The 72089-nt window shown below is 34.6% G+C and overlaps 6 protein-coding genes and 1 pseudogene across 7 annotated transcripts; 5 read left to right on the forward strand and 2 right to left on the reverse strand.

The window, feature by feature from the left end:
• Positions 1-6197: 6197 nt before the first annotated feature.
• On the forward strand, positions 6198-7268 carry LOC122282692 ((+)-cis,trans-nepetalactol synthase NEPS2-like). Its single transcript, XM_043094672.1, has one exon. The coding sequence runs from the start codon at positions 6211-6213 to the stop codon at positions 7048-7050; it is 840 nt and encodes a 279-aa protein (XP_042950606.1). The 5' UTR covers positions 6198-6210; the 3' UTR covers positions 7051-7268.
• A 4411-nt stretch (positions 7269-11679) lies between these two features.
• Positions 11680-12483, forward strand: LOC122282157 (annotated as a pseudogene).
• A 2812-nt stretch (positions 12484-15295) lies between these two features.
• LOC122280686 ((+)-cis,trans-nepetalactol synthase NEPS2-like) lies at positions 15296-16318 on the forward strand. Its single transcript, XM_043091668.1, has one exon. The coding sequence runs from the start codon at positions 15356-15358 to the stop codon at positions 16157-16159; it is 804 nt and encodes a 267-aa protein (XP_042947602.1). The 5' UTR covers positions 15296-15355; the 3' UTR covers positions 16160-16318.
• A 7222-nt stretch (positions 16319-23540) lies between these two features.
• Positions 23541-25046, forward strand: LOC122280687. The gene is made up of 2 exons (XM_043091669.1): positions 23541-23816; positions 24328-25046. Exons 1-2 carry the CDS (start codon positions 23613-23615, stop codon positions 24673-24675), a joined length of 552 nt encoding a protein of 183 aa, XP_042947603.1. The 5' UTR covers positions 23541-23612; the 3' UTR covers positions 24676-25046.
• Positions 25047-28536: 3490 nt separating this feature from the next.
• On the reverse strand, positions 28537-31826 carry LOC122280679 ((+)-cis,trans-nepetalactol synthase NEPS2-like). Of its 2 annotated transcripts, XM_043091659.1 has the most exons (4): positions 30897-31691; positions 30559-30651; positions 29929-30010; positions 28537-29462 (listed from the first exon to the last, which is right to left on the reverse strand). In XM_043091659.1, the coding sequence occupies exons 3-4, from the start codon at positions 29942-29944 to the stop codon at positions 28666-28668; spliced, it is 813 nt and encodes a 270-aa protein (XP_042947593.1). In that variant the 5' UTR covers positions 29945-30010; positions 30559-30651; positions 30897-31691; the 3' UTR covers positions 28537-28665. The 2 variants fall into 2 exon arrangements, 1 of the variants encoding a protein (XP_042947593.1); XR_006230001.1 differs by lacking the exon at positions 29929-30010 and having other exon boundaries at positions 29323-29462; positions 30559-31826.
• A 6842-nt stretch (positions 31827-38668) lies between these two features.
• LOC122280619 lies at positions 38669-42358 on the forward strand. The gene is made up of 5 exons (XM_043091590.1): positions 38669-39119; positions 39201-39334; positions 41112-41259; positions 41340-41446; positions 41831-42358. Exons 1-5 carry the CDS (start codon positions 38819-38821, stop codon positions 41870-41872), a joined length of 732 nt encoding a protein of 243 aa, XP_042947524.1. The 5' UTR covers positions 38669-38818; the 3' UTR covers positions 41873-42358.
• An 8069-nt stretch (positions 42359-50427) lies between these two features.
• LOC122281809 (homeobox-leucine zipper protein HAT5-like) lies at positions 50428-52684 on the reverse strand. The gene is made up of 3 exons (XM_043093611.1): positions 52064-52684; positions 51215-51609; positions 50428-51120 (listed from the first exon to the last, which is right to left on the reverse strand). Exons 1-3 carry the CDS (start codon positions 52206-52208, stop codon positions 50674-50676), a joined length of 987 nt encoding a protein of 328 aa, XP_042949545.1. The 5' UTR covers positions 52209-52684; the 3' UTR covers positions 50428-50673.
• Between the last annotated feature and the right edge of the window lie 19405 nt (positions 52685-72089).

Raw genomic sequence — 72089 nt, forward strand, 5'->3', positions numbered from 1 at the left:
AAATTCTCCCATATTCGGTTTTTTTAAAATTTGCGCGGGAATTGAGCTAGAAATCTAATAATTGGATATTGTGGCGCAAGAGATGATTCTGAAGTTTAGCGATTTTTCGATCTTGCGACATGTCTAAATTATTTTTTTTTTCTAACTTGAAAGGACGCGGCAGATTTCTAAGGTGTGTGAATAATATCCCGTCTTTGCGTATTGTAGTGAAATGACATCCAAGAGTATTGTTGCCGACTTAAACAAAGAGGAGAAATTAGATGGGGAAAACTATGACATATGGCATCACAAGATCCAGTATGTCTTAGATGAGCAAGAGGTCTTGGAGGCCTTATCTCACACTCTTACTAAGCCCAAGGAAGGGAACTCGGAACAACACAAGATAGATCAACAAGCCTATATCCAATGGGCTAAGAAAAATCGGTGCACGCGCATAATTATGTTAAGCAGCATGCACAATGATCTGATGTGTGAGTTCGAGGTCTATGACACTGTCCAAAGCATGTGGGATGCTTTGAAATTGAAGTTTGGTGGAACTTCAGTCACTAGGTTGCGTGGATTAACCATGAGGTTTGACTCCTATAAGATGCGCTCTGACCACATGATGAAGCAGCATCTTAGGGCTATGTCAACTATGATCCGCGAACTTAGGTCAGCAGGAAACAACCTGACAGATGAACAGCAAGTGCAGGCAGTGATAAGATCACTACCGAATTCTTGGGACAATATTAGTCAGAACTTGACGCATAACGAGAATATCAAAGACTTTGATGATGTCTCGCGTCACTTGGAATTGGAGGCTGAGCGCCTAGAGGCTGCTAAGCCCAATCATACGGCCTATGTGGCTAATGCTGGTTCGCGCAAGGCATCAAGGCCTAAGCGCAAGAAGTCCAAGAATGGAGTAGCTGCTGGACATATTAAAAAAAATGTCAGGAACTTCTCAGCGCACCAAGAGGGGCAAGCGCGGGAAAAACAAGTCAAAATTAGAGTGTTTCAACTGCGGAAAGATTGGCCACTTCGCTCGTGACTGCACTGAGCCGAAGAAGGTACACTCTGACTTTTCTCGCATTGTTTTTGTAACTAGCCATGTGATGGTTGCTGAATCCTATCCTTTGTGGACTGTTGATTCAGGAGCGACCGAGCACATAGCGCGAGATAGAGTCGGATTTGTGGAGTATCGCCGGATTCCAACTGGGAGCCGTGATATCAAGGTGGGGAATGGAGCTAGCGTGGAGGTACTGGGACTTGGTACCTACAAGCTGGACTTGCGGGGTGGCCGCACTCTTTTCCTTCACAATGTGCTATATGCTCCCGAGATCCGACGAAACTTACTTTTAGTTGTTACTCTATTGAAACTTAGTTTTCGAATTGTATTTGAAAACAATTATGTTTCCTTTCATTTGGGGCATGTGTTTTATGGAAAAGCTTTTCTTCGAGACGGTTTTATGATATTGGATTTGGTTTATTCTAATATAAATGAATCCATTGCTTTTCTTTCTTCATCAATTGATAATTTGGATTCATACACATGGCATGCTAGGCTTGGCCATATAGGGCAAGATAGAATGACTCGATTAGCTAGAGAAGGCCTGATAGGCAATCTCGCTAAGGTCATCTTGCCCACGTGTGAACATTGTCTAATGGGAAAAGCTAAGAGAAAACCATTTGGAAAAGCCACTAGGGCATCTTTTCCACTGCAATTAGTCCACTCAGACATCTGTGGTCCAATGAGTGTGAGGGCAAGACACAGAGGTGTCTACTTCATCACCTTTATAGATGATTTTTCACGTTACGGTCATGTCTACTTAATCTCCCATAAGTCTGAAGCATTGGAATGTTTTAGGCGATATCTAAGAATGGTCGAGAATCAGTTAGATAAGAGTTTAAAGACTCTAAGAACTGACCGAGGACGAGAATATCTCTCTGAGCAATTTAAAAGGCTCTGTGATGAAAAAGGAATCAAAAGACAGTTAACGATGCCAAGTACGCCACAGCAAAATGGCGTGGCGGAAAGGAGAAATCGAACACTGCTTGAGATGGTTAGGTCAATGATGGCGTAAGTAAACCTACCAATTTCTTTTTGGGGGGATGCACTTTTGACTGCTGCCTACATTCTTAACCGAGTGCCCTCCAAATCAGTAACTTCCACCCCATATGAACTATGGACCGGCGAGAAACCCAATTTGAGTAGCTTGCGGCCATGGGGTTCAACGGGTTTTGTTCATGATCTTTCTCATAAGTATGGGAAATTAGGCCCTAGAGGGAAGAAGTGTATCTTTATAAGGTACTCAGAACACTCTAAAGGGTATGTGTTAATATGTGAACAAACTGATGGAAGTGTAACTGAGATTGAATCACGAGATGTGAACTTCATTGAAAATGAATTTCCAAGTAGAGGTGAGTTTGATAGGAGTTTGGAACTTCATGAGATTGTGGAACAAGAGGAAAGTGCTCCAAGGAATTTAGTTGAGAATGAGGAAGAAATTCTTCGAGCTCCTACAAATGATAAAAGAAACTTAAATCCGAGTGGGAGCACACCGCTTGTCAATCAATCACAACAACCTCAGCCGCGTAGAAGCACACGTGAAAGTATTCCTCGTCGTCGTTTTGAGATTGAAGGGGAAGCTTTTATGGTAGCTCCGCATGATGATGATGAGCCTAGGACAATTCATGAGGCTCTCTCATCTTCTACTAAAGATGAGTGGATGAAAGCTTTTAATGATAAAATTGAGTCTATGAAGACAAACCAGGTCTGGGATCTGGTTGATCTACCGAGAGGGCGTAAGACTATTGGGAACAAATGGGTTCTAAAAGTCAAACGCAAGTCGGATGGATCAATAGATAAGTACAAAGCTCGCTTAGTGGCGAAAGGATATACCCAGCAAGAGGGTATAGACTATGAGGAAACTTTTTCACCAGTTGTGAGGTTTGCTTCAATTCGCCTGATTCTAGCTATAGTAGCAAACATGGATTTGGAACTCTACCAAATGGATGTTAAGACAGCATTTCTCAATGGAGAACTAGATGAGGAGATCTATATGGATCAACCAACGGGTTTTGTGGTCAAAGATCAAGAGCGCAAAGTGTGCAAGCTCAAACGATCTATATATGGCCTAAAACAATCATCTAGGCAATGGTACCTCAGATTCCATCGAGCCGTTCTTTCGAATGGGTTTACGATGATCACAGAGGACCATTGTGTCTATGTCAAAAGATCCAAGAAGAGTTTCATTATGTTGTCATTATATGTTGACGACATACTACTAGTTGGAAATGATAAAGGGTTGATAGTCGCCACAAAAGAGTGGTTATCCTTCAATTTTGAGATGAAGGATATGGGTAAAGTAGAATACATTCTGGGAGTTAAGATCTACAGAGATCGCTCAAAGAGACTTTTGTGTTTGTCCCAACAGACTTACATAAAGAAAGTCCTCGAGCGTTTCCTAATGAATGAATGTAAACCCATTGACACCCCTGTTGCAAAAAGCGAGAACTTATCTAAAGAGTTATGTCCTAAGACTCAAATAGAAAAGGAAAAGATGGCCCGTGTCCCTTATGGTAATGCTGTGGGTAGTCTGATGTATGCAATGATGTGTACTCGACCTGACATATGCTATGCAGTTGGCTTAGTAAGTAGATTCCAATCTAACCCCGGACTGGCTCACTGGAAAGCAGTCAAAAGGATTATGCGATATCTCAAGGGAACTGCAGATTATGTGCTGTGCTATCAAGGTTCAGATTTGCAGCTAAAAGGTTACAGCGATGCCGACTGAGGTAGTGACCTAGATGAGCGTAAATCAACCACTGGGTATGTCTTTCTGCTCAATAATGGCGCCATTACATGGAGCAGCAAGAAACAACCTTGTATAGCTTTATCCACTATGGGGGCAGAATACATAGCTTGTTCTGCAGCAGTTCGAGAAGCTGTTTGGTTACGAAGATTCCTCAAGCATTTAGACATTGGCACGGATTATTCAGATTCGGTGACAATATTCTGCGATAGCACGGCTGCTCTCGCATATGCTAAGGACTCTAAGTACCATGGAAGAACCAAACACATAGATATCAGATATCACTACATGAGAGACATGGTAGCGCAAAAGGAAGTGGTTCTGAAACATCTCTCTACGAGTCGCATGGTTGCTGATCCCTTAACGAAGCCTATAGCAAGAGATGTCTTTGAGGCTCATGTTAGGAATCTAGGACTGCGTAGATTGTAAAATGTTTTTTGTGTTTCAAATGACATTGAGATGTAACCTTTCCTTTGGGATATTAATACAATATGATTCAGTAAATTGTCTTTATCGTATTGTCTTCACACACAAGATATGTCAACAGGCTTAGATCGGCTCACTCACACGAGCGATCGCCTCTAGCGCTTAAGAAGCGAGTAGAGATGAGACATTGTGTTCTAAGATACTTGTCCAAATGGATAAGTTAGTTGACACAAAGATATGTCGTTTTAGTGGGAGCTAAAATAAGGTCCAATGAGTGGACTATGCATGGGTTACCCCACAACCTATATAGCCTGTGGTTAGCCAGATGTGAGATCCTCTTTGACGCCTTGGAGGCGGGCAAATGGAGGAACTCAGGTTAGACGCTTGAGAAGCGACTAGACTAAGATCTGTACGGTGTTGATATAGACATATGCTCTTTGAGAAAGAGAAATCCACCGTAACATGTGTTTCATACTACATGTGCTTATGCGACCAAATGAGTAAGTGAGTAAATGGTTTCCCTCTTTCTCACTGTGTGAGTCTCATTTTTCTGTGTCCTTTACTTTTGACTATGTCACAAGATGGAGGTTATGATGTCTGCTACTTTGGCATGTTGTCTAGGGCTATGATCAATACGGTCTAAAGAGGCATTGCTGGGAAAGCGGTTTGACCAAAGTTGAATGATATGAGTGCAAAGGGAAGATTCTTTGATATCGCATCTTCAATAGTGTTTGCTGATGTCAACTATGACGCTACATATTGGTAGCGACTAAGGTTGTGAACATATTGAAATGATTTAGAGATAGTCGAGCATTGTTCTGAGTTTTTCTAAAACTCAAGAGGGTTTCGAAAATGCTTGAACTGATGCAATCGAATGAGTCTAGGACATAACCAAACACTTTAGGGATGTTACTATGCTAGTCTTCTCTTGGAGAGATTTAGTGTATGTACTCCCACCTTTCTATAGATTTGCTTGGTGGTCGCACGGCCTATTTACTTGTATGAATAAGATTGAGAACATTAGAGAGATGCTGACCTGGGGTCATGCCCACTGTGTGCGAGTGAGAGATGTTAATGAATGGGGGCCGCCCACATGGGCAAACCCATCATCTCACTATTCTACCTAACACACTCCACTTAGTCCCCTATTCTACCTAACACAACCATATGTTACATGTTGTGTAGGGGGCTATAAATAGCTCCCCCCTCTTTGGTTCAAGAACACACAAGAGGCAAGAAGCAAGAAGAAAAACTCTCTCTCTCTTTTGTGCTCTCTTAAGTAGTATTTAGGCTGTAGATTGTTAAAGCGTTACTCTGGTTTTATACTACGTAGTACGCTTTACCACCAAGTGAAAACTCTTGTCAATCTGGAGAAATTTGTGGAGCAACTTTACAAGCTGGCCTTGAGGTACTTTCCGCTGTGCTTTCTAACAATATATATATAGAAGATTTGACCGGATTATTTATTTATTTTAATAGACACGATACAATCATTTTGATCACTAGATCAAGAATCGCAGCTGATCTGTGTTGGATTGATGATCAGGTCCATGAGATCGAAGAGATGGGAATAGTTTCTTGAGTTTGACAGGGAGGGAGACAAGGAATGGGATCCCGACCCAGCCTGAATAAATATGGACTTGACATTACTAGTACTGATAATGAGCGCTCATTATATACACCAGAAACATGAGTCGTCGTTTGTGGAGAGGAATAGGGGATCGAGTGATGAATAACCGGAGAAGTTAGGCATACCAAATACAGATGAAACAGTTTGCAGCAATTAATGGCACCTGATGTATTTTTCTCAGGTGTATTAGATGTACTAGTTCACATGATTTTCCAAAAGGTAAGGCGTTTGAAGTGAAAATTAATTAGAGGCAGTAGTACTATATTATAACGGTTGAACTTTCCACACGGGAGATGTGTATATATAGTGGTAGTACTCTTTTATGGAAATGGCCAAATTAAGTAGTTAATTGCAACCTGTTATATGAGCTCGATCAGCTTGATCAATTGTGTTGGTCCATCAATGGGTGAATTCCCAATGTGCAGGAAGAAACTGGAAGGCAAAGTGGCCGTAGTTACCGGTGGTGCAAGTGGCATTGGAGAGGTAACTGCAAGACTTTTTGCCAATAATGGTGCACGTATGGTGGTGATTGCTGACATCCAAGATGAACTAGGCCAAAAAATAGCCAAATCCATTGGCTTGAACACTGCTGCCTACATCCATTGCGATGTTAGCGATGAAGAGCAAGTGAAAGCTATGGTGGAATGGACGGTCCAAAACTACAAGCAGCTGGACATCATGTTCAGCAATGCTGGGGTTTACAGCAAGTCTAACCAGACAATTCTTGATCTTGATTTCCCAAGCTTTGAAAACCTGTTTGCAATCAACGTTCGTGGTATGGCTGCTTGTGTAAAGCATGCGGCGCGCGCAATGGTGGAAGGGCACGTCAGGGGAAGCATTGTGTGCACGGCGAGTGTGGCTGCTAGCTGTGGAGCGAAGAAGCACATTGATTATTTCATGTCAAAGCATGCAGTGCTGGGCCTGGTTCGATCGGCAAGCAAGCAGCTTGGGGTGCATGGCATCAGAGTGAACTGCGTGTCACCTTACGTGGTTGCTACGCCATTGACGTTGCAAGCACTTGGGATGGACGCCGAGCAAGCTGAGGAAGTGGAGAAGATTTATGAGCCCTACGTTGTCTTGAAAGGGGCTCTATTGAAAGCGAAACATGTTGCCGATGCAGTGCTGTTTCTTGCATCTGATGATTCCGAGTGTGTCACAGGACACAACCTTGTCGTTGATAGAGGCTACCTAGGCGCTACCTAAATAGTCAACTTCCAAAACAGTCCAAAAACAAAAAATGCTATAATAGAACTTGTCATGTGACCGAGATGTACTACGTACCTAACGTATAAATTAATAGAATAATGTAAAATGTGATAGGCATGTGTGATGATACCTGCATGCAGCGTGTACACACACACACATATATATATATATATATATGTATATGTATCTTAGCATGTTGAACCAATTAATATATATCGTCGTTCTGAAGGAACTAAATGTAGTGGCTATTGAAATTTGAATTATGGTGGGTTATATATATATATATATTATATGAAGAACTGAAAATATAGGTTGCTAATTAAGCGTACTACTACTGTTGAAGACAATACATGGGAACAGGGAATCAATTATCGAACACTAATCGATCCTTTGAAAGTATTTTCCCCGCCTGCTAACACATATATACATGCAAACATGCACATATTTTGCTGAAAATTATTAATGCCTAAAAATCGCACAACAGGCAAAAGGGATAAAAGAATCATTCCCAGTCTGTTATGACAATTCGACTATTGATCAATGTAGTGTAGAGCCCCAGGCAGTGGTACGGTGTGGCTGTATGATGTCCTTGTGTACATCCATGTTAGTGACCAGAAAATATATATAGAGATGGAGATGTACAAATTTACGTAGTTTAACATAATGTCTACATCCAAAGGATGTGGAGGAGGGGAGAACTACTATAATGTGATTGTTTTACAATCTCTCATGATCTCTCATCCTCCCTGTACAACAAGGATCATAGATCTATTTTTTAAAAGAGATCCTATCTTTGGTGCTCTAGTCGTGAGGTTAAAGGAGAAGTTTAAGGCTATAAGAGGACTGAACCAGACTAAATCGATAGTCTTATTGATCGGTCTCGAGGTGTAGTTTCTTTGGACTGGATTGGACCAAGATTGACCGTATGTATATATATTTATATATTTTCATGCATATAATATATTATTTTATATAGTAGTTGTATAAATTAATTATGCAATTTTCATCAAATGGATCAAAATTGACCATATATACAATGAAATTATTTAATATTCATTAACTATATATAAACTGTTAAAGAGATCACTTGATTTCATTAACCATACATATATAATGAAAAAATTGTTCATGCACCGAATTGGACCGATAGCTACTAGTATGACAAAAATGATGGATTGAAATTTTTGGGCTGTGACTCCCCTCATACCAAATCGGACCAGACCAATTATAGCCCTAGAGAAGTTGAACTTTGGAAGCCCCCTTGAAGTCATCTGGTTCATTTCTTTTATCCTTTGCCCTCCTTCGTTTATATCACATTACCTATCTTTTATGTCTCATCCCGTTTTTTCCTCCTGACACATTGACATCCTTTTACTTCTTTAGCCTTTTGTCCCATCTTTCCCTCTCTTTGTCTTTCCTCCAGATAAGGCTCCCCACCATGGGCTGGGCTTAGAAAGTCACTTTGGGTGTGATATTTTATCCTGTCTAGTTGACCGTGATTTTTAAGGGCAATTTACTTCAAAAAAAGGTATCGAGAATCTTTAAAGATAAAATATAAAACCAACACAGTTCGTTGAAATTGGTAGAGAAATAAATTCCGGGAGTGGGTCCTTGGTTACCCGTTTCACTTTCGTTAGATAATGAAGATTTCTGAGCGAGAGAGACAAGGCGGGAGATAGGCTCGATTGTGTTTGGTGTGAGCACAGAGCTTGTCTTGGCCAAATAAGCCAAATAAGCAGGTGGCTAGCTTGACTGCTATACAAGTGCAGAGCTCGTCTTTTATGTGCGTGAGAGAGGTCGGGTAGTTAAGTGACTTGCCAGGCCTATTTGCGTGCCTAGGAGGTCAGACGGTCCCTAACCATTCCCGCCATTCAATTCATTATGAAGGTGATAGTAAGTCGGGCAGTTGAAAGGCTGGACACTCGCTTTACCAAGAGGTAGGTCAGGGCTTCTCTTAAGACTCGACATCTCTTAAGACTCGACATGCCTGTTGACCCCAAACAAGAAGGCAAAGTGGTTGGCCGAGAAATTAGACCCGTGCTTCACTGTGAGGGAGGTCCAGCGGTCCCTGACATCTCCATCATGTTGATGCTCATGGGGAAGGTAAGTAGGTTTTTGAGTTCATTTGGTACGAATGTTTACATTTTGCTGTCAATGCTAGAGTTTGTTTATAGTAACCTGTGCTAGTTGGTCATGAAGCCTGTTGAACCCTTGGGTTTACCTTAGGCAATTGTCGAGTCCAATGACTCTTTCATGAAGGTGACCTACTGGTAGCATAAATGGCACGAGTGTAATCACTCGGCATTATTTGGTGGAGATATCGTGACTTGTCTTTTGTTTGGAATGAGGTGTGTAACCATGCTAAAATATACAGAGTCACTTAACATAAACAATTTAAACTTCAAATGTGAAGCGATCAAACCTAAGGAGTCAGAAGATAAGTAGTTGGGTAGCCAGGGGGCTGGACCCCCTTTTTGTCATTAGGGAGGTTAGGTAGTCTAAGGTTGGACCCGCGCTTTGTAGTGAGGGAGGTTAGGTAGTCTAATGTTGGACCCGTCTTTTCACTTTCCAAGGGAAGGTAAATAATTAGGGCAGCTAAGTGTTAGACCTGTGCTCCTCCGTGAGAGAGTTCAAGGAGCCTGGAGACTGAACTCGCCCCTTTGAGTCTCAGGAGGAGGTAAGATGTCGGGCAGCCAGGGGGCTAGACCCGCGCTTCACCGTCAAAGAGGTCGGGTAGCTTGAGGCTAGACACATCTGTTGAAACTCTCCATGGGAAGGTAAGATGTTGGACAGTAGGGCAGCTAGATTTGCGCTTCGCCATATTAAGGTTGGGTAGTTTGAGGCTGGACTCGCCTGTTGACTCTCCATGGAAAAGTAAATAGTTCAGGCAGCCAAGCGTTGGACCTGTGCTCTTCCGTGAGAGAGTCTCAAGGGGAAAGATGTTGGGCATCTTAGGGTTGGACCCACGCTTCAACATGAGAAAGGTTGGGTAGTTTGAGGCTAAACCAGCTTGTTGACTCTTCATGAGAAGTAATTTTGTTCAGCATTATTGAGGAAAATTTTTAAAAAGTTAAGAAGTCTAGGTAAGCGGAGTTCCTATACTAGATTTTGCATTAAAGGAAAATGAAACAGGGTTGATTTTAGAAAATATGCATGTTTATTTTTAAAAAAAACATGTGAAAACAGTTTCAGTTATTTGTTCGGCGTTAGTCATGAATTCTGATGAAAGAGAAAATATTTTTATTATGATTAGTATAGACATGAGCTTATTTTTAGCATTTTATTTTCTGAAATATGCAAAAAGAGCGAATATAAAATTTTGTACATGATTATATGAATATGCTCTAAATCTGTTTTGATTTTGAAGATGATATGATTTTATTTCCGCTTTGTTCAGTTATGGCCTTACTACGAGTGATAATAATGGCATATGGCCCAACCACGGGTCATAATAGTGGATATGGTTGAACCACTGGTTATAATAGTGAATATGATCCATCTACGGGTAATAATAGTGGAAACGGCCCAACCACGGGTTATAATAATGGATACGGTCTTGCCATATGTTATAGTAGTGGTCTTTGTTTGAGTGCACACTTTAGTGACAGAGTGATTTATGTTTTGCTTGGTTATCCACAAAACCTACCACAGGGGTTATACATGACCTCTGTTCTGATATGATGCTTTGATATGATGATAATGAATAATTAGATACGTTATGCCAAAGTACTTTTAAATATGATTATTTCTGAAACTTCACTCTGATTTTTGTTAACATGTTTTGCTTCAGCACTCTAAAAATGAAAAGGAAAATGTTCTATTTTGTGTTGTAAATTTTGTAAATGCTCATATTTACATACTAGTATATGTCCTCTACTTATTGAGTTGTTAATAACTCACCTCTTATCTCCATAATATTTTTTAGATGATTTTGGAATAGTTCAGCTAAGGATCATGATTATGGAGCATGTGTGAGATGATTATTTAAGTATAATGAATTACTCATAAAAGATTTATGAGAATTGACAGATTTTATTAAGAGAAATTGTAGTGTCACGATGATTTTATATTTTAGAGTTTATAAAGATTTTGATGAAATGTAAATTTTAAGCTATAGAAAGTAACTCTCTGACCCTGCAAGATTGGGGTGTTACATGTACTGCTGAAACTATGGAACAAATCAGGATTGAAGGAGATTATTATATATTTGTATGCTCTTTTTTAGATATTTTGAAGTAAAAGAGAAGTGCTACAGATATAAAAAGAATAAATAAAAGTAACCTCATAAATTAAGATGATTTTATATGATCCGTTCGATTTCTTTTACAATAAAAATAATTTTATAATATGATATACTACATCAATATATCAATTTATATTTATATAATTATTTTATAACTAAAGTATTTTTCGTAGCAAACATCTTAGACCATTCTCTTTGTTCTTATTTTTTAGGTGCCTTTTCGGTTTTATTTCTGTTTTCTTTTCTTTTTGTTTAAATGCAATTTCCACCTAATATACAAAACTACCTTTATAGATTGCCAACAAATGGTCATATTCTCGAACTCAATTAACAGTACTTGCCAAGTCATCAGCCTGCCCATTTGTTTTTGCATGTGATCAACAATGACAGACTCCACGGTGTGCAACCACAGACTAGAGAGGAAAGTTGCCATAATCACAGGCGGCGCAAGCGGCGTAGGCGAGGCCACTCCTTTTTTCCCAACATGGCACACGCATGGTGGTGATCTCCGATATCCAAGACCAACTGGGTCAACAGGTTACCTCATCTATTGGCATAGACAAGTGCAGCCACGTGCACTGTGATGTTTCCGACGAAGACCAGGTTAAAAAGACCGTGGAATCAACCGTCCAGAAATATGGGCGGCTCGACATCATGTTCAGCAACGCTGGAATTGTCAGTGCCTCTGAACAGACCGTCCTAGAGCTTGAGTTTTCACAGTTTGACCGGTTGTTTGCAATCAACGCCCGTGGCATGGCCCTGTGTATGACGAGTGAGGGGGAGTATCGTCTGCACAGTGCACGGGGAGCATAGCCCCTAGCCAGGGAAGGAAGTGGCGCACGGACTACGGCATGACCAAGCACGCGGTGCTGGGGCTGGTTCGATCAGCAAGCGTGCAGCTTGGGGTGCACGGGATTAGGGTGAACTTCGCGTCGCCGTACGTGGTTGCTACGCCAATGGTATTCAAAGCGCTTGGGATATCGAATGCCGGGAAAGAGGAGGAAGTGGAAAAGATTTTTGAGCCCTACGCTGTTCTAAATGGGGTATTGAAAGCGAAAAATATTGCCGACGCAGTGCTGTCTCTTGCATCTGATGATTCCGAGCGTGTCACCGGGCATAACCTAGTGGTTGACGGTGGCTACATACCTAGCTAAATAATCATTAACTCCTCATTAAAAAAACAAAAAAAAAAAAACACACAGGAGGAATAATCTAAGAAACATATTCCCATGCACTATATATAATATATAAAAAATTTGATGTGCATTCCACATTAGATGTATTATTTTATAATTATTTTGATCAATAATATTTGTAAAGTGTATAAAAAATACGTAAAAGTGAAATCTATTATGATTCATGTCATGTATAGGTCAATACATATAAGAGCTACATGAGTTTGATGATATAATTTTTCATGAGCATGATTGGAAAAATATAATACGCATGCAAGAGTAATTAATTAGTTGTTCACAAGGAGACTGCTAGAAAATCAGAAAACATGTTAACGATCGATCGAGGAGGTCAAAATACTGTTAATATTGTTTAATCTTCAGGAGAAGCTGAATCATATTTAGCTTCTACATGAGTACATACGCAAGTAGTTCTGAAGCCATTTCATTAATTAGAAGAAAATTATGACTAGCTAGAAGCCATAGTACGTAAAAGGCAATACATAACATAAAAAAAAAAAAAAAAAAGTAAAAGGCAATACATGAAAGCATTAAAGATTATTAATGTAACAGCCGAAGACATATCCCCTGATCAGAACCAAACGTGTTTCAATCAAAATTCATTTCTTTAGAGAACTTATTGAAGAGTGTGTTGCCGGGAACGGATCGACCCACTTGCGTGGAGCCCAGGACGTCAGAGCCCCTGATGAAGCTCATAAAAAACAAAAGCATTAAGAAGAAAAAAAAAAAAAAAAAAACCCCTACTTTATCTAGAAACTGTTGACAGCCCCGTTTTTGATGTTCAACACAGATGAAATCATCTTATTTATACCGTACATTAATTTTTTTTATCTAAATATATTATATTTTACCTTAAATTTTAAAAATATTTCCTTAAATAAATAATAATAAACAGTAAAATATAATATAAACAGTATATAAACAATATAATCTGACATAAACAATACTTAAATAGTGTATAAATAGTGGATGAACAGTAAACAATCCGGTCACCATTATTAAATAGTGGGACCACGCATTTTTCAAATTCTAAAAATTAAAAATTAAAAATTATCTCATCTCATCTCACTATCTAAACATACATTCTTTTTATAAACTATTTCATCTCATCTTAACTCAAAATTTTCATAATTATTCAAAATATATCATCTCATTTAATCTAAACTGTGTATCAAAATGGGGCCAGAGCACTAATATTGATTTCTCCATATGCATCTTTAAAATTATATCTTTTGAAGATTAATTTTATATATTAAGAAAAACTTTCACATTAAATTATGCATCTTTGAACTAAATAATAAAATATTATTATTTTTTATTTTTTCTTAAAATTATTATTTTTTATATATTTTACAATTAGCACTATGTGTTTAAAAATACCAATTTCATATATCTAAATATTACTAATTTTATATATCAAAATGATAAATTAATCAATAAATATTAATATGTATTAAAAAATATTTTTTTATTATTAACTTAATATAAATTATATATATATATATATCAAAATTATCTTAATATAAATTCTACAACGTTAATTTTAATGAGTAGAGAGAAAAAGATTAAAAATAATATTTGGAAGATGAAAAATGATTCTTTAAACGAGAATCATTATTTATAATTATAAATATGAATTTAAAGACATATTAGTTAATTTTAAAATAAAAATAAAAATAAAAATAAAAATAAATAAATCAATACTAATGATCTCGGTCGATTCTGTCCCCATAAGCGAACAAAATTTGACCACTCATCATAATTCATGGGAAGTCGACCAAGGCCGGCACCAGTGATCATAGCCACTCATGACGGCTGCCGACCTAATCTGACCACTCATCGTGGGTGGTCGACCAAGGCCACCTATAAATATAAAAGTAATTCTATATATAATTCTCAAATTGATAAGTATCTTTAAAAAAAAAAATAGATTTATTAATAAATATTAAATAATTTTATTATACATAAATTATTTATACTTATTTACAATTTAAATATTTAAAAAATAATTATTTAATTGCTATCACAAATGTATATATATATATATATTGGTACCATTCGGTTCCGACAGGACTGATCGCTTTTTCTAGTCCGGATGGAACTCCCTACACCCCTACATATATAGGTAGTGGGGCTCATACTACAGTTTTCTACTATTTTTTGGTGACTTTGCGTTTCACAATAGATGGGATATTTTTAGGTGACTTTGCGTTTCACCATATACATCACACGTTTTGGACGTTTTTATTTCTTTTTTACAAAAATATAATTCTACCAAACATACAAAAGAAAAGTACCTTTATAGATTGCCAACTAATGGTCATCTTCTCGAAACCACTATGACAATTTTCTGAGATATCCATTTTCCTTGAAATGCATAAATAAGATAAAGAAAATGATTATAGTTTGATCGATTGAATTTTTAATTTATTTTTTATTTTAAATTTTTATTTAATAATTAAAGAAGTGATTATTAATAAATTTGTATTTTTTATATTTTAAAAATATTGAAAAAAGTATATAAAAAAAAGTAATTGACGAAACGAAAAAAAATACATTTATAGTTGTTGGTCATTTTTCTCGTTTAAGGTGTCCTTTAGAATAGTGAGTTAAAATATTATATAAAAATTAAATAAAATATTTTAAAATATTATTATTTTAAAATTTAAAAAATTAAGTTATTTATTATATTTTATATAAAAATTTAAAAAAATTATAATAATAAAATGAAATAAAATCGTACGAAACAATTTCGGACAAGTTCGGGCCTAAATCTGTCAATCGCAGTAGCACGGTCCATAAGATAAGGCAATCACAGCGCTTACTAGTGCATGATCAGTCTGCCCATTTCTTTTTGTGGTCTACAATGACAGACTCCACAGTGGCCAACCACAGATCCCTAGAGGGCAAGGTAGCAATAATCACCGGCGGCGCAAGTGGCATAGGAGAGGCCACCGCACGCCTTTTCGCTCAACATGGCACAAGCATGGTGGTGATCGCCGATATCCAGGACCAACTGGGTAAACAGGTTGCCTCATCCATTGGCATAGACAAGTGCAGCTACGTGCACTGTGATGTTTCCGACGAAGACCAGGTCAAAAAGACCGTGGAATCGACCGTCGAGAAATATGGGCAGCTAGACATCATGTTCAGCAATGCTGGGATTCTAAGTTCCTCCGAACAAACCGTCCTTGAGCTCGACATTTCAAGATTCGACCGATTGTTTGCAGTCAACGTCCGTGGCATGGCGTTGTGTGTGAAGCACGCCGCGCGCGCGATGGTTGAAGGAGGCGTGAGGGGGAGTATCGTCTGCACGGGGAGCGTGGCGGCTAGCCACGGTTTGAAGTCTCGGACGGACTATTGCATGACAAAGCACGCGGTGCTGGGGATGGTTCGATCAGCGAGCCAGCAGCTAGGGGAGCACGGGATTAGGGTGAACAGCGTATCACCAAATGGGGTGGCGACGCCATTGACGTGCCGCGTGCGAGGGAAGAGCGCGGAAGAGCTTGAGAAGGTGTACGAGCCATTTGCGAGGTTGAAAGGGGTTTCGCTGAAAGTGGAACACGTAGCAGATGCTGTGCTGTTTCTTGCATGTAATAAATTTGTGAGTGGGCATGATCTTGTGGTGGACGGTGTTTATGTGCCTGGAAGTAGTAGTACTACTACTTAAAGAGTATATTGAGGAATGGCTGAATTAATTAGCAATAAATTGACTGGATCGATATCACTTAATTCCCTTCCGGCCGGCCAGCATTTTACAGTACTATGATCTTTCAATGTATTTTGGATCTCGATCGTATATATATATTGGATGATGATCAGTTTTTAAGTTTTAGATGCACATGATGAGTAGTTAAGTTTTATGATGGTCTTGATCCAGATGAGTTGAGGATGTAGAGAAATGATTTGTTAAAGTCTCCATAGACAAATTCCGCGTAAGTTCATTGTAAAAACGTGGATGACACTAAGAAAAAGTTTAAAAAAAAAAAAAAGAAACTTTTATTTGTTGAATACCTCTCACACTCACATTTTTATAAAAGACTTGATGGAACTTATCTATTTGAGTCATGTACTTAACATTACTCATATATAAAATTATCTAACTCGGAATAATAATTAAGAATTACACCCATCGTACCTTCACTAGAAGAAAATGGGTTTATCTCGGTGATTTTGAAACCATATTACTTATAAGAAAAAATATATTTATCCTATTTTTGAGAATGGTATGATCAAAATGTATACTTTTTAGTATCATACATCTTCAAAAGCTACTGCCATTACAAGAAAAATGGCCTTTTGTGACCAATTTATAGCGACGAAAAGACTATTAGCAACCAATTTTGGTTGTTAATAATCTTTTCGCCTCTATAAATTAGTCGTAAAAGGCCATTTTTCTTGTAGTGTGCAAATGAAATGCACAGCCATCACATGGTGAATTTGCCATGTGGATACACACTTTATTTAACCGTAAACTTTAAGATTAGCTTGTTGGAAGGGATGAAAATTAAGAAGAGAGAAAAGGTAAGATGGAACAAAGGAAAAAAAAAAAATGCAAAAATGGGAAATAAAATGAAAAGTATTGTATGTTGAGTTATCAAAGTCTCTTTTTCTTTTCTTTCTTTTTTTGAAGTTCTTAGATTCATTTATGATGAGATTTCGTAAAAATAAATTTATTATTGACTTGTCTTGATATCATATATTAAATTTATTTTAAAATAAAAAAAATTATAATATATCATATAATGTCAAACTACGTCAATTTATAAAAATTGAATATTTATCAAGCAGACACTTATAACTCAAAACTACCGACACTAGTTTCATTAAACATTAATGTGCACATCATTAACACTGGATGAATCCAATGAGATTGAGATTTGTCATTAATTATTAGAGGTAAATTATTGATAAATTTTTCTATGTTAGGTTTCAACTAATAATAGTGATTAATGCTTTATATAGAATGCTTGGTGTTTGGTTATAAGCAATTAATCATTACATAAGTCTTCAAAATGGGTAAACCAATTATAAATCTATTTATGACATATCTTGGCTAGTAATGGATACTATTGTGGAATTTGGATCCATAAAAACTGTATTATTCTGTTAAATAAATGAGACTAGACAATGTCGTTGATGTTGAAAATTATGAGTCACATCTAGATAGTAGCAATGAGAAACACTTGAGTTTTTTTTGTGTGTGTATACAAAGAGCCATTATTAAATCCAATGATTTGCTTTTGTATTAAAATCCCTGTAGATCATTTATGTATTCCCAAGAAAAAACTAGAGATAATTGTTGAAAATCTCAACTTGAACTGTTCTTGTTCAATGCTAGCTTCAATTCAGTGCGCCGCTAAGCTTGCAAGATATTGAAAATTTTCAGTCTTCACTTTTTTTGTTTGAACCTTTTATAAAGACATGAAGGTTCATTTTTTAAAGTGAAGATAAAAATAAATTTATCTGAAATCACTAAAGTAAAAATAAATTTATGGATAGATAATTAACCGCATATAAAGATAATAATGAGAGAGTAAAGATGCATGATAATTACATTATACTCATCAAGTGAAACGAATGTCATCTTCCATATCCATGAATTATATTGAGAAAGGGGCTGGGTCAGGGCAGAAGGGAGCCTAGCTACGTGGATGAGTATAATGTAATTATCATGCATCTTTACTTTCTCATTGTCATCTTTAATGGGGATTCGGGAGGTCCTCTCTCAAACCAACCATTAATTCATAATTTTACCCCACCCTTGTATTTTTGGTGAAAGGAACCTGTAAACTTAAGTTAGTGTTTACTGACATCATGATTTAGCATATTTTAATTGAATAATATATATTGGAAGTTAATTTTCTCCTTATTCATTATCTGCTAAGAACCCTTCGTGGCTGTGCATACAACCCGAGGCTTGGATTCCATAAAACAGGGTTGAATTAATTAAGACAGGGAAAAAAAAAATGTAAAAAGCACAAAACCTGGACCTCCATTGACCATTCCAGATCCTCCTTTGCTACACATTCACCCTGTTGCGCTTCTGGTTTGTCCAAAAATCACACAAGACGATAGAGAGATAATATTTAAATGGTTCGACAACTTGCCTACCTCTACTGAAGCGGAAACTCAATATTTTCAATATGTTTATACAAAATTACAAACACTCATAAACGACTCTATCTCTCGAAATTGCCCTTTGTTCTAGGTTGTTCCAGAACCTATATTTCACCCACAACCCTGCCTTGATCTCTTACCGCAGTGAGGATGATTTTTATTTTCAGCAAATGATCTCCTCTTATAGGAGAAGCCATGGGGGACAAAACGCCCACACTTCTTGACCAACAGGAAACTTTTAATCGGTGCAGCCATTTTGGTCAATATTTGCTGCCAGGGACTTTCGGTGGATGAGTGGGTGGCTGCAACTTCAAGTGACATTTCACACTTGGGGGATTTCCAACAATCACCCCCTCCACCCAAGTGTGTCATACTAGGATGCTACAAACGGTTGCATCCTTCAAATGATTGCATTCCCTCATTGGAATGCTTGTTAGCCATGAGAGATTTCTACTATCAAATGCATCTGCAAGTACGTCTTCAAATGGATGTCCAAATGCTTCTCCAAATGCATATTCAAATGCATCAGTATTGTCTATATCCATAGAACTTGTAAGGGATTTTCTTCAGAGGAGATTTACAAGTGATTTACTGCACAATCTCAACTCTCTAGGATTCTTCTTTCTCTTGAGTCCATGAGTTCGCACTCATGCACACCTTGAGCAAACTAAGTTTTGCTCGAGCCACAGTCGAGGGAACAATCTGCCTGGTGCTTTTACAACTTTCAAAACCAGGCTCCATAATCCTACAATCACACCAATCTCCAACTTGGAGACTGGTTCTCAACATGCTAGCTTCTATCTCCAACATGATTCCTTATCATCTTTACAATTTTACAGCTCATGTCTTCAAGTTAGAAGACTAATTAAAGTGATGCATAACTTTAGTTCATCACGTACAGTGCCCTTAATCAACACATCTATATAGGGCAACACATCTCCCACTACACTGGGAATCAATAGTCTCCCACAGACCTTGACACATATCAGAGAACCTATTGCTGAGGTCTCCATCTCTGACCCGGGCGACTAACTCCACATCCTACTGCTAACATATCCTATCTTCAGTCGATGTGCCCATCTTGTGTGCAGTCTCTGCTAACTTCGATTTGCATAATCTCCATTCTTGCAAGATTTTCTTCATACCGTAGTTCACTACCTTCATTCAGCAGGATATAGTTTAAGATAGTAACCACCATGGAGGTCTGATCGTCTTGGCAGTTATGTGATCATCAACTTTAGGTGTAGATATCCCTAGAACATCTGACATTTTGTTATCATCTCTCACACCTTTACTTCATATCGTGGTCTATGGAGATTTCTTCAAGTTTAGATGAGGAAAAGTAAAACTGAGTTCCTTTAACTTCCTCATCTAATTCACACGACCATTACCACGAGCCAAAACCAATAAATCATTCATGATCTTCCAGGCCTTTTTGAGAAAACACTATTGAATGACTGTTGTCTTCAAGCTGTCTTTAACAGCATTATGCACTGCAAGAAATGCAACGCCATGTATTTCTTCAATTACCATATTCACAGCATCATTCTCAGTTTTCTCCTGATTTTAGCAGTCTCTTGTGGCCTGTCTTGCCACAATTTCTAGCGAGTCATCTGTTGTCCAGATCTTGACTTGCCTCTGACCTTACTATCAACATTCAGGATCAATAACTCGAGATCTTGCCAGAATCTCTTCGGTGCATCTCTTCATCTAGGATAAGATATCTTACATTAAGAAACTTCAACTTTGTTTTCTTTACAGAATTACTCTTTTACCTTTTTTGAAGTTGAACTATTTCTTCATCTGCACTTTATTATTTGTAACTGACTTTTCAAAGAAAGTTACAATGAGATCAATTGCAGTTCTCCTCTTAATAACATTATGCTCCATGAGTTGTATGATTGCAAAAACCTGCTGATATAACAAGTTAATCAGCATCGTCTAATGATATGAAGTTTGCTCCTCAAATTTCACGATTCCAACTGGCTTAAATCAAGCCCAAACAAACTGAGTCCGACAACATTGGACTCCAACTGGCTGACATCAAGCCCAAAACCAATGATTCTAGCATGACTCCAACTGACTGAGATCAAGCCTAAAACAAATGAGTCTGTCACGACTCCAACTGGCTGCGATCAAGCCAAAAACAAATGAGTCTGTCATGACTCCAACTGGCAGATCAAGCCCAAAACAAATTAGTCAATCACAACTCTAACTGGCTGTGATCAAGCTCAAAACAAATGAGTCTGTCACGACTCCAGCTGGCTGAGATCAAGTCCAAAACAAATGAGTCCATCACGACTCCAACTGGCTGCAATGAAACCCACAACTGATCTAAAGTATGAATAGTCCAGATCATTAGTACCGATGGCGAATTTCAACATTCCCACCATATGAATGAGTCCATAATGATCCAAATAGTTTTATTTGATCATCATAATTGAACTCTAACTAGCGTAGATCAAGTTCAAAATGATCTGCAACTCTGAACGGTTCAGATCGAAGGTGCCGATGGCGAATCTCAACATTTCCACTGTACAGATTAGTCCGGAATGATCCAAATAGTTTGTCAACACTATTTGATCATTACAATTGAACTCTAACTGGCTTAGATCTAGCCCAAAATGATCTGCGACTCATGGATGGTTTAGATCGAATGTACCGATGGAGAATCTCAACATTTCCACCATACAGATGAGTCTAGAATGATCCAAATAGTTTGTTAGCACTATTTGATTATCACAATTGAACTCCAACTAGCGTAGATCTAACCTAAAATGATCTGTAACTCGTGGACGATTCAAATTGAATGTACTGATGGCGAATCTAAACATTCCCACCGTATGGATGAGTCTGAAATGATCCAAATAGTTTATCAGTACTATTTGATCATCGCAATTGAACTCCAACTAGTGTAAATCTAGCCCAAAATGATCTGCAACTATCGACGGTTTAGATCGACAATACCGATGGCGAATCTCAATATTCTCACTATACAGATGAGTCTAGAATGACCCAAATAGTTTGTCAGCACTATTTGATCATCGCAATTGAACTCCAACTGGCGTATCTAGCCCAAAATGATCTGCAACTATCAACGGTTCAGATCGAAAGTACCGATGGCGAATCTCAACATTCCAACTGTACGGATGAGTTTGGAATGATCCAAATAGTTGGTTAGCACTATTTGATCATCGCAATTGAACTCCAACTGGTGTAGATCTAGCCCAAAATGATCTGCAACTATCGACGGTTTAGATTGAAAGTACCGATGGTGAATCTCAACATTCCCACCATATGGATGAGTCTGAAATGATCCAAATAGTTGGTTAGCACTATTTGATCATCGCAATTAGACTCTAAATGGCATAGATCAAGCCCAAAATGATCTACAACTCATGAACAATTCAGATCTAAAGTATCGATGGTGAATCTCAATATTTTCACCATACGGATGATTCCGGAATGATCAAAATAGTTAGAAAGTACCATTTGATCGTTGAAATTGGATTCCAAATGACTTAGTTCTAACCCAAAATCGATCTATGACTTTTGGACGGTTTAGATTAGTGTTCTGCTACAGTGGTGGGTGGAGGCGTATGGGAGAGTGTCTCCCACGCGTCTTCTTCCTCTAGCCGTGAGTGGGGGCGCATGGGAGCGTGTTTCCTACTCGTCTTCTTCCTCTAATGTGATTTAGGCGCATCTGTGCACTCTCTGACTTCTAGGAGTGCGTACGGGCTCCTCCGGCATCCGTTTCTGATGCCGTTTGCGGCAACAGATTCGTCTTGATGCAAGAAACATCATTGTGTGGTCAAAAGTTGATTTCGATCAACTTGATTTTTCTGGACAATGCAAACCAGAGCTCTGATACCAATTGTCGCGCCTCTGGCCTGTCCAAAAATTACACTAGATGATGGAGAGACAATATTTAAGTGGTTCGGCAACTTGCCTACCTCTACTGAAGCAGAAACTCAATATTTTCAATATGTTTGTATAAAATTACAAACACTCATAAACAACTCTCTATCTCTCAAAATGGCCCTTTGTTAGGGGTGGGCAGCGGGGCCCCGCACCCCGCTATCCCGTCCCCATTCGCCCCGCCCCCGCACGACGGGGCGGGGTACGCCGCCCCGCATCTAGTCTCCTTAGCAGGGGCGGGGAGGGCCCAACCCTGCCTTGCATTTCCCCCGCCCCGCCCTCACCTATATATATATATATATATATATATTATATAAACATAAATATTTATATATACAAAAACATAAATATATGTTTATATATATAAATATATATATTTATATTTTACAAATTGTGTATATATAAATATATATATTACAATTTGTTAGACTTGTTCATAAATTATACATTAGCAAATTTAAAAACTATATAGTTTAAAAACTACTACACTACAACTTACACAAAATATGCATTAATAAATTTAAAAATTACATAATTTTTAAATTATAGTCATATTTACAAAACGTAAATTTACAATTTAGATCTAAAAATATATATTTTTCATCACTTTTAGATCTAGAAATAATTTTTTAAAATAATAAAATATAGTTAATATTTGAAGTGAAAATAAAGCAGGGTGGATTGGCTATTCGCCCCGCACCCCGCCTAGCGCCCGCCCCGGGGATGTGGGGGCGGGTGGCGGGGAGGGGGCTACCTCGCACCGTATGGTGCGGGTAGCACCCCTACCCTCTGTTCTGGGTTTCCCTAGAACCTATATTTCGCCCACAGCCCTGCCTTGATCTCTCACCGCAGTGAGTATGATTTTCAATTTCAGCAAATGATCTCTTCTTATAGGTGAAGCCATAGGGGACAAAACTCTCATACTTCTTGACCAAGAGGAAGCTTTCAATTGGTGCAGTCATTTTAGTCAATATTTGCTACTAGGGACTTTTAATAGATGAGTAGATGGCTGCAACTTCAAGTGACATTTCACAGTTAAGGGTTTTAACACACCCCCTATTCGTCACTGCTCTTTAAGTTAAGCCATGTCTCCCAACCTAACCACTGGTATCCTTCTTACTTCACACTTTTCAACGCAAACCCCCAGCTTAACCCTAACCATTGTTTCTGCTTTCCGGCCCAGTCAAACTCCAACCCATTCTCCCCAAACTATTTACATATACGAAGAAACAAAAGATCAAAAGGACAGGCAACCAATTTGCCTCTGCGACACATTTTCACTGCAACAAGTAATCCAGCCTTTCTTTTCCTCTTGGCCATCCCTTACCTTCCGATAAGAAGCCATTGAAATATCTATATGTTTTATACCTTTAAATGTTAGATTAGATTAGTTTCACAAGTACATTTTCCTTACAAAAACAGGAAGTGTGGCTTTGGAGGTGAATTTTGGGAGTGAGGCGATTACTCGTTGATTTTCTTTTGGTTTTTGTTACGTCCACTTATTCTAGCTGCTTGTCTTTTTAAAAAAGGAGAGTTGTTTTTGTTTTGTTTTTTTTTTCCAATTTCTTTTATTGTCTATCTTGCTTGCTCTTTGTTTCAGCTCTGAGGAAATTCCTTCTTTTATTGATTTTCCATTTATCTTAAAAGCAAAAGCATCTTCAATTTTCAACAAAACAAGCTTATGGTGGTGGTAATGGACTAGTTGCCTATAACGTGAAACATTATTTACACGTTGGTACTATTAGCTATTTCTCCTCCTTTAGGCAATAAAAATGTGTTGAATTTTTTTTCTTCCTTTAGGCTTTGAAAGCTTGGGGTCAGATTTGGCTGCTATCAAACTTCGATTCACAGGAAGACATTGCTTACCCAAATGATCCCAGGCTGCCCCTTAAGGTGGATAATGACCTCAAACAGCTGTTTCGGGGAATTGAACTGCCTCGTGATATGATAGATATCGAGAGGGATCTACAGAAGAACGGGATGAAACCTGCCACCAACACTGCTCAAAGGAGGGCCCGGTCAGAGGTTCATGGCATTTCCTCAAAGCAGAAGTCAAAGAAGAAGAAGCACGAGATCACCAAGAGGACAAAGCTGACCAATGCCCATCTACCAGAGCTTTTCCGGAACCTAGAGAATAGTAACTCCTGAAGTTCGGACGAGCCGTTGGCGAACCTTGATGGGAAGATCAACTGCAGGCTGCGATATAGCAATGCTCCTATGTCCATTCGCATGGGTTATATATGTTTGTAGATATAAAGTGTTATAGGACTGTTAAATCCAAATCCAAATTGATTCTCTTTCCAGATTTGCATACAACTGTCCACTGCTGTACTCGAGCTCTTGTTCCGTCGCTTTGATAAGCTAATTTAAAAGCCAATCTGGTCCAAACTTCTAATTTGAGATTGCCCCAAGTAATCGTAATTTGTCTGGAAGTTTAGCTTTGCTTTGAATTTTATTCGTTTGCCTGGAACTGGAAGAATGCTGTGGCTCATGTTTATGTGATTTCTTTCATTTCTATTTTGATTCTTTTATGCAACAAGTGTGTGATCGTATTTGAGATGAGGCCATGTCAATTAACCATAAATATGAAAGACGAGCAATTTTCCTGTTTTCTTTTTCAGATCATGGAGAGGGCTCCATTTGGAATGTTACGACAGCCCAATCAACGAGCGTTTTAGAGTGCATAATCCGAAAATCTACTATCTTTAATTTACCGACTTTGACCCCATCCGTCTTATGCACTTTTCAAGTATGGTTTATAATTAGGAGTCGTGTTTGGCTCATAATTAGGATGGAACCAGATCATGAGACACTCCGTTTTCTTCGGTTCCAGTTCTTCAAAGTTAGGCCACGATTAAGACAGGTCGGTGCATTACCATATATTTTCACGGTCTGCAATTTTAGATATGTTTTATGCAGTGTTATCACTTTTTTTTTTTTTAATTTAGATTTGTATATATAATGTAAATTATAAATCAAAATTTGTATATATAACAATAATTTAAAAACTAATGTCATAATTTTTATGTTATTAATTTTTAAACAAGATTGTATTGCATTAGGCTCCTTTAAAATTCCAAATTATTATTATTTTTGGTTGCTGGGGGCAGGAATAAAAAAACTATTAAAACATGTTTATTTTTTGGGCGAAATTAATTTTTATAAAAGTCTACTTTTCAAAAATAAAAAAAATAAAAATAAAAACCCTTAAAGTCTGCCAAGCCAAGGTATGGGAGCGGCCTGGGTTGGTGGTAAGGGCAGGAGAGGAGAGGGACGAGAGATAAATGAGAAGAAAGCATGAGCTTAGAATATTAGGTACAAAGTTAGAGAGTGCATGCTTCAGAGCCTCCACGGATAGAAAGAACTGTCCTATAACGCATGCTCATGCATTACCCTTCGGCCTTCCTTCCTGTGAAGGGCAAGTCAAATGAGCTCCGATCCTTTCGCTACAAAGGGCAAGCACTACCCCTTTCCAAATTAAGGGACCATTCTACTACTCCTCCTCCCTACAGTATATTGGTCCAACACCTATAATTCCTGCATCAACATCACATGCCACGTGCCAATTACCCAATTACATCACCATCTTAATTATGCTCTTAATTACCTAATGCACGTACGTACCAACAACAACAGTCAGGATGAATACATCATATGGGTTTGGGTCCACTCGATTGGGATATCATAGAGTTGAATAATGATAGCCTTACTACTATTCTATTATTCTTTTTAATTTTTTTTTAAATTTTCTTTTACTTAATGATTAAGAAAATAACTATAAATAAAATTATATATTTTTTAAATTTTTTGTTAATAATTAAAGATATTAAAAATATATTTTAAAAAATAAAAGAAAAATAAATACATTATTGGTGATGAAGGGTTGTAAGTTTATCATTACCCGACTATTAGGATTAAGGGTGAATTCAGTCCGGTCCGAGGAGGTTTTATGGACCGGACCGGACCTATTCGGTCCAGGGTTTTCCCACCCTGGACCGGACCGAACTTCATACGGTCCGGTCTGGGTCCGGTCCCATTCGGTCTGGTCCGGTCCGGTCGGTCCGTTCGGTCCACCCTATGAGTTTTTTTTTTTTTTTTCAATGACATTTTGTTTAATACTTATGTAATTATATTGTGACATATTTAATATATATACATATAGTATACTATTATATATATTAGTAATACACTACTACTATTAGTAATAGTGATAACTATATATGTAACTATATCATGTAATAATAATAGTAATAATAGTAATATATGTAACTATATATAATATTAATAACTAATACTATTAGTCTATTAGTACTAATAACTATACTAGTACTAATACTATAACTAATAAATATATGCAATGATAGTGATAATATATGTAATATTATATTAAATAATATTAATACTCTTATTACTAATATTCTATGTAGTTATAGTGATTTAATGCTAACATATTACATATTAAGTTAACTATACTAATACTATTATAAATTTACAAATATATGATATATTATAATTTATACTATAACTTTTATAATATGTTAATACATTAATATATTTTTTTTTTGATAAATAGATATTAATGTATTAATGTTAATACATTAATATATATACTAGTACTATATTTTTTTTTTATTGGTTATACTAGTACTATATATTATAGTTAATAGTTATATATTAAAGAATATAGTAATACATTGATACTAAATATATATATATATATATAATATAGTTATAGACTTACAATGATTTAGTTATTATGAATTTATAATTAGTATAACTATATAATTGTATTAGTAATTCAATTTGACTATATTATATTAGTAATATTAGTTATGTTGAACTTGAATCAGTTAGTTAGTATAACTGTATTCTATATTATTAGTATTAATATACATATTAGTATTAGTTGTAACTATATAGACTATATTAAAATTGAGAGTCTTAGACTATATAATATACTAATAGTATTAGTACAACTATATAAGTATACTGTATAGTTATATATTAGTTTTAATTATAGTGATTAGTATAACTATATAATATTAGACTATTAGTATAACTATATAATAGTAGACTATTAGTATAACTATATATTAGTATTAGTTATACTGTTATAGTGATTTAGTATATTATAATTTATATATTATATTTATACTATAACTCTTATAATATATTAATATATACTACTACTATATATTATAGTTATATATTAAAGAATATAATAATACATTCATACTAAATATATATAGTTATATTTCTAGTGATTTAGTTATTAACTTATTATGATTAGTATAACTATATAAATTATAATCGTATTAGACCATTAATATAGCTATATATTAGTTGTGGTGAATCAGTGCTTTAGCATAACTATATAAGTATTAACTATAATGATTAGTATAACTATATAAATTATAATATAGTGATAATTATATTAATTAAATATAAGTATATTGATAATTAAATTATATTAATTATAGTGATAAATATACTCTATAGCTATACATAGTATTAATTATAGTGATTAGTATAACTATATAAATCATATGATAGTATATTAGTATTAATAGTAAACTATTAGTATAGGTCACTATAACTATTGTTGAAATATTAGTTATAGTGATTTATATAACTATATTAGTATAAGTATAACTACAATCTATATTAGACTATTAATATTTTTTTATACCATATATAATTATATAATTAATTATATACAACTATTATATAAATAATAATTTTTTTTTAATCTATTCGGTCCGGTCCGGGGTGAAAAACCCCCGGACCGGGACCGGACCGAATACCTTTGGTCCCTCAAAAATTGGACCGGGACTGGACCGGACTCATTCGGTCCGGTCCGGTCCAAAAATGACCAGTCCGGTCGGTTTTTCCGGTCCGGACCGTTCGACTTTCAGCCCTAATTAGGATTCATATAATAATTTTTCTATATCAACAACTAATCCGAATCAAGATGATCATACAACTTAACTATTCATAACGTGCAATATCTAAAACTTAAAAACTGATCATCATCCATACGATCGAGATCGAAAATACATGATTGAAAGATGGAAGGGAACTAAGTGGTTAATTTAGTGCTAATTAATTAAGCTATTGATTGATCCTCCATATAGTCTTTTAAGTAGTAGTACTACTACTTCCAGGCACATAAACACCGTCCACCACAAGATCATGCCCACTCACAAATTCATTACTTGCAAGAAACAGCACAGCATCTGCTATGTGTTCCACCTTCAGCGAAACCCCTTTCAACCTCGCAAATGCCTCGAACACCTTCTCAACCTCTTCCACGCTCTTCCCTTGCATGCGGCACGTCAATGGCGTCACCAGCCCATTTGGCGATACGCTGTTCACCCTAATCCCGTGCTCCCCAAGCTGCAGGCTCGCTGATCGAACTAGCCCCAGCACCGCGTGCTTTGTCATGCAATAGTCCGTCCGAGACTTCAAACCGTGGCTAGCCGCCACGCTCCCCGTGCAGACGATACTACCCCTCACGCCTCCTTCAACCATCACGCGCGCGGCGTGCTTCACACACAAGGCCATGCCACGGACGTTGACTGCAAACAATCGGTCGAATCTTGAAATGTCGAGCTCAAGGACGGTCTGTTCGGAGGAACTTGCAATCCCAGCATTGCTGAACATGATGTCGAGCTGCCCATATTTCTCGACAATCGATTCCACGGTGTTTTTGACCTGGTCTTCGTCGGAAACATCACAGTGCACGTAGCTGCACTTGTCTATACCGATGGACGAGGCAACCTGTTTACCCAGTTGATCTTGGATATCAGCGATCACCACCATGCGTGTGCCATGTTGGGCGAAAAGACGTGCGGTGGCCTCGCCTATGCCGCTTGCGCCGCCGGTGATTGCTGCTACCTTGCCCTCTAGTGATCTGTGGTTGCCAACTGTGGAGTCTGTCATTGTAGACCACAAAAAGAAATGGGCAAACTGATCATGAACTAGAAAGTACTGTGATTCATTACCTTATCTTATTTGCACATTTCAAGAAAAATGGATATATATCTCAAGAAGGTAAGGTCTTAGTCTAATGCAATTAAGGTGAGATAAGATAAAATATTTTATTAAAAATTATATAAAATAGTATTATAATATAATTTTTTTAAAATTTTAAAATAATTAAATTGTTTATTATATTTTATATAAAAATTTAAGAAAATGATAATAATTATATAAAATAAAATGAGATGAGATATTTAATTTTGTGTAACTAAACCATTCCTTATTGATTTTGAAAAGATGGATGACTATTAGTTTAATTTTAGGGAGAATCGATGACCATTAGTTGGCAATCTATTAAGGTAGTTTTGTTTTGAATGTTTGGTAAAAATTATATTTGAATAAACAAAAACAAAAACTTACAAAACATGTGATACATCCGAGGGGTGGATATATGGTTGGCTAATTAAAAAATATCCCCATCCATTGTAGAAAGCAAAGTCACCTAAAAAAATGTAGAAAATTGTTAGGATCAGTATAGACTACCTATATCGATAGTAGCCTTTTTGTTTTTCTAAATTAAATTGTACAAATTTCAAATAAATAAATTTTATACAGTTCTTTTGTTAAAAAGTATAATTTTATGAATACAATTAGCAAGCAATTTGTAAATTAGTAGGAGCATATTTTTATTAGACAGTATTTATTATATAGCCACGTTCACGGTCCATAAAAATATTGACCTTTCTGTTCAGAGGACAAGACGTAAAAATGCATGTCCCTCTTATCCGGTCCAGCATTTGAGCCCATGATGTTTGCCTTTGAGTGGGTTGAGTACCCAATTCATAGAAAGTTTGGACAACTTGACTAGTTCTAAGAAATAGAGAAAGAAAGCAGACCATTTCATATAAAACTAAGAAAAGTAATTATGGGGTGATAGAGATGCCGGTCTTTTGAACCCCTCCCTAGTTGTTTTACTTGATATATATATATATATATTCGAACATCAAGACCAACGAGAGAGAGAGAGAGAGAGAGAGAGAGGAACCCTACAACATGGCGCCCACCATCATGAACAGCGTGAGAACAAAGACCCAACAATCCCACGCTCCCACATCCATTGACCAAATCAATCCTTCTCTCCACCTGCAAAACGCATCGAAAACCAGACCCATTAACACGCGTCAAAAACCCTTCATTAAAATTAACATTAATTTAATAACATGACGAAGATGATGACAATAATAAACTTGCTGGGAATGAAAACCCCTAAGCAGCCTACATGAGTGATATATATAAACAATTCTTCTACGGACAGAAAAGTTTGCGCAGGTAATGCGCATGAATAAATTTTTATGCCACGTCAAGTATAATTAAAAATAAAAAATTACAATTGCCCGCAAACTCATAAACTTGTTCATCATTCCCTGCCTGTAGAAGAACTCCATTTCCTTTCCATTGACATTCGTATCCTTCATTCACTTTTTGCAACCCCTTTTCGAAACCTATTCAAGTTTGTTGTTCCTCCACTACCCATTCCTTGGCTGGGCAGCACTGCGCTGCACTCCTCCGCCACCCACCCCACCGTCATCAGATTTTTCGGATCTACCTCCACCAATCGTCTGGTCGGCGTCATCTCTGGTAGCTTTGAACACTTCACCTCCTCCACCAGTTGTTGGCACATCTGTGGTAAGTGGACGATGTGATAGAGGTAGAGACAAAATTGTAACTTTGCTATTTTACCTTTTAGAAGATAAGTCGGTAGCCACCATTTTCTGGATGTGCTCATCCAATGGCATGTTTTCAAATACGGACTCCCCATTACCTAAACTATGACAGAAATCGAAAGAGTTCCTCATACTTTGTTTCATGAAGAATTTCTGGTTCCACCATTCAATTGAACAGATATAGGCAAAAAATGCAACTCATAATTTAGGAAAAATTGCTCATAATCCAGACCCAACGTGAATTAAGTTTGACCCCTTCGATTAAGAACAAACAGAATCAACCAGTGAGAGAGAGAGAGAGTAGCATCGTGGGATTGAGATGGCTCTCAGGTCGCGACACAGAGGAGGGAGGGAGATGCAGAGGTAATAGGTTTCAAAAACCCAAATCGGGTCTGGGGAATAACTAGAGAATGAAGATGAAGGAGGGAGATAGAAGAGAGGGAAATGGATTTGAATGGAGGATGAAAACAACAGACATGTTCGTGCGAAACACACCGTTTTATTTTCTACGTAGACATTCCTGCGCGATCTCTACGCCAAGTCTCCTGCAGATATCGTTTTCCATATACAAATTTAGAATGATAGACTTACCTTCCCCCCACCACTTTACTATTTGAAATATATTTATTTTTTTAAATATATAGTTTTTTAAATGGATGACTTAGAATCCGTTCACCACCATTTCACTATTTGTAATGTATTTATTATTTTTTTAATTTTTTAATATTTTTAATTATTAGGAAAAAATTTTAAAAATATACAATTTTACTAATGGTTACTTTCTTAACTATTAATTAAAAGAAATTTTTTAAAAAAAATTAAAAAATAATAAAAGAATAGTAGAATAGTAATAAGACTGTCATTATTCTACATTGTATACTATTATCAACTTTTAGCAAGATACAGCCTTTAACTATGGATCAGGCTGTTGGCAGCGTGACATGAATGAAAGAAAAAAAAGAAAAAAAATTTCTCACCCTAAAGGAAAGATAATATAAAATAAAAAAATAAAAAAAAAATGTGAAGGACTAATATCTCAACAAGCTCCCGGGAACTTTCGAGATTTCTTCTTAATCTAAAGCCATGGTAACCAAGATATATTATTCAGGAAATAAGCTTTCAACATGCTACATTTACCATCCATACTTATGGTTTCTCTTTAGACTATATGATTGCTATGCTACTAATGTAGGGAATGCTCTTGGTAAATTAGTAATGATAAAGGAAGATCCAATTGTTGGAGTGGCTTGGAGAAACTACATTAGAATAAAGGTGGATTTAGATATTAACCAACCACTACAATAAGGTTTCATGATGCCGAAGAGGAGAAATACAAATACATAGATAACATTGAAGTTCGAAAAACTTTCATACTTCTTATGCTCGTGGACATTTAGGCCATCTGGAAAAAATTCAAAAGGGAATGAAATTCTAATTTATGATGAAATAATTAACAAGAGCTACAAGTTGCATTTTTCATACCTTGGAGAGAATACATGCAGCAATGACGAACAATTTAAAGCTTCAGTGTTGAAAACACCATTTCTTCCGAATCTCGACATCGACTCAAGAAAAACCAATTAATTCAAGTCAAGAAATCTTGTTTGCCGATTAACGCCCATGCACTACTACAGTGCACCATCCCTATTAATTGTCACACCAAATGACTTAAAGGAAAACACTGTACAGCCTAACCACTCCACAAAAAAACAGTTGCAATTAGAGATGAGTAAATCAATTAACTTGAATACTGATAGCAAGATCACAAAGAAAGCAGCGCCAATTACTCCACAGCAAAGTTTCACATTAAGAAAACATGCGGCGTTAAAACAATTCACCCCTTGGAAAGCTCAATGGCGGAAAATGTATATGGCAATAAAAGAGTACGAGGCACAAAGTAAAAGAAAGGGACCCGCAGCAAACTCAAGTTCTCACAGCCCACGAAGATGAGTCCATCCTTTCTCCCAACCCATCTAATCTATTGGGGCCGTTTGAATTTGGTGAAAATAGAAACTTAACCCAGGCCTTCACAAATAAGTACTCTACCATTGGGCCCAATTAAACATTTTGTTTTGAGCCAACAAGCCTCGTCACCGTTCACTCCAAGCCAACAAACCAAACCCCATCTAAAGAGCCCAAAACTCTACAGAAAATCCACCCCCAGCTTGAAAATCCAAGAATTAGACATGCCACCCACAAACCACCAGACCATCCATACCTAAACCCAAGCCAACAAATCAAACCCACCCAAGAACCACAGGAACCGAATGCTGACTTTCACTCTCCTAAATCACAAAAGTCAATCACCTTCAGTGTCAACTTCAACCCACCTTCGTTCACACTTCCCCCCACCCATCTCTGTGAAACCAGCCCGTCAGGAAGTAAGTGACTTACGCAATTATCAAGAATGTATGCCAAACTCTACGAACCCCAAGTAATGAATAGTGACCACAATTAAGTTGTCCCCCTATGCCACCCCAATCACTTAGATTCTAACACTGTGCCAATTTTAATAGGATCCCAACTGAGCTGATGCATAGTGACCAACCAGTGAAGATGAAAGAAAGCCACACTTAGAGACATTTAATGGGATTGAGCCTACAAAAAAAGAGACCTCATGAGCACATCCCACAAGGAAAATCCCAACCACTGAAAAAATATCAAAAGAACCGCCAGTAAAGATAGAAGAGTAGATTAATAGCTAAGTAAAGGACAATGACCAAATAATGGAAGAATCATCTTTGGCTAAAACTCTATTAGATATGCAGGCCAACAAGTATGGAAAAGAGAAAGCAAAAGAAAAGATATGAATGACACTATACACAAGAAAGAACTCATCCACTCCCAAAAAGGCCAAACAAGCTGAGGAGGTCGATTACAAAGTGTCCCCCATTGGAATGAGGATAGTTATATGGAATTGCAGAGGTCTAGCCCGACCCAATGCATTTTGAAATTTAAGGGAAAATATTAGGCAATATAATCCGAATGTAGTTTTTCTATCGGAAACTTTAGTGCCAGAAAACCATACTTTACCTATTATACATAGCTTATGTTTCTATCATTTTGTGCACTTTTCAGTTTCATGTAAAAAGGGGGGCCTACTACTTATATGGGGACCAGGTGTAGATATTGAACCAGTTAATGTGAATATGAATATTATTTTTGCTTTGGTTTACTTAGACCCGCCTCATCAGCCATGGTTAATTACTTTTGTATATGCACTTGCACATTGAAATCAAAAAGCAAACTCTTGGAACCACTTGGACTCAGTGCATCAATCCTTTAAAGGACCATGGATATGTATAAGCAAGTTTAATGATATTACCAATCGCAGTGAGAAACATAAAGGACGTCCAACCTCCAACAATCTAGGCAACGGAATAAAAGAATTAATGAGCAGACATGGACTCATTGATATAGGATTCACAGGACCACAATTCACTTGGTCCAATAATAAACATGGGTCTACTTTAATCAGAGAGAGATTGGATAGAGTGATAATCAACCAAGAATGGAGACTTATTTTCCCTGATGCCGTGCTACAACACCTGACTTCTTCAGCCTCGGACCATCACCCACTCTTGCTACACACAGCTACTAATATTCATAAATCTTCTTCTTTCAAATTTGAAACTTTTTGAGTTTGTGAATCTCTCAGCCAGAACATCATTAGAGAAGCTTGGAATAGTAGCTACCTGGGCAATCCGGCCTATATTCTGTTCAAGAAAATCAGAGCAACAAATGATGCACTCAAGCTTTGGAATCAAACCAACTTTGGAAGAATTCAAAATAATATCCAAAGGTTAGAAAATGAATTGCTGGAAATCTAAAGTAATCATGTTGACAAATATAACAAGAGTGAGAGAAACAAGTACAGCAAAATCTTCAGCAACAAAGAGAAAATGAAGAGATATTGTGGAAGCAGAAATCAAAAATATCTTGACTCACCTCAACAAATCTCAACACAAGATTCTACCATCTCTCAACAACAATACGAAGGCAAAGAAATTTCATAGATTCAATTAAATGAAGTCCAGATAATTGGTCTATAGACCCCAATATTATTGAATCATCTTTCATATATCATTTTAGATCCCTTTACTCCACCTTAAATCCCAACTTTTTGAATAGTTTAAACAATATGTTTAAAAGGCAAATAACTGATCAAGAAAATCAAATGCTGCAAGCAGTACTAAAGGAAGATGAAATATTAGGGGCACTACGACAAATTTCAAGTCATGCACGTAATTCTTACTGTTTGGAGTTTGTTGGGACAGCATGATGAATACAGCTTGATATTTGTTTGGAAAATTGGGCAAAATAAGTGAGAAGTACTTCACAAAGTCATTGCAGGCACAGGCACAGGCACATGCACAACCTTGCTATTTGGTCCTAAGTTCCAACTCCATTCCCATCAACTTCAATTTGATAATCCTGAATTTTGTAAATTATTGGGAGGTTTTGACAGTAAGTTGAGATGAAAATTAAGAATTAATAAAATATTATTTTTTTAATATTATTTTTATTTAAAAATTTAGAAAAGTTAAATTATTTATTATATTTTATTTGAGAATTTGAAAAATTATAATAATCAGATCATAGAGATGAGTTGTGATGATTTTGATATCCATACCTCTCTTAAAAGGCCTATAAATAGTATTTTTTTTAGATTTTTTTTTAAATACAGATTTTCTTTATACCCTCAATACAAGAAACGGAATGCATTTCTTCATCCGTTCTTTAATCTTTTACATTTTAAATAATTTCATATATCAAATTACTTAATAAAAATTTAACTACTTCATTTCAATCTAAACTGATAAAATTCTAAATAGAAAATTGCTACGTATATAGTGTTTAAAAATAAATTGACATGAGTTCATGAGTTCATGTATTTCGTTAAATTATTTTACAATAAAATAATTTTATAATTTTACTATCACATCAAAGTATGTCATTTTCCAACCTGAGAATGCTGATGCAGGGGATCCAAGTATGAATCCGAGGCCTAGGAGGCTCAGCTGATAGATATGATATTAAAAACAGTAGACTACTTTGAAAAAGTAGACTACCACAAACCTAACTGGAAGAGATAAAGATTTGGGTGAAGAGATTTATCCCTCAGATAAGTGAGGAGACTTATCTCTCGGTTGGGCGATGAGAAGTGGCTCTTTTTAACGTGCAAATTGTGAGGCCCTTGTAGACACCAAAGTCAGTTATTTTTATTTCTGAATTATTACTTTTAATTAATTCTTCCATTTTTTGTCATTTTTCTTTTATGGTAATGTTTATTTTTAGTAATGATTTTATTCCAGATTCTTAGGCTAGATTTTAGCCATAATTATCTTATTCCGTATTTTATTGTTTGACTTTAATTATAATTTTATCATTTTTGGTTAGTTAGTTAAGCCCGACTTGTAGACTTCAAAATGAGATCTTTGATTTTATGATTATCTTAAAACTTAATCTGAGAATTTATTTCAAAGGTTCTTTCTATTTGTGATTTTTCTCAATTTCAATTTCTAACTTCTGTTGTTTAGCTAACCGTCATCATAATCTTTAATTCTGATCCAGCGTCATGAAATCCTTCAATAAGGTTTGTCTCCTACCATGCAAGGACAACATTCATGCTCCTTTGTCGGATGAGTGAGTGAAGTTATTCTTCTGCAATGATCTTAAAATGGTACATAACCACAATTTTTTCTTATCTAATTAAGGAATACGATCCTATTGATCTAGTAGACAACTCAAAATTGTCATGATCTTGAGCATTCACGTTAGGATACCTATAAAATTTCCTATAATATAACTAAAAATGACATTTCCTAAAATTTTTCTTATCTTTAAAAAACTTTTTATATTTCATTTCCTATACTTTTCTATTCTATTAAAATATATTTCTCTATTCTTTTTTTATTACTTTTTTCTCAAACTTCTATTTACAAACTTAACTACTCAATATTTTTTCTTATACTTTGAACTATTATTGTAGTAAATATTTTAAACAAAATTTTAAATTATTTTTTTGTGGGTATGATAATATTTTTAAGAATTTTGGTACATACAAGCAAAGTCGAGTACTAATTTACGTATCAGTACTGATTCATTCATATTCAAAATTTAAATTAACTCTGTTTTCAATAAAATCTATTTTTTGACTAATCACATTAGATTGATGTACATATTAGTACATAATTGTACTTGTAACTAGATTTTTCCATATGAATATTATAGAAAGTGTAGATTATTGGAAGTATATGAATATGATAGAAAGTATAGATGATTAGAATAATATTATTAGTTTCCGTTTAATACTTTATTCACTTCTGCTGCAACTCTTTACACACGTAGAGTCAACTTAAGGGTAAGGCTACTTAAGCCATTGCCTAAGGCTCCACCCAATCCAAGGCCCCCAAAACTTAAAGAGAAGATGTTTTTTATTTTAATTATTTTAGAAAAAAATTTAAAAACTTTAAATTGATAAAAAATAATTTAGGGATGAACAATAGTTTTTCAACTATTTCTCTATATTTGAGGAACTACTATATATACTTTAAACATTTTCTCTAAAATGAAAATTTGAATGTTGAGATGATTTTGATAAAATCTCTAAAAAGTTTCTCAAATTATAGAAAAAATTATGAGTATGCCGGTTGGGAATGCTACCATGTTGTATTAATGCTTTATCTAAGTTATATGTGCGAAAGTCCTTAAATGTACTCTTTGGTAATATCGATGAGAGAATCTAAGAACTTGGATATTATTATTATTTTTTTCTCTTTGAACACTGTAACGTGAGTTGCCATGATGATCAGATATTTGTTAACTTATTGGAGCTTTTCTCCTCATATATATCTTTGATCACAATAACATTATTATTTTTATCATATAAAATAAAATAAGGATACGTATAATTATGAAGTGTGTAAATATTATATAATCGTTTTGAAAAAAAGTAAAGTTTATTATTAAAAATTTAATTTTTTTATATAAATTTTATATTTATTTATTTTTTTAAATATGATTGTGCAATACTTACATAATCACGATTACAAATATCATTCCTATTTAGAAGCATCGGTATTCTTTATAAAAAAAATTAAATAAATACGAGATTTATATGAAAAATAATTTTTTTAATAATAAATTTTTTTTACAAAAAAATTATATGAGATTTATGTATCTTAAAATTATATATAATTTTATTTATTTTATAATAAAAATAATTTTATAATTTTACTATCGCATCAAAATATTTCATTCATAAATTTATTTTTATATGATTTGTTTAGCAGTAATTTCTTTTATTTATTAAAATATCTCTTTTTAAATCCTAATCTAATCCGCATAAAGGCGCATATGAGGACGTTCGCTTTCTCCGATGACCTTTGGACCACCCCAAAAGACAACCTTAGAAATCCAGCCATGGTTTCCAAGTAGCATCATCGGTCACCACTCTCTCTGCACGTGTATTTATTTGAGTCTTTTTTCACCATGAGATTGGATGATATCCACGAGGAACAAGTGGAAGGGAGAGAGGGAAGAGAGATAGACAGACATACAGGAAAGAGTGAGGGATTTAAGAAATGGGCATGCAACTACGAGCCTGCTCTTCTCCTATTCATCAAAATATCTCATTTTCCCCTGCAAATCCTTTGTTAATCCACAGCCATTTCGTCCAAAACAAAGGAATTGTCTTAGAAAGGCATTTTGGTGTCAATCCCACTAGCAGCAGAAGCATAAGCGGCATAGGAGGAAGAAGAACGAGAAGAAGAGTAAATGGAATCGTGGCGTCAACTAACGTGGCTGCACCATTCTGGGATGATTGGAAACCCCAGAAGCGCCCTGCAGCTCCTTCCCTCAGCGACATCCTCTGGCCTTCTGCAGGTTTTGAGATTTGCTAGATTTAGATACAGATACTTCCCAATGACTTAGAATGTGCTTAATTGTTCAAGTTTCTTCCTGTAGGGGCGTTCGCTGCAATGGCAATATTGGGCAAGATGGATCAGTTTTTGGCCCCAAGAGGCATTTCAATGACAATTGCACCTTTGGGGGCTGTTTCTGCTGTTCTCTTTGCCGCTCCCTCCTCTCCAGCTGCCCGGGTAGACTCTCTCTCTCTCTCTCTCTGTGGCTTGAATCGAAAGCGCTGACCTCTGTGGCTTAATGGCTCGGTCTCAGTCCTTTATTTTGGATATTAGAGTTGGGCCTTCATGGGCCTTTCTCTGACACGTGTAGACAACATTGTTTGCAACGAATACTTTCTATGGCTTTATTTTGGGTCTACTGTGACACAATTATGCATTTAAATATTGAATTGAGTTGAATTGTGATTTGTGATTAAAATTAAAAATTGAAATAAATATTATTAAAATATTATTTTTTAATATTATTATTATTTTGAAATTTGAAAAAATTGAATTATTTATTATATTTTATGTTGAAATTTGATAAAACTGTAATAATTAGATGAAATGAATTGAGAGTGGGTAAGAAACCAAACTGGTCGAGATCTCACTCATGAACATGCACATTGGGTTTGCTTGTTTAGACTCTTTCACCTCCCTGGAAAACTTGCTACTAGTTGATGGTACGAAACTATTGAGTAATAAGCTTTAAACTTATTAAGATTTCAGAACGAGATCTCTTCGTCAATTATGACACCTTCATATACCATGTTAGTCTGGTAACTTTGACACCCCATAGATGAAGAGAAAAAATATAATAAAGTAGATGAAATCTTTTAGCTGTTCTTTTTCATTTCGATTTTGTGTATTTTTCGTTTAATTCCAAGTCATATTTATGGTTTTTTTTTTTTTTTGTCTTCGATCAATCCTTTTTCTTATCATATCTTCTCTGCATCATCCTCGTATCTTGCAACACACTCGTATCTTTTAATGTGCCCATATCCGTCAATAGCTTTGTTTCTTTTCTAACAGTCATATCAAATAAACTCATTTATTTTGTCCTAGCGTTTGTATTTATCCATACTTTGTATTCCATCACATTCTCATACCTTTTCTTTTTCTTTTTCCCACCACTTTTTTCTGTCATTAGAAAAATCATAGAAGGTTTTTCCTTCCCTTGTAGAGATCCTAGCCATGTTTGGATTTATTAATTGAGAGAATCCTTTTACTGAATCGATGCATTTCTGCATGATCTACACCGAATCATTCTTATGTGGTGGCATTTGACAAGTCCTTCAACATTCAAAATTTAATTTTTGGCACGTGGAGATAACATGAAGTTTATTCAATGGACTGAAACTTACTTTGAATACCATATTTTTGCGTGGAGGCTATATTCATCCCTTTGCTTTCAATCCCATGGTGATTTCTTTAAAAATCTATTTGTGTAGAAAATTTAAATTTCATCATGTATTGAAAGCCCAGATTTCAATGGCTTCATCAATATTGAAACTCCCATGTAGCACAAGAAATTGATGTGCCAAATGGCAATGGGAAGGAAGTGAATGCATGTTGTTAGTTTAGGATTTTGGCATGGTTTAAGAAGGTGTTTGCCGTTTGGTCCAGATTCTCAGGCCAGAGAGTAGGCCTTGGATAGAGAGTTTGTTTGTTACATGATTCAAAGCTTTTTACAACAGAGACAAGTTTGGTACTTCGTCAAAGATCTCTATTCCCCCAATTGAAAGATACTGTACAAATATCTTTTGAATAAAGAAAATCATATGTTGATTTCATGGTCAAATCTTGAAGATTGAGACCCGAGGGATTGATTGGTTTATTACAATGAAAACCACTGGATATAATAATTCCTTTGGTGGAACTTTCGTGTCATTGGCTGCTTTATACTTTCATCACTTGAGTTCATTTCACTGCAAGGACTTGCATTAAGAAGTATCTTGCTGTTGTAATGTTACAGAAGTACAATATGTTCATCGCTCAAATTGGTTGCGCTGCCATTGGTGTTCTGGCATTCTCTATATTTGGGCCAGGTTGGTTTGCTAGGAGCATTGCCCTGGCCACTTCCATAGCCTTCATGATCTACACGGGTGCCAGTCATCCACCAGGTAATGCCCTAAAGCAGCTTTAACTTGTCCTCTTTGTTGTTGCTTGCTTCCTAAGATGCAAATTTTACCATAAAATGCAGCTGCAAGCTTGCCTATTCTGTTCATTGATGGAGCTAAGTTGCACCACTTGAACTTTTGGTATGCTTTGTTCCCTGGCGCTGCTGGATGCATCCTCCTCTGTTTGATTGTAAGATCTTATACTTCCTCCTTCACAAGCTACTTTTAATGACCAAGGGGTCTTGACCAAAAAGAAACAAATATCCCAATGAAGAATGAACTAATGGATGCCAATTAAATTTGTCTCAACCGATTTAACATATGATTTCCTGCATCAGCTAATGGTTAAATAATCTGAAGAAGACTCATTAGTAGGTCTCAAGTATTGGAAATGTTAACTGACTTTGTCGAAAACTGAGTTGTAAGTTCAAATGCTTTCAAGGTTTCAGTGTCAATAGAGGTCATTCTTCCTTCAAGATGCCCAAGACTTAATGTCTTGGCAAAACCCTGTGAAAATCATGTATTCTTTACTAACATGTGATGTTTTCTTATCTGTTCTGTTCTATTGCTACAGCAAGAGATGGTGTTTTACTTGAAGGATAACTTCAAATTTTGATCTGTAAACAATTTCATTATCTGAATGTAAGTGTATGCTACGAAGACCCACACAGATCACCTTCTGCAAAGGTAGTGATAGATCGAGTAAGTAATCCTAATCACTCCGCACCAAGCATATTTGTCCAGATTCTTCTCCCAAATAATGGCTGCTTCTAAAGAGGAAAATGAAAAGCTTTGGCAGGCACCAATCTACACAGCATCATGTTACATGATTGTATAGAAGCTACACAAACTTTGTCATTAACAAGTTTGAGATTAAGATCACTGGGGATTTAAGTCCATGAGAATCCTACGACAAACACCCTTCAACCCATCTCTTGTGAATTTTTGTGTATGCATATCAATATTGTCTCGGAATCTTTTTAATGTGAGATGCTGCTTGGATTCCCTGCCATTGACACCTCTATGAGTTATCATACATCAGGGCTTGTTAGATGATTTAAGGTAATCGTTAAAGCACTATGAAGAATCTTGGAAATTTGCTTATTCTTTTAGCTCTGCCTTTCTTTGTTCACTATTAGCGGGTGATTGTTTAGCCACAACTTCGATCTCTAGTAACGTGGGAATAGGATGACTTGGAAAAAAAAAAACAAACTAGAATAATGCTGCGAGAATATTTTTGCTGCAAAGTTAAGCTGTCCAAGACTGATATTTAAAGTTATTTAGCCCAAAATGATAAAATACCTGATATGCATTTGTGGGCCAACATAAAAAGAATGCCATTCACATGTGATACCATGAATATGAGCAAACATTCTCTTAAGTTTTATATATGCTGATAACAAATAGATGAAGATCATTTCATTTGTGTGTGTGACACCAACGTCCTCTTCTCTTCTTGTCTCAATATTGTTCTTAAGTTTTCATGTCATTTGGAGATTTTCACCTATACCCTCTCTAAACTGGATCATCCAATTCGCGAAAAGTGTTAGATCCAATATTTGCTATCTGTCATGTGAGCGTTTCATACAATATGAATCTCTAACTGAACGTTTAATATTATGTCTATCTCTCTTCTATCTTGGGTAAAGAGTTGAATTCGGTAACTTCCTTACCAAAACCAATCAATCTTGCCATGTTTTTGTAATAAAAGGAAAAGTGTCGTAAAGTGTACAAGCGTTGTATAATCGTTTTAAAAAAAGCGTTGTATAATTGTTTTTAAAAAAAAAAAAAAGATCGATTATAATAATAATAATAATTTTCTTTTCATGTGAATGTCGTATTTATTCATATTTTTCAAAATAATTATGCAATGCTTAGATACTCATAACTGTAAGTACAATTTCCTGTAAAATAAAAATGTTTCAGCATATATCCAAATAACAATAGTTGGGGGTGCATCGTCCAAACTGAACATAGATTACACCTATCTCTCACTTAGGCATGCAACTTACGATTTTACAAAAGGAATTTCAGGAGGTTGGAATATTCATGGCTCAGGAAACTGCCGATACGGTGGTTGAAGTTTGTGCTCATTCGTAATTTCCCACTCAATACTTAGATTCATGTTTAGCATATTTAGACTAGTATTGGGATGAGACAATATCTTTAGCTTAATCTTAAGAAATGCTTGTCTCTATTTAGTATTTTGTATAGTTTTTATCTGGACTCTAAGACTATGTTTAGATGTCAAGATCATTTCATTTTATTTTAAATCAATTATTGATAGGACTCGCTATATTTTCAACTTCTCGTAAAAGGTTAAATTCATACTATTTACAAATTAATTCAGATAATTTGAAATCATCTCAACATCTAAACGGAGCCTAAGACTTAAAGTGGAAGATCAATATGTAATAAACAATGAAGCGGGTTTTACAATACTATTATTATTATTAACGTAAATTTCTTATCCAACATTAAATGTATTAGACTCTCTTGATGTGTATATCTTTTTACCACTAGGGGCCTTTGAAATTGATTATAAACTTTAGGAAATTTTGAGCCATCTTTTTTAGCATCTCTTGATTAGCTACGTGCCAAGTGACTAGTGAGTATTAACTTTATATAATCAAAATAACAACAATTACACCATGGACTTTACACTCTAATCAAAAATAAATAAATAAAGATATATAGTGGTTACGTAACCACCCCATGCGGGGATTTTCCTTATTTTGAAGTGCTCTCGTCGCAAGCGAAATGGTCCCATGTTACATGGTCGGACCACCACCGCTTTGAACTATTAATAATTATTTTTAATTTTTAATTTAAAAGCAAATTATTAAAAATAATCTAGCGTGCCTCAATTTTTCTTTTTAGAAATAGAGAATATAAAAAGAAACACCAATATTGAGAAACATTAAGCTCGGTTTGGATTCGGAGCAGCTTTTAATCTATCTCATCTAATTTTATTTTATTATTATAACTTTTACAAATTCTTACACAAAATATAATAAATAATTCAATTTTTTTAAATCTCAAAATAATAATAATATTCTAATAATATTTTATTCAACTTTCATCTCATCTCAACTCAACTCATTATCCAAACCTAACCTAATCGTTTTGTTGTTGCCCACCAAATTCGAAAGATAGAACATGGAGAAGACAGATCAAGGCCACAACTTTTCGGCCTCATTTGTATTGTAAGATGATCTCATCTTATTTCATCTTATCTCAACATCCAAACACCACAAACATAAATAATTTTTAGTTTCAAATATTTTATCTAATCATTACTTAACTATTACAACTTTTATAAACTTACAAACAAAACACAAAAACAATTCAACTTTTTTAAATTCAAAAACAAAAATTATATTAAAAACTTATATTCTAATAATATTAAAAACAAGAATTTTATTACGTACAAGCGAATTTGAATACTATCTACGTATCAATATTGCTGCCTTTATATTCAAAATTTAAATTGGTACAATTTTTATTAAAATCTAACTTTATGACTAGTTACATTAGATGAGTGCGCATATTGGTATGCAGAATCGCTTACAACCAGATTTTCTTAAAAATAATTCAACTTTTTCAAATCCAAAAATAAAAATTATATCAAAAACTTATATTCTAATAATATTTTAATTTTTTTTTCTCTCTCATTTTTTAAAATTTAAAAAATATCTTAACATAAACTATTTTAGTACTATTTTCAAATAATCAAATTTCATCTGGCTATCCGTATCAGCTAGGTCTTAGAGACTTTCATGTTTAACCATGCACATCTGATCAATTGTGTAGCTTCTCATATATTTTGGTCAAAGGTTTAATTATATAAGTTGATATGGGGATCAAGAACAGCTAGCTTGGGAAAAAGAGAGATAGCACGTCAATCTGGAGAGTGATTACATACAACACTCACACGTAAAACAATTAAGTAAATAATCCCATCCAATTAAGTTAAAGAATTAATTAGATGGTGATGATGAATTATATATTAATTTTTATTATTACGTGATAAGACGTGCTACTGATTAATTCCCAACTCAGTAGTAGTCATGGAGGAGGATTAATCAAAGGTCGCTTCTTGCTGCATGCTTACACATACAACTTGCTCACATTGCTTTCTCGGAGTCAACTACTGATCACAGATTCACAGTGATGATCAGTTTAATTGTTGGTGGTGACAACAAGTTTTCAAACTTTTAGTGGATTTTTGGACTTCAGATCATCAGATCCACTAAAGATATGATCTCTCTCTATCTCTATATATATATATATATATATAGAGAGAGAGAGAGAGATGTGGGGGAGTTGTCATTTAGGTACCTGTTCATCAAATCTGTCAAAAAATGGTGTCACCAAAGGCTTTTTTTTTTTTTTTTTTTTTAATAAGATAAATTTGCTGTTCTATTAACTTTTTGAATATATAGAACACGGTAATTAATATCATTTTGTAAAATCAATGAAATTCAATTTTAATGCAATGACATGATTGCATTATATAATTGCAAAATAAATTATAAAATAATTATTATCTAAGGTTGAAAATACATATCTATATCTTTTCAAGATATAATTTATTTTTTTAAATATATTTAATTTCTGTTATGTCTTTTGTTTTAGAAAAAAAAAAAAAAAAAAAAACAATCTCTACTCTGTCTTAAACAAAATATAGGATTTGTTAACTCTATCTTGGATAGAGTTGTGCTATCTCTCAAATAGTGGTCTGTAAAGATTTGTAGCATGAATTAGACCATATCAATCACAGTTATGTATTGGGAAGCTATTAATATTGTAGTTAGTTTGTAATGTATATTTCAGATCAAAATTGTAATGTCCATTATTAATTAATACAATATTTTTTTTCATCAAAAATAAAATAAAATAATTATAAAAAAGTTCTAATTGGTATATCATTATCTTTTTTCTATATCTAAAATAAGAATTTTCATGATTCTATTTAGTTTTGATTCTCATTATACATGTCTCTCTTTCAATATATCCAAATTATTATGATGAATCATTCAAATTAATTAATATGGTCTAATACTCACGACTTGACGCGATACAATTAGATTGAGCGAACACAAATTGTCATCCCATTGAGACAATATTTGCCTCACCATCAACAAGAATAATATATGATGAAGATTTGATCCAATGGTACCATAAGAATTTCTAGCTATTGACGCCACAATTTATGAATCATTACCTTTCTTGAAGATTATTCTCTCAAGAATATATTATCGTTGGAGACCAACAAAAGAACGTGAAAAAAGTTACCCTTCAATCCACCAAAACTGTTAACTTTTTTGTTCACGGAGAGGAGTAGCCTTCTCGAGAAAATAGCAATCATTTCTACCCTACAATATTATTCACAATGTTTGTTTTTCTTTTCAATTCTTTTGTTCACATCAATTCCACCATTAGATTTTAATATTTATAATTGTAGAATATATAAAGATCACGTAATAATTTTTTTAAAAAAATAAATATAAAATTTAAATAAAAAATAATTAATTTTTTAATAATAAATTTCATTATTTTTTAAAATAATTACGTAATTGTATATTTTTAAAAGTGAGTTTAATAGTTTTTTTAATTTATTACAATTAAAGAAATAGAAGCATGTAAATTGCACATTATTTAATTTTATTCGTAAATAAATGTGAAACTTAATAGTAAATAGGAAGATGATAAGCGTACTATCATATTACCATCTATTTATTAATGTAGTGTATTTGAAAATTTTCCTTTTTTATTTTTTTTAAGTATTTTTCTAACATATTTGATCATTAAAAAAATAAATATTTATATAATTTTACTAATAATTATTTTTTTAACTATTAAATAAAAATTAAAAATTAAAAAAAAATAGAATAGTAAAAAGTGATAAGAAGCCATCATTATTTTAACAAATATTATGAAATTCCAAGAAAATTGCCGGAATCTTTTTACTTGTTTAGTCGTTACCCCACCCGGTTAAATCAAGTCGACGTAGCATGACAGGGAGGGAGGTGAAAACGAGAGCTGACAGCCACTTGTAAGTGGACCTACCGAGAGCAACCCACCACGTGTGACATCGGATCGATCTTTTAAATGGACAGATCCGTGCTGTCACCGTCATCCAGGCGACACTGGGTCCCACCCATTATATATATATTTTTTTTTTCTTATCTCTTGTCTGTGTATCTTCTCCCTCGAAACAGAACAAAAAACATTTTTTATTTTTATTTTTCATCACACTAAAAATATAACTGTGTAATGGGACCCATCAATTTTGACCCGATCACCGGCCAATGAGGTGTCGGATGTACTGCCACGTAGCTGTTAACGTCCACGTCCCATGGGGCCAGCACAAGTTTCTAGATTCCGTTTGTTGGGTGGAGGCTGTCTTTGACAGCGATGCTTGTTGGTTTGACGATGAGTCCCGTTCGATCGATCGTGGCCGTACACGTTCCGAACATCCGTTAAAACCCCATCCTAGCGGATTTTTAATGTCGGCAGGAGATTCATGAAGAGACGTACGGGACACCTCGCTATTTTCGAATGGTTACAATCTAATTTCTATCTTAAAAAAAGTATTTAATTTGATATTAGAATATAATTTTTCTCCAAATTATTCCTTCAATGTATCTATAAAAAAAATAAATATTTATTAAAATTGTACCAAAACTATAAATATTTCTTATAGTAAGCAGTCTTATATCATAAATAATTTTTTTATATTTATTTTATTTTAATAGATATGTGATATTCTTTTTAGAATTTTTATGTTTGACCTTCAAATTATAAATTAAATAATTTACATATTTAAAAATTAAAATTCAGATCTTTAATTTTTTTTATCTAAATTGAAAAAAAATTATATAGAGAATCAGAGATTGACGGATAAAATGAATTTTAAAACCTTTATTAATGTTTATGGAAGTTTTCGAAACAACATGAAATGGTTAAAAGAAATTAGACATATTTATCTACTTTTTAAGGTCTGTTTCAATATAAGTAATGTTTTATTTCATATTATTATTATAATTTTTTTAAATTTTTATATAAAATATAATAAATAATTTAAATTTTTTAAATTTTAAAATAATAATAATATTAAAAAATAATATTTTATTCAAATTTTACATTATCTAAACTATAACTAAATCTCTCATTATCAAGATGAGAAAAAATATTGATGGTTGAGCCGTCCTTTTCATTTTGTCAGATTTCTGTTTCTTAAAAATTTAAGCAAAGCATGGTGGGTTTTTTTTTTATATTATGTTTGACAAAGATGTTCGGCAATGGATGTTATAGAACTGGTCTTAACTCAAGCAAGAGCAAACAGTCTTGACTGCAAAAAAATCAACAATAAAAACTCCTTTTTAAATTGAAAATATTCTTTTGATTTTCAATTTTATACAACAATTTAATATCAGCGATACTAGATCACCAACTCCTCCCATTTTTAGTAATTTTCTTTTAAGGATTTAATATGGTGTAGACTTTATATAAAAATAAGTAAAAATTATATATACAGTTATTTTTTTAATATAAAATAATTATTTTATCTAAATATATTAATTGAGTGCGTAGATAATATGTAAGAGTGACTGCAAATAATAGAATTAAAAAAATAAATATGTAAATATTTTTTTTCCAAATAATCATTCATTATTTCTAAAAATAATAAATAAAAAGTAAAAAAAGAAAAAAAAAATGAATCATTTGATAATTAAGTTGTAAATAATAGTAGTGATATGATAACTTACATGGGCTATATGTAAATTGATGCTAAGAAGAAAGTAATGGGAAAAGGAAGGTCACAATCAGCATTCACTATCGGTATGATGGGATTGCATTGCAACATCTCATACTTCTGTTGAAGGGGACCCTTATGCAACTATGTTGATTGTTTTTGGCGATGTAGGAATTTTCCAACCAAGTTTAGGCCACCACGAAACCACTCCTATGCATTGCTTCCCCGCTACTACTTAAAAACTAAAAGCAACAGATGCTGACATTTTGTTACAATTCTGAACCTTTACTGTACATTTTGCGGTATGAAAGTCTCACAATATTTATTTATATTTATACAAAGTTTTTTAGAATATTAGATATTACATAAATACAGTTAATTGAGATGATCTGATCATGAATTGATTTATAAATAATAATATTTTATAGAAAAAGTAGGAAAAATGTTAAATTATTTATTATATTTTATATAAAGATTTGAGAAAATTATAATAATGAAATGAAAATTTTAAATTTGAGATGAAAATTTTGTATGGCTGTTTGGCCACACATCTTGAGGCCAAACAGTACCTTATATTTGAGATGAAAAAGTGATCTTGCCTAGTCATCTTGAGGCCGATACCACGACAAGAAAGCGCAATAGCAATTGATGCTTTGGAAATTTCCACAAGAAATTAGAAAAGTAGGGAAAATATGAAAGTCAACTCTTTTGTACATTTCAGAGCTGTTTACACCTGCAGATCGGATGCTGCTACTCATTGTTTTGAAGACGATTTAAAAGAAAAAATGCAGGTTGGCAGACTCCAACACAGCTCTGCGCATGTTCTCTTCAGCAGAAAAATTGGATCAAATTACTTATGAACTGTAGTTCATAGCACATGATAATAAACAATAGTACAATACCCTAAAATTTTCATTCAATGATTCTGCAATTCAAGGTATCTGCATCTCCTTCTTCACCAAAACATTCCGAAACTCTCACTTTTAAGGCATTCCAAACCACACACAAGAGGAGGATTAAAAAAGGGTATTCCATTCCATACATGTCCCATTTCTATTTTTCCTCCAAATTATCAAATCTTGAACTCCAATTGAGCCAAAACTTTAGAGGAGACTATTCTCGATCAACCTTCTCATATTTGCTTAGTCACGCTGCATACTGCACTCTGATCCTACTTCAATCGCACTTTACTGACATTACGTTTCCAGTAATCTATTAGATGAACTCTAACATGTTAAAATGAGAAATTATAGTTCATATATAATGTTATGTTATGACACGAAGATAGGTATATGGCATTTTCGCTACCATTATTTCACTAGCAGAATGTCAATGAGACCAACTTAGGCCCCATGTTTAACCTCTCTTTCCACCCACAAAATTTCAGAAAATAAAGGTAATACAGAGCATTGTACGAGAGAAAGGGTTATTTAATTACATTCCCAACTAAAACAGAGTTCCATTGAATACTAAGAACCCTAACAACAACAACACAAGGGGGCAAAAAGACCAACATTTTTCTAGGTGCAGCCCAGACCCAACCCACCACCATAGCTGGCTCGTGGTATAAATTGTTCTGGATTTATTGCATATATCTACCACCACATCGTGATGATCTAAAGCAAAACAGAGGAAATTCATATGCCACAGATAACTCAGTAAGACCAGGACCAGAATGCATGATCTTCAACAGGGAATCCAAAATTACATGAACTTTCAGACGGGTCGGAGTAATCAACATCCTCCAGCTTTGGAAAGATGAATGGAGGCAGTAGGCTCTTGCTCATGAAATTGTCCTCCTCATCTTGAGACAGATCCGACTGATCAGGTTCGAAAGCATGGGAAGAATCATCAGGCTCTAGCAGTGAAGAATGAACCCCATCAGTGTAATGGGGACTATCTGAATCAAATATATCACTTTTTGCCGAACTAATATCTTCCTGCTTACATGACACAATCGACACTTTGGATGCTTCAACCTCGCAAGCAGATTCAGAACCCTGCTTTTGCAGTGGTTCCTGGGATAGGTTATTTGCATCAGATAGTTCAAAACTTCCCCCCTCTTTCTCTCTCAGGAGCAGCTTATCTGTTAGAAGAACAACCTGCAGAAAATTCAAACTCGTTGATAAGCTTCAATCCAAAATCCCAGTATAATACAGAAGAAAGGGCAGTGAATTGTGGGGCAAAATGTTCTACCTCAGCTTTTAGTTCATTCTTCTCCTTGAGGAGATTGTCATATTCAGCCTTGAGGCTGTCATAGCTAGCTTGCAAAGCGTCGAAATCCTTCTCGAGCTGTTTGGTCTTCCACCGAGCTCGGCGGTTCTGAAACCAAATGGCAACCTGCCGAGGCTGCAAGCCAAGGTCCTTGGCAAGCTGGGATTTCCTTTCGGGTTCAAGTTTGTTATCCACCTCGAAGCTTTTCTCGAGAAACTGGACTTGGTCGGCGGTTAGCCGCCTCTTCTTCTCGGGTTGATGAAAATAGTCATCCAAGTCGTCGTCTCCATTATCTTCGTGGTCATACGAGCCGAAAAACGGCCTATTTGATCCGTTTCCTACACGAGCATCTTCAAAGCTCACCATCGATCTTGAACCTGAAACAGAACCACACCACACTTAATTTTCTTTTCAAAAAGAGAAAACACCATTTTTGACTGAGTCACCAGAACAAAATCTTGAATGGACAGCAAAGCTCTGTTACATTTTTCTTCACAGATACACACACATTGGATGTCCAATAATCTGGGTACTTGAGAATTTTCGTAAAACTCTCTTCTTACTTGTTCATCATTTTTTATCATCTAAATTTGGTTTGATTGCATGAATCTATAACAAAGAAAGTAAAATATAAACTACCCACACAAACGGTTTGGCAATAGGATCAGAGCCAATCTAATCCAGAGTATGGTATGCATACAAGGAAGGAAACTCTGGCTGATTTAGAGGTAGGTATAGCAAATTAATGAATACGAAACCACCCATAAGAGCATCTAATAGTATATATATAAAACGATAGAGAGATGGCAAGCAAAAAGAAAGAGAGAGTACCAAGGAAAGAAGGGGAAGACCCAGAAAGGAAAAGAGAATCAAGGGGCTGAGAAGCGCAAGAACCCTTTTGATTCTGAAATAAAACACTCAAAGGACTGGAACCACCACCACCACTACCACCGTTATAAACCCTTCCACCTGCCATAATATTTTTCTTGTAACACCTGATCAGTTTCTTTCTCAAGCCGCCATAACAGCTGGGTCAGGCTGATCAAAAGGCCCTTGTTTTCGAGCTAGGATCTAAGGCTTGTGGCGGAAGAAGCTGGTGATGATGATCTCGGTGATGTGTGAAGTATGGGAGCACCGGCTGCTCACACCCATCACTCAGAAGAAGAAAAAGATGGAGAATTTCGCCCACAGTGGGGAAGGAAGGGGGAGAACGAAGAACAGGCGAAGTGGTATTCGGTTGTTCGTATCAGAGCAAAGTGCCAAAGAGAGAGAGAGTTACTTTTCCCTGAAAGGAGACCCTGAAGAGAGGGTATAATAAGGGGTTCCAAGCGGAGGGTGGAAATGGTGAGACTCCCTAGTTACAATGATGCCCCTCCGATATAGGCTTATAGAATTTGCCTTTTGCCCTCATTTTCTTTCCTTATAAATTATTAGAATTTGGAAACTGGGGAGTTTCAACCATCTGAATAGATAGTTGTAACTATTGTTGCTCACTATTTATAGACTTTTGAATTTAAGTTCAGACATGACGTGACTTCACAGCAAGAAATAGATTGATATACCAATTGCCACCCATCTAGTTTACCCAAGATTTCCATATAAATAATCTACAAAACTAGGTTATTAAAGGGAAATTCCTAAAGTGCTAGTCGAAAACCGACCAAGGACAACAAGAAAAATACATTAATATCAGTAATGTTACATCACGACAAATTATACAGGATAAATTCTCTTCAAGATAACTGGTTTCAACTATCTTATATTATCTGAATGTTTTATGAACGTATACTTGACAAATCAATGATTCAATAGTAATAAGATTATATTTCGAGAAATATATAGTTAAAAGATAAAATATATGAGTGTTCATGTCAATTGTTCACTAATCTTATGGTGGCGCGCGGCTAGTCAATTACCCATTATTACTAGCATTTTATTTTCAATTTTTTCAAAGAGAATACTTCATCCTCAAACTTCATAGTACACCTCATGGGTACGCTAATGGAGCCACTCTATTTTTCTCAAGTGCATGTTACTTTCACCTAGAAAATCTGGTTGTTGTACTCAATGGTTGAATCAATGTATCCATATATAATTCATCATAGATCAATATAACTATCATAATGTCGTACATTATTTATATCATGTTTCCACTTTCATAGTTGCTACCATATTGTTAAAAAAATCCATGATTTTGATGTTTTACTCATGGAGAAAACTATTAGGATTTATAGACTTTTTTCATATAAAAAATATAAAATTTTATATATAATCACTTTCGTATATTTCTTACATATTTTATTTATGTGATTGAATGTGTTATTTTTTAATATAATATAATTAATAATTATATTAATAAAATATATAAAAAATACGTAAAAGTGACTGAATATATAAAGCAAAACTCAAAAATATATAACCACTTAAAATGCCAACCATTCACAAGTTACTTAAAAATATGGATCACGTCCCAAATTTATATGGTAAATTGCTGAGGCTCATACAAGGATAAATTTCGAAGGAGGGTATTTTGGTAAGTGAAAGAGGCTATGGGCGGATATGTAGATGACAACGAGGCAGAGAGATAGAGGGGGAAGAAAACAAGAGAATCGTGTCCAATCAGTCGCTTTCAGTGGCTCCATCTCCAGCAAATTTAAACTATTTTTAAGGCCCACTCAGGGGGTGACATATGGCTAATCCTCTCTCTGACTCCGTCACCACACCCCTTGGTCCACTCTCCCACTAACGTGCCTCCCCTTCCAACCCGTCGCGTCCCCATTGGGCCACGTCAATATGCCCGTGGACCCATCGCTGTCTAAGAGTGTCGAATAAAAATAGGATAATGCTTTATCCACATAAGGTGGCCACCGAATGTGGCCACCGATTGTACTTTTTAATTTTTTTAATATATATTTTTTAACTTAGTGATTAAGGAAGTGTTTTTAAATGATGTTGTAATTTTTATTTATTTTTAAAAAATATTTAAATATATTAAAAAAATACATATAAAAAATGAAAAAAAAAAAAAAAAATTGTTTTGCCTTTTCGGTGGCCACCTTCGGTGGCGTTTTTCTGTGGACGTAGCAGCGTCCATAAAAATATGCCCCTTCAATTTGTAAATGAAAGTATTATACATAAAATATATTGTATTGGGTCATTTCTTAAATTGAATTATTCAAATTAATTTGGGTCTTTTTTTTTTTATTAAGTAAATCTCACATGAATATATATATATTTAAAAGTTTTGCTACATACAAGTACAGTCACGCACTAATCTGTGTACCAATACTAATTTATTCATACTTAAAATTTAAACTAACACTGTTTTTAATAAAATCTACTTTTTGACCAATCACATCACATTGGTGCACAGATTAGTGCACAATTATGCTTGCAACTATATTTTTCCTATATTTAACGCTTGTATTTGCACATGGAAGATACGGATGAATTATATCGTTAATGTAGACGTTTTTCTTCTGTGTATTTTTAAATATTAAATAATTTATTTATAAGTCTATTCATCATTGACACACCAGATGTACCACTTATATGAAACTATATCACATTTGCTAGCATAAAATAATAATAGGCTTATTATCTTTTTACCATTCTTTTATCATCTTTAGAGTGCCAATTTAAACCGAGGGCTCATTTTATCATAAAAGTCTAAAATGAGAAAAGCTCATAAGAGAGGTCCTAAGCTGATTGAAGGGGCTAAAGGAGTCTAAAGTGCATCAAAATTATACATGCACCATGTCATCTTTTTACGAAAAGATAGAGACTTTATACAACTACGTGATCATTCTAGATATCGGGTGATGATCCACATCGATAAATTCTGAATGAGATAAGCATTGCGTATTAGCCTATATATACTAGGAAACCTTTGATATTAAGTGATCAAACTCTTTTTTGAGTTTTGAATTCTTTGGTTACACTTACTGACTTGAGTATCGGAGTTTTTCCAGGTAGATTACACCGAAGCCTTTTAACAGTACGTCGTTGAATGGATGCAAAGTGGAAGTGGGACACGTCCTTAACAACTCTTTTATTTTTTTTTATTTTATTTATTTAATAATTAAGGAAGTGACGATTAGTAAAATTGTAGATTTTTTTTCGAATAGAACTTGCAAAAGGATTAGTACTTCGATTTTAAAGTCTTATAAGAAGATTTTCATGAGCGTTAGAATGTACATTAAGTTATTAAATTTACATTTTTTTCATTTGCTTAAGCTTATTAGAGAAATTTTAATTTAACATAATATATATAAAATCTATTTTCAAGCTTATATTTTGACACATTAAGATACACCGGGGATGTGGAAGATGTGAAAACCTGCCACATTAAGATGCAATTTTCAATTTATATATATATATATATATATATATATGTAAACCCTTCAATAGGCCGTAGGGGTATATTGGCCAATTGGAAACGGATTGAAGAGTCTATACTAGTTGAAAAATGATATTTACAGTCATTGAGTGTATAAATATAATACAACTTTTTTTAAAAAAAAAAGTAAATATGTAATCCATATAAAAAACTATTACGTAATACTTACGCATTCAACGACTGTATATAATATTAATTATATTAATTTTGTGCACAAGTTTCTCTGATAGTGCTGTCTTATTGAATATGCACCTTTAATCGTAAATGGTTAGGTTCTATCACATAATTAGAGTAGAATTTGTGAATGTTTGAGCTTTTGATTTGAGTGGTGCTTGAAAATACAGCACTCAGAATACTTTCTTGGGTGTTTTATCTCCTTGGCAACTCCCAACAAGTTAAACGTGCATAATCAAAAGTTAAAAATAAGCCGAAAACAGCGACGGATGTTGTAACTTTTTGGCAGTGGTGGAGACACGCGGTCACCTGTATCGGTATCCGACTTAATTTTATGAGTTTTGCTATATATAAATATAGTCACATATTAATTTGTGTACTAATACTGATTTATTTATATTTAAAATTTAAATTAACATTATTTTTAATAAAATCTATTTTTTGACCAATCACATCACATTGGTACACAGATTAGTGCACAATTGTGCTTGTAATTATATTTTTCCTACACACATTATAAAAAAAATTAAATTTTTATGATTAATTTATTATAACTAAAAAATTATTTTTAACTAATTTTAACTGAAAATAATCATTTCGTTAAAATTAACTAGTCGTAAATAAGCAGTTTTCTTATAATGACATCATATATATAATTTATTATTATTTTTTTCTTAACCAAATCTGTTGTATGGAAGATGAGTCAAATTTTTTTTTTAGTTTAATAAGGATAAAAAATTAATTAATTAATTAATTATAATATATAATATATGGATGATAAATAAAATGAATCATTTGAAAATATTAATTGAGAAAGATAAATATATAAATCAAGTCATATAGTATTTATTAAATATTTATTACTGTTTGAAAAATCTATACAAACAACAATTATAGATTTTTCGAACAACAATAAATGTTGTGATATAGAAGGTGTCGTGCATATAGGAAAGAGAAACCTTTGGGAGATTATAAATAGTGCTACATGAAAGTTGAGATATAGGATTTAGGTCTCGTTTGGAATTTAGACTGAATTGATCATCTCAATTAGTCTAATTTTAAATTGAGTCTAACATTTAAACATCTAACTCTCAAATCATTAATTAACTCATCTCAACTCAAAACTTTTTCACGTGTAAGACCCACAACTTATTTTAATTCAATACCTCTTTATATGCCGAATCTATAACTTTTTTCAATTTAATATCTCTTTACATGTCAGACCAACAAAATTTTTTAATTTTCCATTAATACGTTTAAACCCATATTAACATCCAAATACATTTAAACTCATCTTAGGTGGACCCTAAAAAACTCACTCCATCTTTTCAACTCACTAATATTTATAAACAACTCAGTTCAACTCAATATCTAAACGAGATTTAGTTTTGGTAAGAATTCACATCTACAAATAGGAATCTTATGCTTTGTATTGAATTAATTCAAAAGCTGAATTCACCTAAACCTTTTGTCTTCCTCTCTTCCTTTCAACGTGTTTTCCATTTCATCATTCCATTAACACATTCAAGAACTTGAAGAATATCAAAACATTCAAAACATTAAACATAACATTATTATTTTTTAGAATAGTGGAAACTTTTAATTCCTCTATCACAGATTATGATTTATGTTGTTCTTGTTTGGTCTTACTTTTCGCCTGCACTCTCACTTCAAATAAGCAGCCATTTTCATGCCGATGGCTAATTTCCTTGTTAGAGAGGAAATTGAACCGACCAAACAATCTGTTGCGTGAGTAGTACCCTTTCACCCAACTTGGTTATACATAAAAACTTTATGGAAACTTAATAATCAAAGGACCACAACCAGCAAAAGGCACATGTTCCTGAGCCGTATTCAGTTAGTCTATTGGCTGGGATGGCACCTCAAAAATATCCCAACCGCCCATCCAAAACATTCATTGTCTACCCATTGTACTTCGAAAGTGACCATAAAGCTCAAGTGGGATTAGACCTTGCTCTTGTTTGGTTTGGTTTATCTAGGACTGAAATTACCTTTGGACGTCATTCAAACCTCAATGATTTACTGCATTTATCTGCTTGAGCGTGTCTACAGTACCGTTTCCTGGAATCATTATGAAAAGAGTCTTACGGAGTTCATATAGTATTTGAGTTTGTCCTCCCTAACACCATCCTCTTCGTTTAAATTGGCAGCTCATGGTCTGGTAGCATCCTCTTCATTTAACGTAATGCCCAAGTTATTTTGATCATTTTATTTGTATATGAAATGTTTTTTAGAAATTTAAGGTCCAAAGGATGATAATATTTATACAACAATTCCGCAATCAACTTAAATGAAATACCTCATTTTTCGCATCAAATAGATACTATTCATCCTAAGAAGCACGACAATTTGTATTTGGGAGTCATGTTTATGTCGTGTCAAATTATAGGCATTCGAATATATAGGTCAATTTGAACTTGACCTGTTAAGTTAAACGTGTCAAATTTTCAAACACTAACCTAATCTATTTAAATAATGGATTATGTCATATTATCCGTTTAATAATTAATTAGAAAAAGACCAACACGATACGTTTCATTTCAACTCATTTCAGATAAATTGATTAAACTAACACATATAACCCATTTGACCTACTAACAAAATTTAAAATTTATATGTATTAGTAACCATAATAATTATTGGGAAAACAAAAACAATAAGACTACCTACTAATAAAATATCGATACTTTTCAAATTTTAACCTATAATAAAACCAATATTACAAATTCATATAATAACAAATATGAGTATAAGTCCAGAATTATAATCCCAATAATAAAAACATAAATATATTGAGAAATACTAATATTATAACTGAATAATAATAAAATTATAATTTTAAATTAAAACTTAAATAGGTTATTGCAAATTGATTTTGGATTAAGTGAGCTGATTCATCATTAACCTATTTATTAGTTGTGTCTTAACGAGTCTACCTGTTTTAAACAGAATCCACTTATATCAAACCCATCTGCTAATTTCATATCATATCCATGCTGGATTTACGGGTCGTATTACATATTATAAAATATTCTAGCTATATATTCATTGGCATTTTTAGATTATAAACTTAAGAAGAATATGCTTCTATAAAACGAAATCACTGTCAAGGCATTTGTGTTTGGTATTTAATTGAAAATCCTGTTAGAAAATATCATTTATAACATTGAAAATATCATTTTAATTTTGACAAATTCATTTTTTATTTTATTTAAATGAAAATGGACATGACATGACCTCAAATCAATGCTCGATGAATATGACACAATTAGAAGAGGAAGTTAGATAAGCTTGACCTATATTCTTGTACAAGGAGAACAACGAATTCTTTCAAAATTGGTTAAGTGCAATACATATGCATTTATTAGAACATTATTCTCTAAACTAGAATAATAATTCATTAATAAATTTTGAAGACACAAATATCTGGATCTATTCAATAACGAATCTCCTTTTATTGAGAGGTGAGGATGAGATTGTCGCAAAGAGTAAAACGAAACTTCGGTTTATGTATATAAACTTATGAAACTAATGTACAAACATGGAATAGCATGATAGGGGATGGTAATTAATCGTAAAACTCTTTCGTTTTAAACTAGATCGAACATGTCACATCAAAATAAGCTCCCCGTCTCTTATACTTTTTGCAGGTCCCATAATTTCTCTTTGGTTTTTTTTAGTGTCCATATGGGCACAACCCTAGTCTTAGGTAGAATTAATGGTCCATCGTCTAGCTATGGTGGAGTTGTTTCATGGTGTCCACCCTACAGTACTGATCATCTTTTAATGAATGGAAAGAGGTTTGGAAGTAAGCCATAGAAGAGGAAAGCTAGCCTGCCAAAAGTATATTGGCAATGGAATGTGGGATCATAGTCTATCAATTATCTTTGCACCAGATCATCCGTCATGCTATATTTAATCTTCTTCAACCTGTTTCTTTCTTTGTTTTTCTTTTTTTTAGGCAGATTCGGCTGAGACAAAAGGGTTTAGGATGTACAAAACTTTTTTTCTACCTCATCGATTACAGCTATAGCTAAACTAGCTACTACCATATATATATATATATATATATCAGTTCCAGGAAACAATCAATTCATGTTCCTTTTGTTTCGGGATCTTTCTTCTTGTGGCTGATTCCAGAAGATCGATATTGTGATCATGCTGGGGACCTGCACCCAACAAGAACATGTGCTTTCAGATAGGCACCATCATTTGTTTGTACAGAACTTTGTCCAGAACTTTGTCCTTTTGATTTTGTCCTAGGTTAATTAATGACAACAAATTATCTGTTTCAACATGAAATTTCTCCGCATCTACTATCCATTGAATTAATGTAAATATATGATTAGGAGGTTGGTGTATGCAAACGTTTAAATTTGGTGTAATTTAAGTTATAATAAAGTTTGATAAAGTGTATCCATATCTCAAATTAAAGTTATCGAGTATGAGACTCCTGCCTGCGGCTCTTAAAAATAGAGGGGATGTCATAATTTGCTAGATGGTTACATGTGATATGTTAGATCAAGCGTTATAGTAAGTTGTGTGAGTTTATAAATTTCAAAATTTTGAGATATCCGTGAGAGTCACGCATGAGTGGGTTGTACATATAATACGCAAGACATTTTTTGAGATCATATATGGTCGCGAGTGCATGTTATAAAAAGATTGCAATACCTCACACCATAACTTTATAAGAGCGGAAAAATTGCGATATTAATCCTTTTGCAAGATGATTTGTGAGAAGTTGGCTGGAGCACGACTACGAGTTCGATAAAAATTCAAACACAAATATTCTCTTATAATACGTGGTTCGGACTAAGTAAACAAAAGCATCAATGACTTGAGAAAAAGAAAATGTGACTCATTCCACTTTATTATATGTGGATGACGTTGGTAGCCCAAGTTGACCCAACAACATGAACATATATTCTAGGGCCCAAGTAAAATTCCACAAGCTTGTCTCAAATAATTAAGATCATGTTATTATCAGGCATGGGGTTGATTTCTATGCTAATTATTACTAATATAGCTTTTAATGTTTTTCTCTTGCCAGATTTAAGCAAGACCCGTCACTAAAGATAATTTTTCCAGCATATATTATATATATATATATATATATATATATATATATATTTAATTGATCGCTTCATTCCTTTAAAATGGTTTTTTAAATAAAGATTTTTTGTTTGCCATGAATTTGAACTCAAAATTATTACTTTGATTGATTTAGGAGTGTTGATATGAAATATTATGAATTGCATCCAAGATGGTATAATTCCTAGTAAATACAATAAAAAGTCTATTGAAAATTTATTTTCTACTAATAGCTCTCAAATGAAGATTACATATAAATTAAATAATGCTCATGTTTGCCAAGACAATATCTGTTTTTAAAATTCCTTATGTTCTTATTAAAAATATGATTGATAAGGTGGTTCTAGATATATATATATATATATATATATAGAGAGAGAGAGAGAGAGAGAGAGCATCGCCACATCAACCGACAAAAGCTATCGACAGTGTTAAAATATATTTATAGCATTTTTTTGTGTATTAATATTTTAAAAAAATAGACAAACACAAATGTTAGAAAAAAAAATACACATTTCTATATTTTTTTTGGTGAGATTAATTAATTCATCAGTGTCTATATCATTTTCTATATATCTATTCTATTATAATAAATGACTATTTAACTACTACAATAATTTTTTTTATTTTTCCGTTAAATCCGTTACTTTCTTATTTTAGTAATACAATTATCTTTTTCTATCTCTCTCATTCTCGATTTCCTCTCTCCTCTCATCTTGAGTCTCTCTCTCAGTTTCCAATATCTGCCTCTCTACCTACACCCCTCAAATCCACCCTCTCATGTTATTTTAAAACACTCAGATCTTAATCTAAATATTGTAGGAAAAAATGATAATAAAAAACAACAAGTACAAAATGAAAAAAAAAAAAATCCACAAAGAAAAACACTTAGATGACAAATTTAAACAAGATCTGTTTAAATATGTCGAGATTAAAAAAAAATTATATCAAAACACCGAATTTGGGTTTATTGTCTAACATGCCAAAAAAATCTCAAATCTTATACGTTCCTTGAGTGTGGTGATAGTATTTATTGTGATGACAATGATACTATTTTTATTTGTCTATGTTATTTTAATGTTTATTGACTTTAATTTTGAACTAAACTTTTTATTTTTTAATATATTTAAATATGTAATTATTATACTTACTGATCTATCATTAATAAAAAATATTTGTTAAAATTTTTTTCTATGCATTAAATTATTCATTAATCAAGTTTTTTTTTAAAAAATCATATTATTTTTGTACAAAATTTGTTTAACTCGACTAGATAAATGTACTTTATACTTACTCCCGACCTAGCATGTATGCGTGTGTATATATAATATATATATATATATATATATATATATATATATATGTATACATAATATGGTGGAGACTGGAGAATAAAGAGTGTCTGGAAAATCCCCTATAGAAGGAATAATGAGGTCAAGCTGCATGGCCATTGATTTGACAATTCAGGCATGCGAGAAAATTAATGGTACTATTCTTTAGTTGCCGGGACTTTTACATCCAAGGATATAAGAGTCTGCAGTACACTATTCATCAAGAACAGAGGCTGATGTTTAAACGACTGTTCTTGATGTTTAAATGAGGCTGCTTCAACTGGAAACTTATTTTTTTGAGTGAGAAGAACTAGAAATCACTAACTGAGTTTTGATTCCGTTATGCAATAAATAAAAAAGAGGGCGAATGTTACTTTCCTCTTTGTTCGAATCTTATGGTCGGAAACATTACAAATTTGTATGAATGAGAGAGAAGAACCCTTTATATGATATGACAAAGTAGTTTTATAGGTTAAAAAAATTTAGTTGTAAATATAACTGTGTATTAATATATATATTAATTTAATGTGATTAATTAAAAATTAAATTTTATTAAAAATAATATTAATTTAAAATTTAAATATAAGAGAATTAATATTAATATAAAAATTAATATATAATTTTATTTGTATATAGTAAAATTTCTAAAATTTATAAAGAAATGTGAGAAAAAGAAGTACATAGTGGCCAACTGCCAATACATGGTAGCTAATGAAATCTCGTAGCCACGTAATATGGAGATCTCAGAAATCATGCGCCAAAAGTTCTATGTTTATTTTATAACCACATGTTTTAATGGTCGGGGGAAGAAGGACTCAGGGGGCCCACGGAGGAAAACTGCACTACTGGGCAACAAGAACATGATAAAAGGCACAAGTGACCTGAATTGTTACGGGTCATAAAGCAATCAAATCGCTTTGATTTCTCGGAAGCAACAAACATTACAGAATGCATGCAGGGCAGACAAATCTAGGTAATTAGGATTAGTGACTTTTGAGGACTCTATGATGTGAGGTAATCTCTAAATTTTCTGTTCTGGGAAAGCTCAGTCTGGTATGCAACAGAGATAGTGCAAGTGCACAAAGCATTTATCTCTTGAGATTAGCTTTAACACAGTGGTCTTACCACTAGTTAGTGTGAATGATATTGTGCGCAAAGTGTGGCAGTGGGACATCTCTGGAAAGCTAGACTCTAAACTCTACCTTCCAGCCACAACATCAGCTCCACCCATGACCTTGTTTTAATCATGCAGCCCACTTAATTACTTTCGAGAATTTGTATCCCGTTTTCTGATATCCACTTCTTTTATGCTTTGAGTTGGTCTGACATGCATGCATCACTTGGTCCATCTGTTCTTGTTCTTCAGCGAATCATCTAACACCACATTTGATTTCCAATTAGCAAATGATCATATCTGTCAACTGTTTAGATTTCTACGCTTCTAACTTTTCAAATGTTGATAAGTATTCTGAAATTCAGAATCATAGATAATACCTTGTACAAATTTGTTTTGATAACCATGATGAACGCGTCAATAGAACAATAGAATGCAAAGTCAATTAGAACATGGGAGAACACCGAAACACCAAAATTCGTTTTTGTTGGACAACTTGGGTGTCCATCTGTTGACAAACTTTGTGTCATACCTGTCGATCATGACAACAACTTATCTCTTGTCATACCCAAAGATCATGTCATGCATGCAAGCAAACCAGGAGCAGTCAACTCTACACTGCCTCCATAGACCATGGTCCATGGTTTTAAGCTAGCTGTTTTCCTTTTCGAGTGCATGATAGACAAACGTCCCAATAATCATGCGATCATATTATATTCTTTAGCACTTTTTTTTTTTTTTTTATCCTCATTTCAGATGCTTATTATAATTATAATTCTTAGTTGTTGAAAAACATCCTAAGGATTTTGTTACTAATGCATAAGAGCTTTTTTCTTTTTCTCATTAGTAGTATATAAATGTAAATTTAATTATCAGCCATGCTAAAATATTGAAAATAAAATAAACTAGAGAAAGTAAGTAAGAACATCAAGGGGAGAAGAGAGAGAACACACAAAATCAAAACGGTTGTGCCTTGGGACTATAGTCAGGGCTCCACTCTAGCTACTGATACTTTATACGTACAGGCAAGTGATCTCACCAACGGCTACTTACACAATATTAGCTGATATGAGAATTCTCCATACGTAGTTGTCAAGGCTAAAATTGCCTCTCCCATTGTGTCCACATCAAAAGCATCACAATGCAAAGATTCTAGTGCTGCTACATAGGGATGATAATATGTTACACGATCCGTTAACTCAACATAAATACGACACGATAGTAGCAGGTTAAGGTTTAGCCTTAACGGGTTCGAGTCAAATCGAGTTGACCTGTTAAGACACGATTGCTTAACGGGTTAGTAACGGGTTAATCCGTTTTGACCTATTATAACTCGTTATGACACATTAAGAAAGTTAAAATTACAATTATACCCTTATACGTAAAAGTGAATTGTTAAAATTTTAATTTTGATATTTTTATTATTTGGATTGTAATTTTGGATCTTTTATAAATTTTATAGATATTGTAATTTTAACATTTATATAAAATTATGCTAAACATAATCAGGTCAAACGGATTAATTTCAAACCTATTTAACCCATTTACATAAATAGTTTGAAATGGGTCATATTGCGTCGTGTTAACCTATTTTGTAATATTCACTAATGGGTCAAAATGGATTGACCTGACCCGTTATGTTAATGGATCGTGCTAGGATTTATAATTTTGACACGATAAACTTAACGGGTCGAGTTAGCGTTAACCTATATAGTATAATATACATGTTTTGACACAACACGAACATGACCCGTTAACACGATTTGATACCCCTACTGCTACGTAACCGAATGCATGCACTACGCACACTGTGCACCTCACCTTCTATAAATGACAACATGTACTGTACACATTACCTTTTGTAACAAACCCATAGTCTAGCATAGAATATTCTAACTTCTACAACATAGCAGTATTGTACAGAAACACTGGCTCGTGTTTATATAAGAGCCCCTTGTAATATTCATTTACGCAGAATGAGAAATACAAATATAAGTTTATGAAACATGGTATCTAAAGCCACAAAGGACTTACGTCCATGGCTGCCTTCTCTGATTCTTCTCCTTCCCTCCCACATCCAAACTTTTCTTACACAATCTTTGTCAAATTAACCCTAGATAATTATCTCTTATGGAAGGTTCAATTAGTACCTTACTTTAAGGTCAGCGTCTCTATAAGTATGTTGACAGTACTTGTCCTGCTCCAAAACTAGAGCTCCAAAACTCCACTCCAAACCCTGCGTATGACCTATGGCTCCAGCAAGATCAATTAGTGATGTATGGACTAATATCATCCCTTTTCGAACCCCTTCTTGCCCAGTTTGTTGGCTGCAACATAGCTCAAGCTGTATGACTATCTTTAGAATCCACCTACGCTTCCATGTCCCAGTCCCGTCTCATCCAAACCTAGCTCTAACTTGCTTCCCTAAAAAAGGGGTCTGATTCCATTTCTACCTATTATTGTCAAGCTAAAGCTATTGCTAATACCATGGCAGCTGCAGGCCACCCCCTTCCCCTTGCGAAATTTGTGCCGTATCTCCTTGCTGGTATAGGCATTGAGTATGATGGTTTTGTTACTTTAGTAGCCACTCGTCTTGAACCCATTTCCCTAATGAACTCCTCGACCATTTACTTGCCCATGAAGCTCACATGTACCACCATTATGACTCCAGTCTCCTTAACAATGAGGTGTTTGCAAATTATTCAACCAAACCTCCTTCTACCTCACGTGGTTAAGGTTCTTACGGTGGTCGAAACAACTCTCGGTCTCGTGATGGATGCCGTTACCAGTGAGCTTGAGGTTCCTTTTCAAGTAACACTAGCCATAATTTTTCTCCACCTACTGATAACTGTTTGAGTTGTCAGGTTTATAATCGGCCTGGTCATTTTGCTATTACATGCTACCATTGGTTCAATCAGGCCTAAACTAATGCGCATCTAGCTATGGCCAACTACTCTTCCAACTATCCAGTAGATGCATCCTGGTATCTGGATATTGTAGCTACAAATCATGTTACTAGTGATTTAGCTAAGTTGAATAAGCATGTTGCGGATTATAATAGTGATGAGCAACTACGAGTTGGTGATGGTTCCAATGTGCCAATCTCTCACACAGTTTCAGCCTCTTTCTCTACTCTTAACTCCACTATTATTCTCAACAAAATACTTTGTGTTCCTTCCTTTCAAAAGAATCTGATATCTGTCCGCCAGCTATACTTTGATAATAACATATTTTTTGAATTCTATTATGATTGTTTTTATATTAAGGATTGCACCACAGGACAACTCTTCTTCAAAGGACCACAAATAATGGCCTCTACTCCTTCAAACCATCATTTGATCATCCTTCTGCCTACACCAGATCACTTTCTGTTCCAATGTGACATCATCAGCTTGGCCACCCTTCAATAAAGCCTGTTCAATCTATCCTTCACCAGCATGATCTACTTTATGATCCTTTTATGCTACGACCTTTCTGTGATGCATGTGATAAGGCAAAGTCTCATAGGATTCCAACTCACACACGAGTTCACTGATCATCTACACAAGGGCGGAATTAGGATTTTGTGTTTGGGGGGGCGATTGACAAAGTGTGTGGTATGTGTGAGTATAAGTAATATGTGTTTTTTGCACATAACTATATAAAAAACAATAATCATTCGTCATAAAATTGTATTCAAAAAATACATATCTATAAAATCATCTTATAAGATAAATTTCTTTAGGATTTTCGTAGTTTGCTAGAGACCACTACAAAAAGAAAAGAAAATGAAAAATCAACTTAGGATTTCGCCTTAAAATTAAGTTCGACGACAATCTTTCATGAAATAAAATTCATCTATTATCATTTTTGAAGTGAAATTCTTGACAATTTTTTTCTCAATATAAACTAGCAAATGATTTGCAAGAAACTCATCTTCCATTCGAGTACGCAATCTAGATTTTTTAAGTTTCATGGCAGAAAATTCTTGCTCACTAGTAGCTGTAAAAATAGGAAGAGTTAATATTAGACGAATTAACCTGTCAATCAAATAATAAATCTTTGACTTTTATGAAATTGCTAGTCCTTTGCATAGCTTAGATAACAAAGAGCCAGACTGCTAGTCCTCTGAATAAAGTGTTTGCATGGAGAATGAAAAATATGGAGTTCTGAGTTCAACGCAGCAGATTTGGGTGTTATGTGTTCTGTTTGAGACCTCATTTCCAACACTATAGGTTGCAGCAGCAAATTTTTCAAACTCGTTTTTTAGGTTTATTGGTAAGTTGAAGATTTAGATGTTAGTAAAGTGAAAAGTTAGAGTGAGACTAGGTAAGTATTGAGATTTGAGAGGATCATTTCAGTAAAAGTTTTAGAGGCCTAAATATTGATGGGGGAATTTTTTATTTTTTTTTTGATAATCTGGGGGGGGGGGGGGGAATTTTAATTATATATAAAAAAATTATATATATTTATATACTATATAACTTTTTTAGAGAAATTTGAAACTTACATGTAGTTCTGCCCTTGCATCTATACCTTTTGAGCTCTTATTTTCAGATTTATGGGGTCCTTCCCCACATGTATCACAAGAGGGTTATAGATATTATATTAGTTTTGTTGATGATTTCTCTCGTCACACTTGACTCTTTCCTCTCAAACACAAATCTCAAGCATTTGATATGTTTATTAAGTTTAAAGCTCAAGTTGAATTACATTTAATTCCAAAATCAAACCATTCCAATCTGATTGGGGGGTGAATTTCGGACCTTTTCCAACTATTTATCCTCATGTGGAATTAATCATCATGTTACTTGTCTGCACACTCATACTCAAAATGGCATCATCGAAAGAAAGTATCACCATATTGTAGACACGGGACTCGCTTTACTTGCACATGCATCGATTCCCCTTTCATTTTGGCACTATGCTTTTTTGCATGCCGTTTACTTAATCAATTTACTTCCATCTTCCTCACTTGATAATCTTTCATCTCATTTTCTTTTACATCAACAACTTCCAGACTTCAATTCTCTCCAAATTTTTTATGCTGAATGTTGGCCATTAACAACTCCCTATAATTCTCATAAGTTTTCTTATCGTTTGGTGCATTGTGTTTTTCTTGGTTTAAGCCCAAGTCATAAAGGCTTTCTATGCTATCATATCCAAACATGCAAATTCTATATTTCCAAGGGTGCTAAGTTCAATGAGTCCAAATCTCCCTTTGCTGCCATACCCAAAACTCAGCCCAACCCAGCCCAGCCCATCACCTACTCACGTGGCCTTACCTCACTTTAACCTTCCACCAACCCATTCTTCTCCTTCCCAATCACTTCTCGGCCCACCACCTTTCCCTTTACCTTCTTCTTCACCAAGATCCTCACCATCACAGGGTTCATCACCATCTATTAATCAACAACATATTTATTCAATGATGACCAGATCACAAGTGCATAGCCTATGTCCTTGTCAATTCACAGATGGAACCATTAAATGGCCTCCTCCCCTTACCCTTCTTGATGCCTCTAACAAAACACCTAAGACACCAACTTGTTACACAATTGCTGAGAGATACCCTATGTGGAGATAAGCAATGGCCAAGGAATTTAATGCCCTCCTTGCAAATAACACATGGTCCTTAGTACCACCTTCTCAAGCCAGCAACGTTGTTACCTGCAAGTGGGTATTTTGAATAAGGCCAACGGATCCATTGAAAGAAAAAAGGTGCATCTCGTCACCAAGGGATTTCTTCAAAAGTTTGGTATAGACATTGTAGAGACATTCAGTCCGGTTATAAAGGCCATCATAATCCGACTTGTTCTTACATTGGCCATAACTAGTTGATGGCCCATTTGGCAATTTGACATGCAAAATGCCTTTTTACATGGTCCTCTCACTGAGACCATATACAATGCTCAACCCCCTGGGTTCTCTCACTCTCAGTTTCCCTCTTATGTGTGTAGGTTACATAAAGAAATTTATGGTCTCCGTTAGTCACCTTGGGCGTGGTATTCTCGACTGAGTTCTCAATTTCTTGAATTGGCCTTTACTATCTCTTCGACAAATCCCTCATTATTCTTAAGCATCTCTGGTTTCACTACTATATTTGTCTTAGTTTATGTGGATGATCTCTTGATCACAAGCTTCTCACTCCAGTGCATTTCGAACCTTCTTTCCTCATTGCGACAGGACTTTCCCATCCCTGATCTTGGCGACTTACACTACTTTCTAGGCATCGAAGCAACTCCAAATTCACAAGGCATACTTCTCACTCAACAGAAGTATGTCACAAACTTGTTGCACTTAACAAACATGCATTTAGCTAAACCAGTAAAGTCTCCAATGTCCACTTCTAATAAGCTCAGTGTCTTTTCTGGGAATTTATTTGAAGACCGTACATTATATCGTAGCACTGTTGGTTTACTACAATATTTATCATTCATTCGACTGGACCTAGTTTTTAAAGGGGAAAAAGTGTGTCAATTCATGCATGCCCCTTGGATTACACACGGGCAGGCTGTTAAACGCATCTTGAGATATCTCAAGCACACATCATTTGTTGGTTAGCAAATTTTTGCTTCCTTTGAGTTAAATATCACGGCTTTTTCTAACGCTAATTGGGTTGGATACCCTGACGATAAGCGTTCAACTAGTGAATTTTGTGTTTTCTTTGGTCATAACCTAATATCTTGGTCCTCAAAGAAGCATCATACTGTACAGAAATACAAATATAAATTTCTAAAATAGTAGTATGTTTCCTTATATAAATCCCAGCGGTACAATACACTTTGTAATTGTATTTGAGTATTGTAACATATTCTATAAATACAATTGAGGAGACTAGATCTCAACACCCTCACGAGAATGAGGAATTTTATCAAAAACTTTGTACTCATTGTCTTTATGGTAACAAGGCTTGTGTGAGAGAAAGAGAGTCTTTCTCCATGACCACCATTGTTCTAAATGTGGGGAACTTTGTTACCATGCACCTCAACAATTCCAATTACCCTATGTGGGATGAGAAATTTTTGGCCTTGGCCAAGAGCCAAGAGCTCATTGAACATCTCCTTAGAGCAACTTCGACACCCCCAAAACTTGATTGCTTCATCGATGGTGTTTTCGGTTTTTTTAAGACATAACCCACCTCAGCCTTCCTCTAGTGGCATAAATCAGACTGCTTGCAGCGTGGATGGATAATCGACACTCTCTCTGAAGAGGCAATGGGTCTCATCGTCGTATTAGACTTTGCCCACCAGGTTTGGTTGGCTCTCAATGAGGATTACCCCCATAACTCCCATGATCACAAATTTCATCTCACAAAGTAGCTAACCTACCTACGAAAAGAGCCGACCACACCACTCGATGACCACTTGCGTACATTTAAAGGGATATCTGACTGCTTAGTCTTTATTGGACGGCCTATGCAAGATAAAATGAAGGTGTTCTCGTTGTTGAATAGTCTCAAAGCCAAATACGAGCCTTTCACCATTCACACCTTACGTGATTCCTCAACTAATTCTTGATTTGCTTTCTATGGATAGAAAAACAGTGCCCCAACCTCCAAAGACCATTGCTAAGCTCATCATTCTCAGTAGCGATCTCCTCAAGAGGCCATGAAAGAACTATCCCCTGGCTCTTCAAATATGCATTAGCCCATTGACCAACCCAAACAACAATATAAGGCCCGTGATTATTCACTAGAACATAAATTATCAAATCTTTCAAAAAAGGTCACGTGCCCTTAGATGTTTTGGAACGAGTTTAATCATGCTTACCAACTTGATGATATGCCTTAGGCACTAGCTACTTTGATCCTCAAAAGTTTTTGTGAGTAGATCGAGTAGAGTGCCGATATTAGAGCATTTGCCTATATGATAGATAATCTAGGTATACTCGAAAACTTTCGTTGCTATATTGGTAATGATATTGTTATTATAGGTTATGATAGTTCTCATGCTATTACACAGGTTGGTAATACTTATATTGAAAACAGTACTAATAAAATTAAATCAAAAGATGTTCTTTTAGTTTAGGCTTTGGCAAGAAATCTTTTTTCTATTGGGAAACTTACCATTGATTATTCCTATGAATGTGAATTTTTCAACATTGGTTTTGTTGTTAATGAACTGGAGACCAATCACGTCCTATTGACTTGGCGACGAAAGGGTAACCTCTACACTTTGCCTCTCCCTTACGAAACTCACTTCTCCACATGCTTTTGGATAGTCTTTAAAGAAGTGTGGCACTAGCATCTGGGACACCCTCAAGCCTATGCACTCCAAGTCCTGAAATCTAAAGGACTTATTCAAATTACTAATTCTAATAAAATTTCTTCTATTTGTGAATGTTATCAGCTACGCAAATTTAACAAATTACCTTTCTCTAGTATTACTCATGCCATATTTTCATAAAGTTTATTGTAACTTGTGGGGTCCTGCCCTTTTATTTCTGTTTGTAAATTTCAGTATTATGCTTGCTTTGTTGATCTTTTTTTTTTTTTTTTTTAATACATGTGGCTAATTCCCTTACAAAAAAAAAAAAAAAAAAAAAAAACTGTTTTTTTCTCTCTTTTTTTAATTATTTGAAAAATATGTTGAGCTTTAGTTTAATAGAAAAATCAAAGCTTTTCAAACCAATGAGAGAAGAAAATTTGCTAACACCCAGTTTTCATCCCATTTACAACAATGAGGTATTCTTCACTATTTTTCCTATCCACATACTCTTGAACAAAATGGCATGGTTGAGCGC

The sequence above is a fragment of the Carya illinoinensis genome, chromosome 11 (assembly GCF_018687715.1).
Source record: "Carya illinoinensis cultivar Pawnee chromosome 11, C.illinoinensisPawnee_v1, whole genome shotgun sequence".
Lineage (NCBI taxonomy): Eukaryota > Viridiplantae > Streptophyta > Magnoliopsida > Fagales > Juglandaceae > Carya > Carya illinoinensis.

Coding starts and splice junctions, on each gene's coding strand:
- LOC122282692 (XM_043094672.1), top strand. CDS start 6,211: ATGAGCTCGATCAGCTTGATCAATTGTGTTGGTCCATCAATGGGTGAA.
- LOC122280686 (XM_043091668.1), top strand. CDS start 15,356: ATGACAGACTCCACAGTGGCCAACCACAGATCCCTAGAGGGCAAGGTA.
- LOC122280687 (XM_043091669.1), top strand. CDS start 23,613: ATGTCTCCCAACCTAACCACTGGTATCCTTCTTACTTCACACTTTTCA. Junction 23,817..24,327: donor ACACATTTTCACTGCAACAA/GTAATCCAGCCT, acceptor TTCTTCCTTTAG/GCTTTGAAAGCTTGGGGTCA.
- LOC122280619 (XM_043091590.1), top strand. CDS start 38,819: ATGGGCATGCAACTACGAGCCTGCTCTTCTCCTATTCATCAAAATATC. Junction 39,335..41,111: donor CCTCCTCTCCAGCTGCCCGG/GTAGACTCTCTC, acceptor GTAATGTTACAG/AAGTACAATATGTTCATCGC. Junction 41,260..41,339: donor GGGTGCCAGTCATCCACCAG/GTAATGCCCTAA, acceptor CATAAAATGCAG/CTGCAAGCTTGCCTATTCTG.
- LOC122281809 (XM_043093611.1), bottom strand. CDS start 52,208: ATGGCAGGTGGAAGGGTTTATAACGGTGGTAGTGGTGGTGGTGGTTCC. Junction 51,610..52,063: donor GTCTTCCCCTTCTTTCCTTG/GTACTCTCTCTT, acceptor GTTCTGTTTCAG/GTTCAAGATCGATGGTGAGC. Junction 51,121..51,214: donor AGAATGAACTAAAAGCTGAG/GTAGAACATTTT, acceptor AATTTTCTGCAG/GTTGTTCTTCTAACAGATAA.